Raw genomic sequence first — 72,089 nt, 5'->3', positions numbered from 1 at the left:
GGTGCCACATGTTCGTTATGTGCGGGAGAGTACGAAACACCTTTGATGACGCCTACCCAAACAATGCAAAACTTATCTCTCTTATTACGTTAAATGGATTATTACAAGATGATTTATTCAGTATTGGTACAAATACCATCATCGCAACAGACGCCTCACAGTGGGGAGAAAAATGTGGAATTGCCAATTTCGCTCCTGCTCTAGACTAGACATTCTCAATATGAAATACGCACTACTTATCCGCATTTTTGGCTAAATTATTGGCTCTGGTGTTCACCCTACATAAAGTCATTAATATCGATGGCAGTTACAATAATGTATTTTGTATATTCATGTACATTGCTCACAACAAATTGCGGTACTAACATTTTACGTACACTTCATTTTCCCGTGCCTGCCCAGATAAAGTTAAATAAATCACTTTGGGTGTCTCGTCATAGGGGAATATGCGTGAACGAAATGACTGACAGTCTCGCGAGAACTACTCTGAATAACCCTGCACTATCATTACATCCCTCATCAGCTTATCTACTTACTACTAAATTACTAGATATTAGAGATATACAAAAGCTCACACGTTCTGAACCTAACGATAGCAAATTTTTCAGAATATCGAGATCCATTTCCTTGGTACAAAAAGAAGACAAAAATTTTAAAAGTGCGAAACAATAACGGATGTCATTCCTAAATTTGACGTAACGTTGTTGCCGCGATTGTGAACTACCTCCGGTATCGGCCCTGGAAAAAGTTTTGAAACATATCCTGTACGAAAAGGGTCGTGGAAAAATGTGTAGGAAAGAAGTTTACTTTATCTAACATAAATGAAATTGTTTAATGGTAGGACTCAAACAGTGGACTCCGAGCACAAACGCTCGTTTATACCTGTACTCCGTTTCTGTACATTGCAGTCAGCGCCGTGGAAGCAACGCAAAAAGTTCGTTCAAATAAGCTTATCACTCCGCGCGTTCGGTCCACGCTTCGCTGCGCTTCAACAGCGTTCGGTCGGGCGAGGATGCAGTAAGGCTCCTCGCGACAGGTTGCACATAAAAAACCCGGCTAGAACAGCAAAGATTAGAAAGATTAAAAATAATGAATTAGCAACCCAATACCACGTCTGGTTGTTCCGCAGGAATAAAACTTGTTTTATTCAATACTTAGATTACATAAGAAACAGTTGCGCACAATTGTGCTCCATAAACACAGAACTCTATCCTTACGCAAACGAAGCCACCGCAAGAAGTCTCTCTATTCTCCACAGCGTTGACTGCTATGTAAGAAACGCAGTGCAGACAGCTTACGTTTATATCAATTCATACAATAAAGAAAAAAAAAGTTCACATCAATTCATGCAGAAATTTCAAACCGAACGCCGTTTTCCCTTCTCGTCGCGGCAACAGCGCTTCAAGCCAGAGTATGGCGTACACGTGCTAGTGCGCCTACGTACAATTGTTCGCGCTGTGACGTCGCTCGTAGTGACACTTGACTTCGAGAATTATTCGAGCCAACATCTCCTATGTGCTTAATATCTTGCTTCAACAAACGAATTAAAGCTTAGAGAAATAATAAAACACGGAAACCTAATGTCTACGTGTTTTTGCTTTACTGCACAACCCAGCATGCGAGAGGCACTTCCGCTTCGTCTGCTTATTCCCACGTGGTGCAGTCACGCGCGGACACTGAAACTATATCATTATATACCGTGTTCCAGCGAGTTATGATACTCCATGATCCGCTTGTGTGAGCCTCAGTATTCGTGTAGCACAAACTTATACCGCAAGTCAGGTTTGCTCGTGCACAGCGCGCAAAATCATGTGCTGCGCGAAACGAGACAATCGCAACAGCTCGCACGCGACGCCGTCAGAAGAGTGCGCGGCGTTGCAAAAAAGTGTGGAGGAAAAAAAATGAAGGAGGGGCCCATGACTTATGCGTCACGTGATCATTGAGGTCCGCTGTGGGAGAACGCAGCGAAGTAATTTCACTTGCGGAGGCTGGACGGGAAAAGTGGAGAGAGCGACTACGTTTGCGGTAAAGCTGCCTTCCTCAAATTGTGTGTTCGCTACACTATCTATATTTCTATCTCGGTTATTAATGAGCCGATTTGAAACTTTTTTTTTTCCGGCAGAGCGCTTTCTAGAAGACACGTAGCAACTTCCAGCGTATAACCAAAGATTGCTATGGGGTGTGGTGAGGGGTTCTTTAAAGGCTACTATTTAAATGGATGGTGTACGTATGTGTGCTTGCGCGTGTGTTTTTGTTGCTTTACAAATGTATTTGACCTTTTATTTCTCCCTCACCTCCTCCGACGTTGTAATCTCTAATGTTCGTCGGCTAGACCATCACACATATTAAAGAAACTAGGACAGACAAGCCAGCAAACTGGAACACTTGAGATGCCATTGCACTCCGTGCCAGTCAAATAGCACTATGTCATCAAGTAATGGCGACGTTTAGAAAGTGATGCTAAACGTTCCTACTCGTCATACAGTTAAGTGTCATAAGCCAACTTTAGATACAAGAGGAGTACCTCCTTCTGTAAAATCAAGTGCTTCTCGCAAGTGCCCTTGATGATCGCTGCACGGCTACTTCGCGCGCATCAAATCATAAGTCCCCCACTTTGAAACGGATCACAAGTCCTTAACATAAAGATTAAACTATAGCTGGAACGCTCACGATAGCACATAGAACCCTATCTCAAGAAACAACACACACTGTACACACGTATCGACACTGCACACTTCTTGATAACGGCATGTAACATGAAACTTAGGCGCGTAAGACATCCATTTAAATGGCACACCAACCACAAGTATAGCGCGTCAAGATTGTCACAGCCGCCTAGCTATTGTAACACGGCCAATATAGCCGTTATACCACCATTGAGTGCCGGAAGAGATGTAAACTAATATCGTTAGGATATTTTCCAGCGAAGCTGTATATAGCTAGCCGATTTCTATAAATATTTTCTATATTTCGAAACTTGAAAAGAATAGAAACACGAAGCCTACAAATTAATTGCTCGGCATCAAGAACAGATATCGCGCTTCTGTAAACGGCATCCACTAGATCAATGAAGGCAGACAAATTTACTTTGTCATTCTATATCTTACGTGAATTTCTTACGTTGTGTACAAGGGTTCTGCAAAAGCTGTATTTACATATGATTAATTTCTTTAGATTCAAGTGTGACATATCAACTTCGTCCGTTTTAGATGTACTATTATGTGCAGTTGATATTGTTACGAAGTTAAAAACAGTCGGACGTGTATATACAGATTATTTACAATAATTATAGCAGCTCACGAGATGGTACACAGTGCGCGAAGACCAGAACATCGTCTTCTTCCGACGATGGAAGGAAGGAAATCAACTTTATTCGAGGTCCTGCAGGCCACGAGAGCTTTGGGCTCTCATGGAGTGGGCGTCTCCCACGACGGAACCGGGAGGTTGAGTTTGCTGGCAGCGTTGTGGACCTGCTGGACGCCCCAGAGTTGGGGAGCGAGTTCTTCGCTCCGGATTGCTTCTCGAAACTTGCGCTTGTCCTGTTCGTAGTTCATGCGAGCTTGCGAGCACGGCCACAGTAAATGATATACGTTAAGGGGCCTATTGCAATTGGTGCAATAAGACTTGTCGTAGAGCTCAGGCATGTAATGGTGTAGTTTGTTTTGCGTGGGGTATGTGTCTGTTTGTAGCATTCTGAGTGTAACCCCTTGAGCTCGAGTGAGCGTGCGGTGTGGCGTGCTATACTCTCTACGTCGTAGGTAGTAGTGTTCAGTGATTTCATTGTATGTAGTGGGGGCGTCCTTGTTCTTCGAGTGGTCGGGTGAAGCAGCGCGGTCTGTAAGCGTGCGCGCAGCCTCGTGTGCCGCCTCGTTAAGGTAGGGTACATCGCCGATCTTTGGTCCTAAGTGTGCCGAGAACCAGTCTATGACGTGTTTGTTAACCTGAGATTCTGAGATTCTGACGTGTTTGTTAACCTAACAATTCTGAGAGCCTGTGCGCAGACCGTGCCCTCTTGGAAAGCTCTGATAGCGGCTATGGAGTCGCTGTAGATATGGCTAAGTTTGTCGTCGGCGAACGCAACAGCGATCGCAACCTGTTCCGCCTGTTCAGGCTTCCTTGCGATTACCGTGGCTGCATGGCTTGTGAATCCGCGGCCGTCCTCAACCGCCACTGCGAAAACTTTGTTCCCCGCGTATGCAGCCGCGTTCACAAAAGCTGAGCGTTCGCGGTTCGCCGAGGCTTGGTTAATGAAGAATTGTCCTCTCGCTTGTCGTCTGCCCTTGTTGTTTTCGGGGTGTACGTTTCTGGGCACAGGTTGTACCGTGATCTTGGCACGGATGTCCCGTCGGAGGGACATCCGTGCAATTGAGCAAAGCCTAGCTTCCGACGATGAATAAAACATTTTCTTTGTCAGCGTGTCACATGACCCCCGGAGGCTGAAGCACCGGCTCAGTGCAGGTTAGGAGGCGGGCGAGTGATACAACATGAGACGCGCGACGTGGACCACGTCGGAGGGATGCTGAGACACGGTTGGTTCAAGAGGGGCAATTTCGTACGTGACGTCAGTTACTTGAGGCAAGACACGGTAAGGGCCGGAGTAACATGAAAGTAACTTCTCCGAGAGGCTAACGCGTCGCGACGGTGACCAAAGGAGAACCAGGACGCCCGGTGTGTAATGGACGTCACGATGGCGGGCGTCATATAAGCGCCGCTGATTGTCCTGCGACTCCACAAGTCGACGTCGAGCAATATGGTGTGCTTGTTGTGCTTTGAGGATAGCTTCACGGGCGTACTCGGATGTGGAATTCAGACTAGCAGGCAGAACGGTGTCGAAAAGTAACGTGGGGTCACGGCCAAGCAAGTGGAAGAATGGAGAGAAGCCTGCGGTATCATGGCGAGATGAATTAAAGCGAAAGTAACGAACGGTAGCGCAAGGTCCCAGTCGCGATGGTCATCGGAGATACATGGACAGCATTTCAGTACGGGTGCGGTTAAGGCGCTCGGTTAGACCGTTTGTTTGTAGATGGTAAGCAGTAGCAAGTTTATGTTTAGTCGCGCACTAGTGTAGAATGTCATTGACAACTTTAGAAATAAAGTAGCGGCCTCGGTCGGCGAAGAGCTGTCGAGGTGCGCCGTGGTGAAGGATGACGTTTTCTAGGAGGAAGTCGGCGGCATCGGTTGCACAGCTTGTCGGAAGAGCCCGTGTCATTGCATATCGGGTGGCGTAGTCTGTTTCTAAAGCAAGCCACTTGTTTCCCGAAGCAGACGTAGGAAAAGGGCCTAAAAGATCAACACCTAGATGGAAGAATGGTTCTGATGGTACGTCAAGTGGTTGAAGGCGACCAGCAGGGAGTGTGGCCGGCTTTTTGCGTCGTTGACTAAGATCACACGCAGCGACATAACGGCAGACGTCACGGTATAGACCAGGCCAAAAGAAGCGCCGACGAGCGCGGTCATACGTCCGTGACACGCCAAGGTGAGCTGCAGTCGGTACATCATGAAGCCGGGCAAGAACAGTCTCACGCAGATGCTCAGGCACAACGAAGAGCCGGGCAGGGCCGTCCGGGCGCATGTTAGAGCGGTACAATATACCATTTGAAGTTCAAACATGCGAAAGGAAGGATCGGGCTTCGTCGAAGTGAGCCTTGAATAAGGTGTTTGAAGGAGGCGTCCCGACGTTGTTCAGCTCCAATGTCGCAAAAAGCAGCCAGAGAGAGAACGGTGACAGGTATGCCGGCCGCAGAAACGTCATAAGGATCGACAGGATGGCGCGACAAGCAGTCCGCATCTTCATGTAATCGGCCGGTCTTGTATACAACTGAATACTTCTATTCTTGGAGGCGCAGAGCCCAGCGGCCAAGGCACCCTGAAGGATTTTTGAGGGACAAATCCAACACAGAGCGTGGTGATCAGTGATGGCTGTGAATTGGCGGCCATAGAAATAGGGGCGGAATTTACCCACTGCCCAAACGAGAGCCAGGTACTCTCGTTCGGTGATAGAATAATTGCTCTCCGCAGAGGAGAGAAGGTGGCTGGCGTAGGCAATAACACGTTCTCGCTCTTGTTTTTTTCTGTGCCAAGATAGCTCCAATACCGTGGCCACTGGCATAGGTACTGACTTCTGTTCGAGCTGAGGCATCAAAGTGAGCGAGAATGGGTGGGGACGTAAGCAGCCCAATCGGCATGGTGAAAGCACCAGCTTGCTCAGGGCCCCGAATGAGTGCAGCGTCTTTCTTGAGGAGCTGGTTGAGGGGGCGCGCAACGTTCGCAAGATTTCGGACAAACCGATGGAAGTAGGAGCAAAGGCCCAAGAAGCTGCGAATATCCTTGGCACATGTTGGCACGGGAAAGTCTTTGACTGCCCGTATTTTATCTTCATCAGGGCGTACACCAGAAGTATCGACGAGATGCCCGAGCACAGAAATCTTACGACGATCGAAGTGGCACTTGGACGAATTTATTTGTAGCCCCGCCTGACGAAAAGCCGAGAAGATCGACGACAGGCACTCGAGGTGTGTCGCAAAACTTGGAAAAAAACGATCACGTCGTTCATGGAACAGAGAAAGATGGACCACTTGAAACCGTGTAGGAGGGCGTCCACCATTCGTTCAAATGTGGCCGGGGCATTACATAAACCGAAAGGCATCACTTTGAACTGATACCGGCCATCGGGAGTAATAAAAGCTGTCTTCTCGCGGTCCATGTCGTCGACGGCAATTTTACAGTAGCCGGAGCGAAGACCGATGGACGAAAAATATTGTACTCCATGCAAGCAATCCAAGGTATCGTCAATGCCTGGTAGTGGATAGACGTCGTTTTTTGTTACCTTGTTGAGGTATCGATTGTCGACGCCAAATCGTCAACTGTTGTCCTTTTTAACTAGTACAACGGCGGATGCCCATGGGCTGCAAGAAGGTTCGATGATGTCTCGAGAAAGCATCTAGTCAACTTCGTGTTGGATGATATGCTGCTCAGTAGGCGAGACGCGGTAGGGTCGCCGATGGATCGGGCTCGCATAACCGTTGTTTATTCGATGCTTTACGACAGATGAACGTCCTAGAGGGCGTTCTCCAAGATAGAATATGTCCGAGTATGAGGCAAGGAAGCAACGTAGTTCTTGAGCACGCTTCGGAGCATGGTCGGGAGCAATAATTTTTGTTAGGACATTCAAGTCTGAAGAAACAGGGGGCGAAGCAAGAGTTGAACACGAGGAGCTGTCACAAGTTAGAGCCGAAATGTGGTAGTCTCTTGCTGACGTTATTTTCGCCCGGGATATTCCGCGCGGGAGTACTTGTGTACAGAGTCCAAAGTTCACAAGCGGAAGGCAGGACGCGTTGTCAAAAATGGTAACGACTGTGTGAGGAAAAGCGACGTTACGCGAGAGCAGGACATCCGGATTAGTAGATACAATGTAGTCACCGTCTGGTATAGGTGAAACGGGGGACACACCTATGTAGATAACGGCACGGTGAGGGAGGCGAATATGCTCTGTGGAACATAGCCGCATCGGATCACTATCGGGAGGGTGAATACCAGCAGGTAGAGCGAGTCGCCCAACATCAGCAGAACAGTCTATCAGAGTGGAATGTGTAGACAGAAAGTCGAGGCCCAGGATGAGGTCGTGAGAGCCCCAGTGCTCTAGTACATAAAATAAAACAGAAGTATGATGTCCGGCGACATCTACGCGAGCCTGTCACATGCCAATAACGGCTGGTGTTCCACCATCGGCGACTTGGACCACAGGTGAAGGGGCAGGAGTGAGGGCTTTCTCGAGACGATTCCGAAGCTCAGCATTCATCACAGATACATGCGCGCTAGTGTCAATCAGAGCCCTAACAGGCACGCCATCCACGTTCACGTTAATGAGGTTCAGATGTGTGGGCAAGGTCAAAAAAGGATTTTTGCGTCAGGTCGGTTTGGCAGCATCACCCGTTAGTTTTCCGGAAGGGTGCGCCGGAAGGAGATAGGGGACGGTGATCGGTGATATGGGGGCGATTGGGAGAGACGGTGACGTGGCGAAGGAGAGCGGCTAGAGCGGAAAGGACGAGAAGTGTCGCGAGAATTCGCTGGCTGCGTTTGCAGGGCGAACCGAGGAGCAGCTTGAGGGCTGTGGGATGTGTGGTAGGACCATGGGGTCGAATTCTACGAAGACCGTCAGTGACGTGAAATATATCTGATACGGCCACAAGTAAAGCATATAGGCCTGTCGTCTGGAGTACGCCATTCGGCCGGGCTGCCATACCGCTTTGGTGGATTCAGGCTGCGGGTGCGTATGACAGTGCTGGACGTAGTGTAGTCAAGCCGATTAAGTGAGCAGACGTTGGTCAAGGCAACGTTGGCCGATTCTTGGAGCATGACAGACTGTATAAATGAGACGGTCGCCTGGCAAATGTCGGGGCCGTGGGTTGGGGTAAGGACAGGATATGCGTCTTCTATTTCACGTCAGATGACATGGAGGATGTCATCAGAGCGATTGGGTGTGGTCGGACTGCGGAGTTCTTCGCAGGTGGACGTAGCAGCATTGTTGGGAAGGCGGGGAAATGGCTGGGCAATGCGGGGACGCTAGCTTCTTCAAACCGCCGGGTTCGGTAATGATGGCTTGCACAGTGGAAGAATTCTTGAAGACAAGGAGATAGAAGGCATCATCTGCTATGCACTTAATGACATGTGCAACCTTATCAGGTTCGCACAGCTTTGGATCCACTTTGCGGCACAGAGCGAGTAGGTCCTGGATGTACGTGAGATAGGATTCAGCGCACGCCTGGACAGGCGAAGCGACTTCTTTTTTGGCGGCGCGCTGACGTCCAACAAGCTTGCAAAACAAATCTGTGAGTTTCTGTTTGCAAATGTCTCAGCTGGTAAGTTCTTCCTCGTGTGTGTGAAACCACACGCGTGCCGTGCCTACGAGGTAAAACATCCTATTCGCGAGCATGATCGTCTGGTCCCAGTGGTTGCTGGCACTCACCCGCTCATGTAGTTGAAGCCAGTCTTTAACATCAGTGTCGTTGGTGCCAGAAAAGGTTCCTGGGTCACGGGGTTGTGCTAGAATGATGGTGGGCGTGGGTGCCGACGGCCCCGAAGCATTCTCGCCTTGAGCTGGCATTATAGATGCAGCCAAGGAGCGCGCGCTGCATAAATCCGTCTTGATAATGATCCTGCAACCTCCACCAAAATGTTACGGGGTTAAAACAACCAGACGTGTATGTACAGAATATTTACAATAATCAAAGGAGCTGACAAGATGTTAGACAGCACGCGAAGACCGGAACATCGTCTTCTTCCGACGATGATTAAAACCTCTTTTTTCGTCAGCGTGTCACAATATAATTATGACATCATATTGTAGAGTTGTGAACTTAATAGCTTTGTTTTCTGAAAATTTTGGATTGTTGCTACTTTTTAATAAAAAATAGACTTCCTAAATCAAAATTTTGAAACCGACAGTCAGTAAATTTAAATTCGTTCTTTTAAGTGCAACAAACCTCACCAAAGTTGGTGCTGTTGCCGAGAAAAACGAATTCCCCTTTTACATGTACTTAGATAAGAACACCCGAGCTAAAGCTTCCTCTTAACGCTATCGCGTTAGTACACGACAGGAGTGTGGCGCAAAGGAAAGACTATCAGAGAAGCTCGTGTCAAGATTTACGCCGTGTCGCATCTGCAGAATGCCTTCTGGGTGCCGTAACAAGCCGTGAGTCGTCACAAATGCTGTGCAGGAGCTGCCGCGCTTGTCTCCGTGCTCACCCGCAACAGCAACGACATTAATTGGAGGAGGTGGGGATAATTTTAGTGAGGGAATAGAGAGAGAGAGAGAGGGAGAGAGAGAGTAGACAGTTTTGTGAGCTACAGCGCTAGAACACAAAATGGCGCCGAAGCGAGCACTTAGTGCCGAAGAGACGAAGGCTCGCATTAGGAGTCGAGTGGAGCAGGCAAGCTAACATTTCACATCCCGTCATGACTGTCGTATGGCGTCGATTTATTGCCGCCAAATAACGCCAATGAACGCAGAAGCAGACAAAGCTTGGCTTACATCGATTCCTACTGTGCGTGGGATCTGTATATTTCTTCTTGCGTGTGGTCACCCGTGTACTTCTTTGATTGTATATTTATTTTTTTTTATCGTTACGCTCCAGGTGCTCGTGCCACACTCACTCAGCACGTGGTAGTTTTCGTGTTCATCGCCCCAAAGCTAGCGCGGCGTCATGAACTCCCCAGCGTCCTTGATGATCGGTGCATGGATATTTTGCACACATCTTGACAATGCCTGAGCACCTAGAATATGTAAAGAAACGGGCATTGCTTTAAAGACATATGCTCATAGAGTTTCTCTTTAACATATAAGATCACCACTCACGATGCACGTAAAGGATGTTAAAAATTCTCTAAAAGTTGCATAGGACACCTGAACTTCCTCCGTGGGCGTGTAGCATACAAGTTGCGAACCATTTGGTCAAAAACCTGGCTCCGTTAGCGCTACTAGGTGGCCGTACGATTCAACCGTGATTGCGACTGTGTTCGTATCGTCTCTTGTTAAAATAAACTTTTCTGAACGCTTGTAGTCCGCATGTGTATCACTAACCAACACAGCACCAAACAAAACAATCTATTCTTTCTTTTCTCAATAATGATTTCTTCTTCGTAATAACCAAGAAACTTGCTGCGCTAAGCGCGGCTCTAAACATCTGAAAGGTCCACGTCGTTCGCTCCACTCATGAGAGTGGCCTGTTTTGCTAGTTGCTGCATGGTTATAATAGGAGAATGCCAGCAATCTTGAAAGTAACTTCATTCATGAAAACGATGTTCCCCAAGTCCACACTGAACATGGCATGTTCAGTGTGTTCCTTTGCTCCAAAACAGTGCGAGGGGCCTTTCAAGGAAATGATAAGACGCTTGGTTTGACAAGAGTGCGTACTATACTCATTCGCTGTGAAAAATATGTTAGCGCTTGCCATGGAAACATACCGCAGTACACTGAGTGCATTCGCACACATAGTTCAATACCACTCGGCTAATGGTAAAATAGGGGGAGCCCCCGAAGTAATATGTTCTCGAGAACAGCTCTACTAATAAAACGAAAACTGAAACCCCTAGCAAAACAACGGAAGCACTTGGCGTAAGTACCCCAACCACGCTAGCTCGGCCAATGTACCTTTCTTTGGATGTGCTCCCACACAAGCATGTTACCTCGTATACCTACTGCCGGGGCCCTGCGTTGCTGCTTCATGTACCTAGCGTTCCTGGTGGAGAAGTGGAAATAACTAGCTTTTCTGTTTTTGATGTCCTACTGTGCATTTCGCTTTTTAGCACAGGCTTCGTTTAGGTTGTTTCAGGTCAGTGTTGCTTCCTTGATCAGCGGCCAATGGTTAGCGAATCTCGATGTCGTAGCCAATCACAACTCCGAAAGCACGTGTGCTATCGTGTGTAGGATCGGAGCGGCGCATTACGAGCAGTAATTCTTGCTCTCTTTCATGCTCTACTTGTTCGAATCCAATAATTCGCAACTGCTTGCGGAGCAACATAGCACTTATTGTCGAGGCGGCCCTCCTCGTCCTAAAAGCGGAAACACTACCTGACCTCTTTTCTTCTGCTTGCCTGTCATATGTTACTACTATCTTGGGGTTATTCTTACCTTGAGGCTGAAATATATAAATTCAAGCACTGAATGGCGAGCGTCAGCCTTCCAAAGCAGGTAGCGGCGCTACAGATATTTTAAGGTTCTGTTTCATTGCCTGATACTTTGTCGGCAGAGTGGTGGAGGTGACATGCCTCGTGTCTTATCTGTCGGCGGAATGCAAGCTCCATTAGCTTTAACGTTCACAATGCAAGACTGATGAGCATGCAAAGCCTCTGCAAAACAAGAATGACTGTTCCAAATGAACCTGCTGGTACCCGACCTGCCTGAGAGTACGTCATAGAAAATGTCACGAACATAGGCGAAATCTACAGGAGCCAAAACGAGCCTCCCGTTTTGATTAACATGCTGGATGACTTGGTGCCATTGAACTGCTTTTCATTTCAAGAGGACAGCTGAGAATTGCTGGCGTGCCTCTTTAAGAAGAGCAATGTTACGATTTCTTAGCATGTGCATCCATACTGTGTTTAGTGTCCACGAAAAAGCGGCCACATAGAAGGAAAAAGAACAGAGTGGTATAGAGACAACACTTCCACCTTGCAATCTGCGGGTACGCACTTCGAATTAAGTTTGAGCTAACTGTTTCTTCATTTTAGTTTTCCGTAAATATATAGGAGAGTTTTCTGATCCTGTTTTAGCGCAACCTAATTTGACATGAAGGAAAAACAGCGGACAGGTGACAGGATGAGCCCCAACTACCCACTGATCTTATTCCGTGATCCTAATGGGTATTGAACAGCCCGCTAACAGCACACGTGACAGAAAAATCGAAACAGTATTACAAGGAGCACGAGACTACATTTCTCTGAAAACGCACTCACCGTCTGAGAAAGTCAAGTCCCTTGGCTGACAAAAAGATGGACCACGCGCTCCTTAGCGCATTTTGAAATGGCATCAGACGCAAATATCTCGCGTGTCAGTTCATTGTAACGCTTCATATGATGACGCAACGATCAAACCGTAGTTTGCATTCACAAGTTTTGCAAAGAGTGCCGAGGAACACGCTTGAGCAAATTTTGTTCGTAACATCGTAACCATGCTCACGCAAGCACTCATAGATCTGCCTTACGGTCTGCCCAATGTAGACACCTTTGCACGACAAGGGAAACTTGTATACCACTGCCAGATTGCAGTCAAGATATCTATTCACGTTACTGCAATTAAGAAATTTCTTTCTTTTATTTCTTTAAGAACACCGTGTTGTAAAGAAGACTACAGAGCACTTTCATTGTTGTGGAAGGAATTGCCATTTTTAAACGTTTCTTTTGCCAAAGAAACAAAATTGTTTTCTTTATGTTTTCATAAATGGCATGCTACTCAACCTTCTAGTAGAATATTCATTTGGTAGGAGCGGAAACACATTTGTAGAGAAGAGCAAATTTTGAATTGTTCGTTGCCAGTAGCAGTTTGAGATATTCGTCAAAAGCGTTAAAGTCGTCTGTCCCGGTGCCAACCCCCATAAGGGAACATTTCGGATCTTTAAGAAACACGTCTTGTTGGCCCGTGGATTCGCATTAAAACAAACGCTGCTGCACACCAGAACTCTGCAAATGCTCTGTTCTGCAAGCAAGCAACGACCAAACAACATGTCAACTAACAGACGTCTTTTTTCATTGGGAAACCCAAATGCGCATGCGTCAGTCAGGAACCACTATCCTTACACGACACAGTGTATTGCTAGATTGATAATTTGTTAAAGACTGCTTGTGCCGATCGTGAGTGCGTCACGTCTGCTGTTTTTGTATCTTCATTGATTGCTGCATGGTGGTTCGTTCTGTCTTTTTTTTTTCTGTCCTCATTCCTCTGTTCTCTTTACCTCCTTTTGTATGTGTATATGTCCAGGGTAGATACGAATGAAAATTCTGCTGTGAGACAGCGCTCTTGCCGTGCATTTCCTTCGTTGTCCCTTGCATTGGCGCGGATTTTTCTTAACTATGACTCATTCAATTATTCATTTGGCTCGAATTGTTCCCAACAACAAGGATTTCGCCACATTGCACTACACAAGCTACCCATTCTAAATCTATAAAGCCCGATAACATAATTTTCACCAGCGGATTTCGGTATAAAACAGCAGCAAAGATTATCATAGCATAAATTCACAATGAGGAAAGAAGACAACCGTACCACGACAATGATACATTCTACCATTTCTATGACTGGACGCAGGTCACGGAAAGCGCCAGTAATAAAATTTTTAAACACTCAATGGCGAAACTAATTAACACTGCTAAGAAAATTGAGAGCGTAGAACGTACACGTGCATACGCACATGCACATAAAGAATTGACAATCCAGAGTTGCTTCACCTGAGCACCGGGAAAGAAACCTAATTCTAAACAAAATAAATCAATTTTTAAGTATGCTATCAAGAGGAATACAAAATTACATTTCAATGAAAAATTATGGCTAGTAACATTGCTGCTGTTAAAAAGGTACGCCAGCAATTCTTAGCTGTCCTGTTGGAATGGAAAGCACTTCAATGGCACCAAGTCATCAAGCATATTAATCAATACGGGAGGTTCGCCTAGGTTCCTGAAAATTTCACCTATACTCGTGGCATTTTCGATAAAATACTCTCAGGCAGGTCGGGCACCAGCACGTGCATTTGGTACAGCCATTTACTTTTCCAGAGGCTGTGCATGCACATCAACATTGCCACGTGAACGTTTAAGAAATAATCGCCGGTCACTGCTTAGTAAACTTGCTTTCTGCCGACAGATAAGACATGAGCCATGCCACCTCCACCAGTCTGCCGGCATGGTATCAGGCAATAAAGGAGAACCTTAAAAGATCTGTAGCGCCTCTACCTGCTTTGAAAGGCTGACGCTCGGCATTCAGTGCTTGAATTTATATATTTTAGCCTGAGGGTGAGACTAACCCCAAGCTAGTAGTAACATATGCCAGGCAAGCAGAAGAAAGAGGTCAAAGTAGTGGTTAGGCTTTTCGGACGAGGAGGGCCACCTCGACAGTAAGTGCAGTGTTGCGCAGCAAGCACTTGCGAATTATTTCATTCGAATTGGTAGAGCATGAAAAAGAGCAAGAATCACTGCGCGTAATGCGCCACCCCGATGCTACACACGATAGGACACGTGCTTAAGGAGTAATGATTGGCTACGACAGTGAGATTCGCCTACGATTGGCCGCTGATCAATAAACCAACACTGACCTGAAACCACCTAAACGAAGCCTGTGGTAAAAAGTGAAATGCACAGTAGGACATCAAAAACAGAAAAGCTATTTATTTCCACATCTCCACCAGGAACACTAGGTACATGAAGCAGCAACGCAGGGTCCCGGCAGTAGGTATACGAGGTAACAATCTTGTGTGGCAGCACATCCAAAGAAAGGCACATTGGCCGAGCTAGCGTGGTTGTGTTACTTACGCCAAGTGCTCCCATTGTTTTGCTAGGGGTTTCAGTTGTCGTTTTATTAGTAGAGCTGTTCTCGCGAACATATTACTTAGGGGTCTCCCCCTATTTAACCATTAGCCGAGCGGTATTGAACTATGAACTCAGTGTACTGCGGTATGTTTCTATGGCAAGTGCTAACATATTTTTCACAGCGAATGGGTGTAGTAAGTAGTGTTGTCAAACTAAGCGTTTTACCATTTCCTTGAAAAGCCCCTCGCACTGTTTTGGAGCAAAGGAACACCCTGAACATGCCTTGCGCATGTTCACTGCGGACTTGGGGGACATCGTTTTCATGAATGAAGTTACTTTCAAGCTTGCTGGCATTATCCTATTATAACCATGCACCAACTAGCAAAACAAGCTACTGTCATGAGTGGAACGACCGACGTGGACCTTTCAGTTATTTAGGGCCGCGATTAGCGGCGCAACTTTCTTGGTTATTACGAAGAAGAAATCATTATTGAGAAAAGAAAGAATAGATTGTATCTTTTGTTTGATGCTGTGTTGGTTATGATACCCATGTGTTCAGAAAAGTTTATATTAACAAGAGACGATACGAACACCAAGTCGCAATCACGGTAGAAAGGGACGGCCACCTCGTACCGCCAACGGAGACAGTTATTTCACCAAAAGGTTCGCAACCTGTATGCTACACGGCCCCCGAAGAAGTTCAGGTGTACTGTGCAACTTTCAGACAATTTTTCACAGGCTTTCAGTGCAGTCGTGAGTGTGTTCAAATATGTTAAATAGAAACTCTATGAGCATAGGTCTTTAAAACAACGCCCTTTGCAATACACATTCTATGTGCTTAGGCATTGTCAAGATGTGGGCAAAATATCCATGCACCGATCATCGAGGACACTAGGGAGTTCATGACGCCGCGCTAGCTTTGCGGACAATGAACATGAAAACTACCACGTACTGAGTGATTGTGGCACAAACGCCTTGAGCGTCGCGATATCAAAATAAATAAAAATATTCAATCACAGAAGTACACGGGCGACTACATGGCAGAAGAAATATGCATATCCCACGCACTGTAGGAATCAATCTAAGCCAAGCTTTGTCTGCTGTTTGCGTCATTTGACGTTATTTGGCAGCGATATATCGACGGCATACGACAGTCGTGACGGGATGTGAAATGTTGCCTTGCCTGCTCTGCTCGAAGCTTTACGCGAGCCTTCGTCTCGTCGGCACTAAGTGCACGCTTCGCCGCCATTTTGTGTTCTAGCGCTGTAGCTCACAATACTGTCTACTCTCTCTCTCTCTCTCCCTCTATTCCCTCACTAAAGTTCTCGTCACCTCCTCCCTGTCATGTCATTGCTTGTGCGGGTAAGCACGGAGACAAGCGCGTCAGCTACTGCACAGAATTTGTGAGGGATCACGGCTTGTTACGGCACTCAGAAGGCATTCTGCCGATGGGGCGCGGCGTAAATCTTGACACGAGCTTCTCTGATAGTCTTTCCTTTGCGCCACACTCCTGTCGTGTACTAACGCGATAGCGTTAAGAGGAAGCTTTAGCTTGGGTGTTCTTATCTAAGTACATGTAAAAGGGGAATTCGTTTTTCTCGGCAACCACAGCACCAAATGTGGTAATGTTTGTTGCATTTCAAAGAAAAAAATAAAAGGTAATGACTGCCGGTTTCAAATTTTTGATTTAGGACGTCTACTTTTTATTAAAAAGTGGCAAAAAAACAAAATTTTCAAAATACAAAGCGATTAAGTTCACAACTGTGCAAAATGACGTCATAATTATATCAGCTGCAAATAATAGTACATCTAAAACGGAAGAAATTGGTATGTTACACATGAATCTGAAAGAAATTAGTCATATTGAAACACAGCTTTTGCAGAGCCCTTGTACATAACGTAAGAAATTCACGTAATATATGGAATGACAAAGCGAATTTGTCCGCTTTCAATGACCTAGTGGATGCCGTTTACAGAACCGCGATATCTGTTATTGATGCCGATCAATTAATTTGTAAACTTCGTGTTTCTATTCTTTCAAAATTTCGAAACCTATAAAATATTTTTAACAAAATTCAGGCTCAAAATGGAACTTCCGCTTCCAATGATCACTAGAATTTAGCTTTTTCTTTCAAATGAAATAAATTTCATTAAAATCTGTCAAGGGGTTATCTCATAAAAATGTTTTACGTTTTACATGTATTTGAATAGGCCGCGTCGGTGTTGGGGGTCAAAGTAAACCTTCCTCTTACGGGCCCCGTGTCGCAGAAAATCCGGTGTGGAGGCGTCGCAATAGTCATTCTGAACCACAACCGCGCAGGCCCTCCAGGTGGCGCAGGCACTGTCTTAGATTCATTATAAGGTTATTCCTCGGAATTTTGAAAAATGAGAGCTCATAAAGAAAGGTCATGAAAGAAAACACCGACAGCGCATGCCTTTTGTCTTTTTGAGACATGGCCACGTGACGACCACGCCCCGACCCGGCCACCATTAGTTGCGTGCGTCTCAACTACGTCCTGACGTGGCAAGCATTACAGCAGCAGCTGCAGCAGCGCGAAAGTCGAAGGAGGTGGCAAAGGAAGCTTCTGTGGGATTCTGTGAGAATCGATGCAAACGTTGCTATCTGTGCTGTTTGCTTGGGTCAACGATAATTAGCGGTGGTGTTGTCGTCTAATGTTTAATTTCTTCAACGTTTAATTCAACTAGAGTGGTGATTCGATGTGAAGTTATCGTGCGTGCACCACTGCTGTCTGTCTGCGTATTACACAGAACACACAGGGGGAGGTGTTCGCTTAAGGCCTTGTTTTGCGGCATACTTCATAACCTCTGAGAGGGTTCAGCGTATTCATTGCCTCACATCGCGCACTGCATCGTGGGAGAAGTAATAAACTTTAATCGAATTACGGGCCTACATATGCTAAAATCACAATCAGAATATGACGTACGCCGTAGTTGCAGACTCCAGATTACTGTAGCACGATGGTGTTGCTTTCTGGCGTTCCTAATTTTACCCCAGCGAAATGTGACTGCTGCGGTCGAGATCATACCCACGACCTACAGTAAGTTCATAGCCGGAAAGCTGTCGTGGCGGGCACAGAAGTGTTGATTTAATGTGTGACCACTTACGCAGTGCCGCCTACTCCTTATGTCGGCCTAAGTGGGGCTTTATTCCACTTTAACGCGGCTCTGTTTCTGCACGCCCTACGTATGTTGTGCATGTGAGAAATTTAAAATTTTGTTTATTTTTCGGAAGTAGCACACACGCACCATACCGTACGTTTTTGTAAAGCTCATACCGCTTACGAGTAGCATTTTCTTGCGTTCTCACGTCACGTTTTCCCTGTCACCCTTCTTGTATGGGAACAGCGAGCATGGATTGGCAATGCTGTTATTCACTCATTTAGCGACTGCGGCTGTTCTACCTCTTGCTTCCTGCTTACGCTCTGCCTCCTCTATCACACCTATCCAGGCGAGACATAACTGAGCTAACGTGAGGATCTCAGCTCATGTTTTTATTGGAAGGTGTTGCTAGCGCTTCTACAGTATAAACTATTTCAATGTTTCAGTTGTTGCACTTTATCCCTGGTTTTACAATAAACGAACTTTGAATCGCATGGAACACAGCTTTTTTCGGAATATATTAATTTGCAGTGCTTCATGTGCTAAGATTTTTCATAGTTCCCTCAATAACCATGATCTGGTACTGCATGTCGCTTCCTTTAAATAGGAGGCTTGTGTCATCTACATACGAAATATAACTTGCTTTGTTGCTGATAGTTGGTATACCATTAATATAAAGCAAAAACAATAATGGGCAAAGGATACTTCCCTGAGGGACTCCTGTTGGGATAATCTGGCAAGTAGACACGTGGTTTCGTATCGCAACGCACTAGCATCGATATACCAAATAATTCCAGTTTTTCCCGTAGTATTTCATAGTAGATCCGATCAAACGCCTTCGAGTAGTCCACAAATATTCTTTATAGAAGTATTCTTTACATATTCTTTAAGTGTCCTAAGTTAGGTTTTCTTGCTATGAAGATCCTCCCCCTACCCCGCCTACTGCGTTATCCGTTCCCGTCTTTTAATTTCTGAGTTAAGTATTACGGATAATTGCTTGAAGCTACGTGCATACTCGTGGAATGTCTTAGCACCAACCAAATCGAGACAAGCATATTGACGCCTGCATTCGTAGAGCCTTAATTTCGTTTTGCCTCTCCATCCTTCTACAAGCTTTGCCTAAGTCAGTTCAATAACATCATCTTCTCAAATAACCCTTCGAAAAGCCTTCATTGTGCGGTATTTTGTTACGATCGCTGGAATCTTCAAGAAGTGAGGCTACGTTGGATGGCTTTCCGTACTGCATCTTGTCGCTTGGTTCCGACAGAATGCCACCACTAGCCGTCTTCGTGATTTTATACTCTGGCTCTAGGGAGCTTTATGCATTTTACTAGAAGAAATGCGAAATCATTCAGGCTGTATTTTCTATCTTGTACTGTGCATTACATGATATCCGGGGAAGCTTTTCTTTTTCGCTGCCAAAGAACAGATAAACATCATCAGTCCTCCCGGCCTTGGGAGAGCGAGAGGAAAGTGAATTGTTCTGCCATAGATGTATGCCTGTTTTCCGCATAGTTATGAGTTACGCACCACGGAGCCCTACAAGGGGTCACGAAAAGACCATGATCTGTGTGCACCAGTCCTACAGTTCTGATAGAACTCAGTATGTGTAACGAAGGGTGGTTATGACACACAAGGCTATTAATTAAATACATTCTCGGGTTTTACGTGCCAAAACCACTTTCTGATTATGAGGCATGCCGCAGTCGAGGACTACGGAAATTTCGACCACCTGGGGTTCTTAACCGTGTACCTGAATCTAAGTACACGGGTGTTTTCGCATTTTGCCCCCCATCAATATGCGGCCACCATCGCCGGGATTCGATCCCGCGACCTTGTGCTCAGCAGCCTAACACCATAGCCACTGAGCAACCACGGTGGGTACACAAGGTTATTAACCCTTAACGACTGAAAAGTTGGAAGTGAGGAAAAGCGTATGGAAAGCAGGAAAGGAGTAAAGTGTGAGTGAAAGAAAAGAGTTGCTGAGTTGTGACAGTGAGAGGAGATCACTGATTTCGCTCAGATGGGTCGGTCCGGCGCTGCCGTCAATTTGACGCGGAGGCCAAGAGGTGGGCTGCCACCACGGAAGCGCCATACAGGTGCAAACACCAGGCATTGGCTCCAATCTCAGTTTCCCCTTTTCCCTGGTCCCGGTGAAGCCGCGCATGGCTTATCGCGGGTGGGTCCGACCCTCATGTGCTCGGTTTCGTTCTGTCGCTACACGCCAAACGCATGCTGAAGCATACGCCCCTGAGGGGCAGCACGCTATGAGCAATAGCTGAGATATTGCACTTTTCAGGCATCATCGCTCCCCTCCTCCGAGCATATTGGGGAGTGGAGTCATGATTGCACTATGGGCAGCATTTCGTGCCGTCTTTGGGTCGCTTTTTGTTAAGGAACATTTCTAAATGTGGGCTCACCTCTGAATGTCTTCCGGAGGATCAGCCATCGTTTTTCTCCACGCCAACACGGCTTGCAGTAGGCGTGGCGGGATCGGCGCTGGTGCTGAACACCATGGATGGGTAACTGGTGCTTCCGCTGTCAGTGGTATCGGTATGGCCCGGAAAAGCAGCGGAGCTGTTTACTTAGCGCTCTTTAGAGGTAATTCATAGAGTATGAAAATTTCGCGCTGATATGGTGCCATGCAAATGGTTTTGGTTAAGCGCTCTTCGAAGGGAAACTTGGCTGCAGTGTTGCTGTTTGTGCTGTTTTTTTATGTTCTGCATTTTATGCAAGGAGGAACTTTGTAACCAAGAAAGAATCAATCACGGTCAAATCCGTGGAATGTTGACTTGTCTAAATATAAATACGCTGTGTGTAATGCAGGAGAATACAACATGACTGTGTTCTAAGCGAAAGACGACAGGTAACTATTTTTAGTGCACTGCAAAAGTTGTATATGCGCTTTTAATTTCCAGTAAAAGCGGATTCCATGCTTCACTAAGGTGACAATCGGTGAGATGGCAAGTTCAGTGAGCTGGCTTTCGCATACACCAAACTTGCCGTAACCAAGAAGGACGCTTTCTCGTTATTGTAAAGCCTTATTTGGCAGTGCACAAAATGAAGTTCCAGCTCGGAGGCTGTTGTGTAAGTATGGATGAACAGAGATGTCGTTTCTCTCGGTCACCCCTGCATCAACTTTCACGGCACCTATCGAATACGCAAGAAAATGAAATCTGACCCGTGAAGCAAACTATATCTTTCTTTAGGCTGTGAACATCTTTATGAAAAATATTGGATGCGAAAAGTTTTGTTGAAGAAACAGTATCAAGCTTACTGCTCTGTAATAGCGCTACAAAAAGATATCACAATTCTGGAAACCTTATATAGTTTTAATCTAAATGTACAACATACTGGTATATCTAAATATACCAGTACGTTGTAGTTAGTACTTTTGCAAAACGCTCCTAAACATTTTTGTAATTTTTGTGTGTTGTCAATTCATAAGTCGAAGTTGACCGCTATAGGTAGTCTAAGCCATGCAGTTTACATAATTATAATATTTGTTTGCGGAGCGGACTTGCTGAATTGTAGAGGCTCTGTTCAAAGTCTTTTAGAACGCAGCTCTTAAGCCTATATCTTACGTACGCTTCCAGACGCGTGCAATCTCCTGTATACGTGCCTTGCACCTGTCGCAGATCGCGAGGAAAGTGGTTTGCGTCCACAAAGAAAGTTGTAATAAACAGCTGCAATATTCCACAGGTGGCCGCGTGCTTATCCTCTTGAAGGAGCCGCGCTTTGAGAGAGGCACTGATGGTCCCACAAATGGATATCTGTGTGCGATGTGAACTGCTTGCAACGGCACAACCCATAGCACGCGAGTTCAGTTGATCATCCAATGCCTGTACACGCAAGGAGATGTGTTGTGCGGCCAAAAAAGATACGGAATAAAATGGAGGAGAGGCTCATTACGTTAACCTGACGTAGGCCCTCGGCTCCTGTCTGCGAGAGGGCGAAGAAGGAGCACCGCTTGCTGACGCCAGTCCTAATCGAGGAAAAAGCGTAGAGTGCCTGTACACGGTTACACTCGCTTCTTCGCGGCACACCAGCAGGACAGTTTCACGTCTATCGTCTCCGATAAAGAGATTGAAAAATTGTCTTAATAATACGCATCGCTGACGGCGGCTGATAATTTTCAGTGTATAAACAAAGATTGCAATGGCGCCTGGGAAGGGGCGCTTTAACGACAAACTGCTCGAGAAAGCATACAACTTGAAGAATAAAACATGTGATTGGCCTGCTATGCAATGCAAGGCTCGCGACTATGAGCGCATTCCAAGGGCATATTTCAGACAAATGGCCAATCTTCCATTGCTTTTATGAATTCATTGCCTTCAAAATAAATTCATTCGGAAACTTGAGGCACGCAGATTGTGTGTAGTGTTATCTCTATTAGCACTCAATCGGTATGCCTTTCACACTAAGTTGCACAAGCAGAAACCGACCCGAAGACGCTGGTAAGGTGTCCTTATTAGCAATAAGTGCACCGCCTTCGTGATCGATGTAAATGTTCTCTCCTCTGTGGGTTGTTTAATGTCTTCGCAAGTGGTAACGGTGGTGGAAAGCCAGACCGTACTCACCTTTGACATCGGTGGCATCGGCCCGGCTGTTCAACGCGTTCCATGGGTCATCGAAGGAGACGTCTCAAATCCTGGAATTAGACATATGTATTGGTCTCCCACTCTTCGCGTCCCGGTAAGGCAGAATATATCTGAACAATGTTTTGGTCAAAACTAAATTTGGAATAACGAAACTGGTATTTTGTTTGCGAATGTGATCCATTTATTGTTTTATTTGACATAAACTCTCACTTTCCGGCTAGCATAGAGTGAATGACCCACTTGACGCAAAATCTGGAGTATGGAGTTCACCAACCTTAGTAGAAATGCCTGCTTGAGATGCAAGAACTGTGTCAACTTAACATTTTTAGTTCGCTTACAACGAGTTTGATTGGGACTTTGTATTTACCTACATAAGTTGTGCTCTACGTTTGTCAGTGCGTCAATAAATCGTGCGGCACAATGAATAGGCTGCAGGGAATATTTGGGAATATTTTAAACTATTTCCTTAATAAAATAGGTTAAGGCCTCAAAGAATCGATAGCGGGAACTCTGCAGAACGGGAATGCTCTTTCATACGTTCCTGCAGGAATTTACTAACAGCATGCTGATATGAGCGTTTTTAATGTAAGTTCAACAACTGACAAATTCCGGCACTACGATAAAGTGAATGTATCTTACATAAAATACGAATTGAAAAACAGCCAAGATGGCTTCCACTGAAGTATACAGAATCAATGGTTGTCTCCTAGGCAAGTCTCATTTTTAACGCTTGTGAACAGGCTGACGACGACCAATGGAATGAAGCCTACAGCGCATAAATATATCGTTGAAAGCGACACTAAGTTTGCTTTACATATGCCACTCTCAGCTGCCTCTCAGAAAGACCCAGTTTAGCGTTAAAGAGGGAGGAACAAGGCGCAGTTGCTGATAAGAGACTTACAAAGAACGTAACTGTAAGGGACGCGCTAGCGCAACTTTTCGCAAATGGTAAAGACTACTGTAAAGTGTTATAATTGGAAAGAATATAAGTTCGAGTACGTTGGTATTGTGATTTAGCCTGCAGCGCACAAGAGACACCTGGAAAGTTTAGACAGACACAGACGAAACGCTGACTTTCAGTGATCGTTTACTATCAAAGACATCTCACACATTTGCAAGACACAAACAAGCGCCTTGCGAAGGCGCATTTGCACAATTTCATTATTCATGATATGAAGCATGAAATGATTGAAGCGTGAATGGTCAAGCATGAATGAAATGAAGCGGCAAATGATTTTAGAACCAAGTAAGGAAAGTGCTATGTTGCAAGGTAATCAGATTTTTCTGTACTGCCATCACACTTAACCCGCCCGAGCCGCCCTTTGATGTGGTTAAGATAATCTAGTTCTTCAGAAAGCTCAACAAATGGTGCACTAACGAACACATCCCCCCGAGTACCAATCCTTGTTGCGTCTATGACCTCATGTTTCGTTTGCAAGGTAGATCCAAAGCAGTCCAGAACAGATTGTCACCGACACTTTCAAGGGCAATTAGGGGAATAGCGATTGAAGCGCGGCTGTATAAGGATGAAACAAACATTCAGAAATAAAAACCAGTTTTATGGAAAAAGTCTCGCTACTTGATGTCATTCAACAAAAATAAAATTCCTGATATATTTCAAGCATTTTTTTTTTCATTTCATTTGATTTATTTACCTTAAAGACCCCACTAGGGGGTATTACATAAGGGGTGGGTGTACACAACGAATAAATAAAACACTCAAATTTGCGACAACAGGTACTCAGTCACATTGGCAGAAGAAGATGATAGACAGGTGAGAACGACGATATTGCGAAGAAGGCTGTTCCAGTCTTTGGCTGCACGAGGAAAAAGAATTTGTTGAAAAATTAATAGTTCTCACACGTGTACGGGAAACTTGCAGTTGCCGACCAGTGCGAGGAGATATGTACGCGGGTGGTGTGAGGTAAGGCGCACTGTTAAGTGATGAATAATAAAGCTCATGGAATAGACAAAGTGTTGCTATGCGTCGGCGGAGGGATAAAGCTTGCAGCCCAGATTCCGCTTTGAGAGCGGTAACACTAACTTAGTCAGAATAAGATGAGTGAACAAATCTGGCGGAACGATTCTGTAGCGCTTCAAGGTGATCTACGAGGCATACTTGATGCGGGGACTATATGGCTGATGCATACTCTAGTTTTGAACGGATAAATGACTTATAGGCTAGTAATTTGACGTGTTGGGGCGCGTTACGAAGTTGACATTTAAGAAAACCGAGAGTTCTATTTGCCAATGATATGACGTTTGTAGTATGTGCATGCCATGAGAGATCATTGGACAAAGTAACGCCTAAGTATTTGAAAGATGTTACTCCTTGTATAGGTTCGTTAGCAATTTTGTACGGGAATGTAACGGGGTGCTTTTGGCGAGTAATGGAAAGAAGTGCAGCGACGAAACGAATGAAAGCTCTCTTACTTTATCCTTAACAAGAAATGGCTCCATGATAGTGCCCACTACAAAAAGGGGGTGCCAACGCAGCTATCAATAGCAATGTAAAGGAGCTTTTGAAGGCGCGCATGTAAAAATTAGCCTGCTATTACACGCCCCCTCTAGCGCTTTGTGTAGCTTTTCCCTCTTTTAATCTTTTCCTCACATTTTCCCTTTCCCCATTGTAGAGTAGCCAACCTGACTCAGTCCTGGCTAACCTCCCTGCCTATCATTTATCATTTGCTATCCATCTCTCCTTTTTGCCTTTGAGTGTTTATCTGAATTCTCGCGGCGCGGGGTTTGCGAGGCGGGTGTCCTGACCTGCGGGCTGTGCGTCCGACAGTGTTACCAGCACTCAACGCTCAAAGCTACTTTGGCCTGTAAAAAAGTTATGTTCTCTGCGTGGGTGTCATTTCGGCGCTCGTAGCCTCGCGTTCTGCGGCATGGATCTCAGTGCCAAAAGCTCGAAAAGCCCATCGATGTCGAACTGTGGGACTTTAGAAATATAGCGCCAATTGCAGGCCACCTAAAGAAATGTCGCGCCTTTAAAAGCAAGAATGACGTCACTCCTGTTTTTAACGAAAAGGGAGTCAGATTTTCTTTTTACGCCTGCTGTGTTCTTCATCATAAAGATGGCGCTGAGCCTCATGAACTGCCGATGCGCCGCCATGTTTTGTACTTATGAGTGTCGGTGGAAGGTTCGCAACCACAAGTTCGGCTCAGGCTTACCTGTCTGCCTTTTTGCAAATAATTTTCTCTCTCTCTCTGGCTAACAAATGTGGTGAGGCGGTCATGCTTGAAAGTTTCCAGCAAGTGACCATAGGCCCACTGAAAAGTAGAGAGTACGTGTAGAAATTATGTATATCACACTGAAGAATACAGTAATTTTGTGTGCTGTGCCTATATTCATAAATAACTAACAAAACCAACTCTCCGCACTTTTTAGCAAAGGTTCGGTCACTGAGGTCACCAGCGACTGCGGAAACCCGGCATCTTCAAAGTCGTCAGACTGCACTGAAACTGCTGAGAAACTTGTGAAAGCAGGAGCGATGAAGTACATTCATTAAAGTTGACTTGTCGGTGAACAGTTTCAAGAGCTCAGAGCGACCCCACGAAAACGACAGCAATAGATAATTGAATCGGGGCTCAAACAGCTACTAAAAATGGTCGCTTATGAAGCACAGCCATTTATTTAGGAATCTTAAACAATTTCACTCCAGCGTTTCATGCATGATCAAACGTAGACATGTACTAAGTGAAAAGTTGAAGCATCTGGGTTGAAATCACCTGCAGTAGTATAGAATAGCATAATCGCCAAAATACCGTAATATTTTTTCAACTTTTAAACGATCTGACTGACTTTCCAATGTTCTATTAACACGGGCGAGATACAGGTCCCTTAATGTGGCCGTGATAGCAGAATCAATAAAAATGTCTTGTTTCTGAAGCAGGATGTTTTCATCTGATTGAGCAAACGCGACTCCCAAATAAAGAAAGGTATTTCAAGAAACTATTATACAGGTAAGTATTCGGTATTGACATACTTATATTCATCATGAGCAATAATAGTTTTTGTAAGGTAGGCCAACCGCTAATTTTGTAGTAATGGGTTTGCTAAAACTTTTCAATCACGCCCGCCAGTATTCTCAATCTGATATGCCGCAGAAACTGCGTGAACGCAAAAATATAAAAGAAAAAAGATGCGCGGTGGTACCATATGTTCACGATGTCTCACACAGGCTAAATAAGATTGGGAACGGCGCCAAAATGAAGGTCGTCTTTGCGCCAAACAAGCTTTCATATCTGTGCAGGGCCGTTTACCGCAAAGCTACCAAGCCAGGTGGCCAAACAAACAACAAGGAAGGCTTTGTTAAATGCGATAACAACGCTGTTTATCAGCTGCCGTTATCATGAGACGAAAATTGGAGCTGCTAGTGGGGCCGTGCACGAATGACAGGTTTCTGCAGCACGCAAACTATGTGCGAAACGGCGCCGGGGACCACCTTACCCTCCTCCTGTAGAAACTGTTGGTGTGAGCCCCACTATGCAGAGTGCTGCATGAAAAGACGAAGTGACACGCAAACCACACGACAGATGATAGAAGTGACGACAGTCACTTGTTTGGGGGGGGGGGGAGGGCTGCGAAAGTGCACCATCTTTTGACCTTTCTAAAGAATAAATGGAAACACTCGCAGGGAGCTGCGGGCAGGGTACGGCAGTATAGTCTAATCGCGTGATCTTGAAACTTAGGTTTCAAGATCACGCGATTAACTAACTTAACTTAAGTTTTAGCATTACTTGCTGCTTTTATATTTTTATATAAGCTTTCATATATTTTACGCTTCCCATCATGTCTTAGGAAACTGTACTAGCACTTGAGAAAGCTGGCTGTTTGTCTCCTATAAACGTATGTGATGCTTGTCAAATTAACGATTGCGGGAAGTGCTCGCGTTGTCTATACCTCTCTCTACGCTGTTCAAGAGTTCATTGTTTCACAAAGTGGTTTCATGCTTTGACTGATGTGGAGTACAAGAGGACGCGCCATAATCAAATACTGTATTGGGGCCGCTACTCAGAGTGAGGTGCAGATCGGAATAACTGTACGGCAGCAAACTTAAGCAGAATCATGCTATTAATATACTGGTCATATAAATGTAGAACAAATATAAGACATAACAAGGAATACTTACATGAATTGGAGGAGTATGATCAAGAACATCTTAGGATTATTTTTTTAAATTCTATATGTTGTCCTGCACACATACCTTCCGCCAAGGAGTTTCACAACAAAGTTCAAGAAAAATGAAATATAATTTGTATCATCATTAGCGCACACTTTGGGCAAGATAAAATTTCTTGTTACGCGCAAATCTCCTAATGTTTGCATGCAGAGAAGACGATTCTGTAATTAGGTCAATTAGAAGCTGCTTCTTTAGCATCTCTTGAAAGAATATGTCCAAATTATAAACAAATAGCAGAGATACGGTGCTGGTGTCACTAGTTCGGAGCAGTTGTGTGGCACGGCATTGTAAGAGCTTAAATTAGTACCCGTGAGACTTGATTTTGATTGACTTCAAGCGAGCCAATATCACATTTAAATCTCTTTCCCTCGAGGGGCCACAGAATAGATACGTAAATGAATGAGTCAGTGAATGAGTGTGTTAAGGTTGAAATGAGAATTGACTCTGATGAGGACTTTTGCATGCCGTAAGCTATTTTCGTTTTCACATTCTATACGAGGGAATATAAAATTGCAGTGTAACCTGACTCAACGGTACCTGGCATAAGCATTCCTGGAGAATGGATGGTGCCCAATTCGTACAGGAGGTGTGCTACTTATTAGACTTTAGTCACAGTTGAAAATAAAGAAATACAATTTTCGAGTATTTACGTGCAGTTAATTTTAATTGCACTGTTCTTAAACGTTTGCAATATCAGAGTGAAGTTTCGACATGAATGCAGAAACGCAATAGAATTTATAGTATCATCAAGAAACCACTGTAGTGTTAGTTGGGCGTGATTTTGATAGTTACGTATATTATTTTTACAATGAGAACGAGCAGAGGACCCCGAATAAACTCAGTACACCTAAATCAGTTGTTATCTTATCCGAGACAGGATCAGCTAGGCTGACAATTTCAAATCTGCTATGCAAAACCAAGACTAGCACAGCAGGATCACCAATGCCAATTAAACGTTTTCAAAGAGTATGAACTCGTATATTGTGTCGCATGGTTTATAGAGATCGATAAATATCGAGCCGGTAAAATTATGCTCATCGATAATGTTCCTCAAAATATGAGCTCAAGAGACCAGAGCTAGGACAGTTGATCATTCCTGTCGGAATCGAAACATACGTTCCTGAATACAAACTGAAGTTTGTGTGCTCTTTGTTTGCTAAAGGTTTAAATAATGATTAGTACAACTTCCGGCATCTTTATCGCTGCGATGAAAAACATCTAAGTTTACTTTTTGGAAAACGATAGAGAACTATGTATGCTTATGACATTGAGTTCCGCTGGTAAAAGAACCAGCTTCTCAAAAACACACGAACAAATAAAATGCTTTCGTCAGGCAATCCGATAAATGGTAAGTGCGAACAAGTTCAGTGTCAGCTTGTGCAAATGTGCGTTTTCTGTTTAAGATGCATGGTTAGTGCTTAGACAACACCGTCAAATGAAGCATTTATACGTGTGTACAACTACGACATCATGATAGCCAATAGGAAAGAGCTCGCTCTATACTCGCGGACAACGTTTCTTGGCTATGAAGCGGTAGCTATTTCACCGCTACTGGAAGTACTGCCCCAGTTTTGTATACGTTTTGCTACGTGGGAAATAGAAAGCAATATTATTTTTGTTTTTTACAGCACCTAATTTGAAACGATACATAACATTCGCCAGTCAACTATTACTATATTTTTTTTTATTTTTGTTCTTCTCTTTCGAGTTTTCGCACACCCCAAACCATTGCACTGCTTGCCCTTTAATCAAATGCAAAATGGCGCCCATGTGTTCCGGCGAGACTCTGTCGCCTGCTGTCCAGCCAATCAACTTCCTGAGAGGCCGTTAACCAACTTCAGCTACAAAAGAGTGTTGAAGCACACACACAAAAAAAAAGTGTTGGCAGCGTCTACACAGAAACCAAGCGTGTCCATGTGAACATCGCAACTTTCCGCATGTACTACACAGGAGTGAGCGAGAGAGCTGACTGATGCGCCGGCTCTTCCGGCGCCAGCGTCGGTTGCGTGTCCAAGTCCTAACCGACGCCATATGGCTGCTTCGCAGCTCTGACGCAGGCTGTGACAGGCTCGCTGTTAATAACTTAGCACATATCGGATGTGAATTAAAACTGGTTCACGCCGAGTGAATTGTATCTGTCTTCACAAAAGAAGTTATGAGAGGTTTGCGAAACCGAAACCAGTGCCGAGCCCAGACTACATTGCGTACGAATACAGTCATGTGCCGAAGCCCCGCCGCCGTAATTTTCCCTTCATAGCAAAGAAAAATTGTCCGCGAGTAAACATCGCCATGAGCAGGGCGCGTGAATGGTGCCCGAGAGCTTAAGACTATGCGTTAAGTAAGGCAACCTTATGTTACGGTTAGCTACGTCAGATTAGCTCTCGTAGAGGAGCAGCGCCAGTCGGCCATATTGGTCACCCAGTCATGTCCGAAACAGCTCTGAAAATTTGCGGCCAGGCTTCCTGAAATTTGCGGTGGCAATTGTTCTCGCCCTTTCACGATTAGGTCCGCACGCTCTGCTATAGCGGCTGTTCGCATTTGCACCAAAGTGACGCGGGCGTCGAGGCATCAAGATAACAATTTCCGGCTGGCCTCACATGCCGTAAAAATAAATACAGCATTCAATTAGGAGCCATGTGATGTTTCTCTTCAATCACACCCATTAGATTTCCCGAAAAACAAGTAACAGCAACAATTTCGAAATGAATATACTCAGTTCACCACATATTTCTTGCATTTTCGGCAAATCGGGATATTTGTGCGCTATTTAGCGAGCCTCCTAGATTATGCTCGCTCGACCGCCGAAGGAAGCGTGAAGCACGGATATCATTATATCTTGGTGGTTTACGCTTCCAACCAAGGTCTCATTATGACTGCGTCTTGCAGGGATCTCAAATATAAATTTCGCCACCTTGGTTTCTATAAGGTGCCCAGGAATCCGAGTAACTGAAGTTTCTTGCATTTCACATTCAATGGTGATAGACCAATGTGCGTGGAAGATTAACCATGACGTCGAGGTCAGCAGCGCAACATCCTAGCCATTGGCCTAATGCTACAGCTAAGCGATGCGATGAACTGACGCAAGCAAAAACACATACTTGGATGAAAACATTTGCTTCAAGTAGTGGCACTCGTCTTTACTGTGATAACACGCAGCAGCAGGTGCGCTGCCTAGGAGTTGTCGGCGAAAGCGTCTACTTTGATATGGGAGAAAATGCATGGCTGTCAAAGCATGCATTCCCGGTTCATTCTACAGGTCAGACTATTCCATGGAAGTTTTACAACCGAGAATACTGACGTAGTGTAATCATCGAATGTGCTTGAAGCACCCTCGGCGCCTTCACGGCTTGTGCTCGGGTTTGATTCTTCGCAGAAGGCATACGCGGGAGGCGGGTGTCCACTGCTTGTTTCTTCACTCATGCCTGATGCTGATGCTCTGGAGTACTAGCGAATTTTCTAGACAGAACGATGCTGAACCATCACGCATGCGCAGTCTGTGCCAAAGATGAAAGACAACCTACAAAACGTTGGGCTTTTGGGCAACTCGAATGAAACCGTAAAGCCCATCTGAAAAATGGAGACGATAGTGCGCCACTATTCGATGTCAAAGTGCTAACATCCCAACAATAGAAGAGGCGCCCCAATGAAGCGTGCTATATTTACGCCAAGCTATCAAATCAAATTTATGCAAACCTTTCGCCCGGCCAAGAATAGTAGGCATGAATAAGTGTTTATTATTGATTCTTTGTTTCAAGATAAGTACTATGCCTACCGGTTTAGATATTCAAAGGTGCTGCGCAATAAGCGAATACACAGAATGAATGCAAGTCGAGACAACGTTTATTCACACATGTTTAGTTCCCGAATTCCTCTTCGGAAAGCGGGCGTAGCTTGTTCCAGGTCTTTCTAGAGCCGCTACAGTCGACGGAAGTGTTGTCGCGTGGTGACGATGTTGTTGCGTGCATTTCGGCGTTTGTTGCTTGGCCAGTGTGTATAGTTGTCATCGCATTTATTTTTAATTTTTTCTGCTGGCTGTGCGAACAAGTAGTCACCACTGACAGTTCGGCGCATTCAGATAATCTAACACGCTGGGCTCTGGACCATAGAATCTTTCCTGTAGAATGATGCCTACTTCCTTCGCAACAAGAAGTACCGGCCACCTGGTGGCGATGCATGGCAACGAGCGTTGATGAAGCGCGCCTCCTCCGCTGTGATTGGTTGGCCTATTTGGCTACAGGAAAGCCCCGCATCTCGCACGGTCGCGAAAACCCGGCGATTTTCGCAAATAAAACCAACGCATTTGAACCTTCGCCCAGCTTCCTCACCAGCCTGTCATTGCGTCGGCCTACTCTGTGACGCATTTTTTTAGTTCGATAAAATTTTCAGTGTCTGGATACCGATGACGTAGGCCCGAGCTTTTATATAGAAGCGTACGTTTATAGAAACCGTTTATTTTCGCTCGTGACTTGCGTTGCCTTCTCCAACCTATGGTGTTCTTTCTGTCATGCATAATGACGCTAGTTATTTTGGCAGCACTTCGTTGTCTTTTGCAGTGCTGTCACCTAAACCAATAAAAAGTGCTCAAACACCTAACAACGATGGCTTTACATCACGTACCTTGCAGCAATTGTCCGATTTGTCTTTTCTTGGTTTAGACAATGTGTTACTCACGTGACTCTTTTACAGCGAAGCTGTATACCTCTGCGGTGAAATGAAATTTTCGTGTCGTTGTTGGCGTGGTAATCATTAAACTCTCCATACGCGGACCGATCCCGGATATAGTGCAATACCGGCCGGGCACGCTGCGTTGGTGAAGCAGGCGTTAAGCATTCCCCACGCGTGGGCCGATTCCGAAGCTAGTGCAATGCCGGGCAGACTCGCGGCGGAGGTGGAGCAGGCGTTAAGCAGTCCCCATACGCGGGACGATCTCGAAGATATTGCAAAGCCGCGCTGACCCTGTGCAGTTCGCCATTAAGGGGCCTACATACACAGCTTCACTGGTCATCCTTCTTCACAAAGTGCAAGGTACCGATGTTTTTGTTTGTTTATTCTTTATTTCCCATTTTCTGTGATGGAGGAGGTCGAGGTAAAAGTTTCATGCAAGCAGCTTGTGGGGTCTTGGAGCCCCCGCACAAGCAACAACAGAGGGCAACTTCAGAGGGAGACACGTACAGATAGAATACGGAATATGAATGACAGTAGAGAGAAAAATTGTAACGAAGAAGAAGCGCTGGTTAGCCCGGCGCATCTCCAGCGTATGAAATGTTACGAAAAAGTGCCGGTCAGTCATGCGCACCACCAGCGCTTGACGCACGGGTCCGGTTCTGACTGCTCGTAGGAATTTGACTACCGCACCGAGTTCGACCTCTCATTCCTTACGTATCCCCAGTCAATAAGCACCTTGACGAAATGTATTAACGAAAACTTCAAAATGATCTGATTGCTTCAAGTCATAGAGAAGTGCTGAAGCATTTTCACAGAGCAACAGATCAATATGGATTGAAATACACTGGAAACAAGTGTACATAATGGAAGCTTCTAGATGATATTGTAGCTTCAAAGAAAGCAGTTCAGGAGTACGTCAAATAACGTGACCCGCCGTGGCAGCTTAGTGGCTACGGTGTTGGGCTGCTGAGAACGAGGACATGGGATCGAAGCCTGGCCATGGCGCCCGCATTTCAATGGGGGCGAAATGCGAAAACACATGTATGCTTATATTTAGGTGCATGTTAAAGAACCCCAGGTGGTCGAAATTCCCGCAGTCATGCACTACGGCGTGCCTCATAATCAGAAAGTGGTTTTGGCGCGTAAAGCCCCATAAGTTTTTTTTCTTCAAATAACGTGGTCATATTTATGCAGTGTTCGAATGTGTTAGGGAGTGGTGGAAAATAACGACTAGGCTTGACGGTTCATGAGCAATTTGACATCTGACATAGTTTGGTTGCGAATTTCTATGCGTCTATCGTGGAAACTATTGAAAAGTTTAGTAAGCAACACTGAAGCACTTCATTGCCATAATTATTTTGGGCCCGCAAAACTTTCCACATTTCTGTGTGACGAGTAAGTCGCGCAGATTGACATTGTTCTAAATGTGTTATTTCGGCGAATGTCTCGCAGGGTCTGCGATGACTGAGATAAACATTCTTTCATAGAGTTTGGGTATATACTTGCTAACTTTAGAAAGGTTATGCTTTTCAAAGACAGGTTCCGTTGCCCCTGTATATGGTAATTTTTCAATAATACGCAATTTTTTTTTTTTTTAGTTGCAACAGTTCGTTGATGTTCTACTCATTTGTTGAACACCATACCAAATGGCAATAGTTTACACGGGAGGAGAATAATGCATAATAAATTAAGAGCGTTTGTGCCGCAGGAAAAGTATATGTATTTCGAACTAATATGCATACAATGCGGCTAACTTTGTGGACGATGAAGTGAACTTGGTCATTCCACAATTGATGGCAGGAAAATTATACACCAAGAGTCTTATTAGTACTAACTATCTCAATCTGTCTTGAATTGAAGTTCTGAATGCAGCACATACTCAGCTTTCGAAGAAATTCATTTGCTTGTCGAACTAAATTGCTGGGACAGGTGGAGGATAGAGACGCGCTAAGAATGTCAGCGTACATTATGAGCTTTGTTCCTTCATGAATATATGCAACCTCATTTACCTAGAGGTTGAAGAGCAATGGGCCGAGTACGCCTCCTTGAGGGACACTTGAAGCTATTTACTTTAAATGTAACTTTAGTTCAGTTATTGACACAAACTGTTTGTGAGGTAGGACTAGACAAATTCTTGTGCGAGGCCTCTTATACCGTATCGTTGAAGTTTTTGAAATAATGTGTGGTGTATAATAAAATCTAAAGCCTGCGCAAACTCTATAAATATGCCAATGGTAAGAAGACAGAGTCCAAGTTCACTGAGGACGCATTCTTTTTGGTCATGAAGCGTAAGCTGCCTTCACATCCAGGGGCAAGCTTTAAGAAATCATAGGCATTCGCTAAGGTTGGCATCCAATATACGACTTCGCAGATGTTTATATCTTCCAATAAATAACGACTACAATATGTGTTCATCACTGAAATGAAAGTGTGTCTGTCCGCATACACTCCTTCCAGGATATGTTGCATTATGCTCCATGGCACGTGAAATATAGTTTCTTTCATTTCGCTTTACGATTGGCGATCAGAAATTGGCGCACGTGGTAAGCACGTGTTGTGGAGAAAAATTTACTTTAACCGTGACATATCATGTGAAGGATAGCCAGAAAAATGTTTCTTTTTCATGTCAACGCCTCTAAATAGCAACATAACGATTTCCGTATCCAAGAAAAATAATGTTTCCTGCGTTATTACTAGATTGAACGTGGTTTCCACATCCCCAAGTATAGTGTAGCAAACTTCGCAAAGCCCAGTTAAGCGTCTCGTTGCCTTTCATTGCATTGTGGGCACTGGCAGCATAGGTAGTACTGGGGCCAGGGCGATCGGGAAAGTCGTCGGGCCCTCTCCCGATTTGCAGTGAAGTAGTTAGGAATTTAACATGGTCGCGCGCTTCGCTATGGACGTGGAGATTTAGCGCGCAAAACATGCTAGTCCTATCTCACGGTATGGTTATCGACACTAGACGTGGCCTGCATTTCCGTTGTGTCAGCAGAGCGGGTGGTGGTCGGGTTCAAACCATACGTGTGTCTTTCTCGGGGAATTGAGTGAGCTGGTGGCCAGCTAGGTAGGTGGCTGCAACTGGCGACAGAATAAGTTCCAGCACTCTGTTGCTGGCATGGAGGGAGACGTCGACGTCGGACGACAGCGGCGTAGGTCATGACGTCCTGCTAGAGCTGCGAAGACCCATGCACTCATAATGAATGCTGAGTATGCCCTCGGACGATGTCCGGAATTAAGGCTGCTTGAGACAGCGTCGAACAAAACATTCTCCGTGCTAATTCGCTTACAACGGCTCCAATGAGTTTTGGGAGCATGTCGGAGCCTGTGCCTGTATTCTTCACTTCAGCGAAAGAACTAGGTGGCTATGTTGCCGAGTACGCATTTCCAGCGTCTTATCGATGTGGCTTCTGTTAGAGATTTCGCGACGGCCTTGGCCAAAGTTTAAGAGTCGGTCTGGCGTAAAGCTCTTGCCTCAAACCGCGCATGACGAAGCACACTTTCTTCGCGGACATGTTCGGGTCGGCGTGAATAACATACCGGTCATATCTTCCGTGAAGATTGCAATGTGCTCTTTCGGTAGCTGCACACAGGTTTATAGCACAGTTTTGACCGGCTCCTTGCGCACGGCCCTCGTGAATGCTTATAGGAAGCCCCTGCAAAACAGCTCCCACGCTGGTACCCTGCACCCTCGCTTTTCAAACCACGTCCTAGCAGTGTCTTTCATAGAAAAATAGTCCTGACACAGCTTTCAATTCTTACACGTGGCGATTCCTGCGTAGATTTCCAGCCAGCTTTCCGGGTCTTAATCGACGATCTCTGGAAGAACGGCGGCTCCATTGGCTGTTATAACGCGATCATTGCTGGCGACACAAGGATTGTCATTGGGACTGCTGACTGGGCCATAATCTTCCTAGTTTTCTTGATCTGGCGACCGTACTCGGTCGGTAGTCCTTGGTTGCGCCAAGCTCGGTGGCCGTTGACAATACTTACCTTGTTGTCATGGTTTGCAGGCTGTATCCGGTCACAACGAAACACCTCGACGAGAAGCCACGTTGTAGCGACGCTGAACAATACACTAGCAAGAACCGTGAGTCACGAATCTAACTCTTTATTCGTGGACGGGAAAGCACAAAACGATTTGCACTCGCGCAGATAGTTCCGTGAGTATGCGCCGATCGTCCAATAAGTGATAGGCGGTAACCATCATGGGATATTCATGCATGTTTCATTGAAGATTCTAGCATAATCGTTGGTTCTTGCATGCCTTTAAGGATGCACAATTTTATTCGCATTGCGCATGCAATTTGACTACAAAAGATTCGACTGCAGCATTGAAAAAATGTATAATCGGTGAGAAAGATGGACAATGTTCTGATACACCGGTGATTTGCCGGTGAAACGCGTTCAGATAAAAAATATATTCAAGATAGCGTGTAAACGTATGTGAAAACACACTTGTCGAACCTTCATTCGTATTGCACAGAGAGCTTTGTCACATCAGACTAAAAAAGAATCCACGGCTGCAATCAGACAGCAGTGCCAGTCAAAACAGACGTCTTCCGAGTGGATAAGAAACAGTCGCTTAAACTTCAAAGATTCCTCCACAACAGAACATGACTAATTAAAATTTTCTAGTGGGAAACCGTATCATATTGTGAACATCTAAATAATTTGAATGTAATACAGTGACTGCCATCATCAGCTTAGTTTATGGTATAGAATAAACATTTGCGGTATGAATACACGCCCCAAAGAAAGAACAAAATTTCGAGGGAATAATTTTCATACGCGCACAATTTTGCTGTACCTTCTCGTAAAAGCATCTACAAGTGCTGCCTCTCGAAGGTAACTTGGCCTTTCGACCTCGAATAATGGCAGAAATTACTTTTGATTGACAAGAGCACAGTAACTCCTTTCTCAAATGCTTCCTAATCAGAGATATTCCATTCTGTTTACTAAAATAACTAGGAATATGGTTCAAAAAAGCTTGTTTGCTGGTACACTGTCAAAGCACCTGCACAATAGTTTCCCTAACTGAATGTGGAGTCTAAGATCTTTTGTGGACATTTAACCCATCTAGTTACAGAAAACAAAAACATGCAGCCCATTAGGGTTTGTCTTCAAATCACTGATAAAAACGTTCACCAACAACGCAGTTGATGGAACAGTGAGCGCTGGCCAGCACCGGCATTATTTTTCGACATTGAAACACCCTGGCGACGACCTCTTGCAACGTAATTTCAAAAAGCCAGACAGCATTGTTCACATCTTGCATTCTTTCTGGCACACGTGCCTATCGCGTGTTTCTTTGTCTGCAAAACGACATCCGCACTGCTTACACTTATACGGTGTTTGATCCACGTGCTTTGTTCGGTGGTGACGACAGATATATTAATTATTCTGAAAGGATCGATCAAAGATTTCTCCTACGAAAGCGTCGTTTCCACATTCCGAGTCTACATGTCTCTCGAGATCATATTCGTTTTTGAATGACTTAGCACATTTTTGGCATACGCAACGTTTCTCCTCTTCGTGAGTCTGCTCATGTTTAAGGAGATTCGCCACCCGCGTGAATGATTTACCGCATGTTTTACAAATGTACGCTTTCTCACCTGTGTGCGTGAGCTTGTGGCTATCTAGATGAGTAGCCCGTCGGAACGCTTTATCACATGTTTCGCATTTGTAGGGTCTTTCGTCTGTGTGTGTGCGGTAATGTTCAGCTAGATGACCAGCCCGGTGGAACAGTTTATCACAGGTTAGGCATTTGTGTTTTCTGCTAGTAGGGTTGTGGCCATGATCTACAGACTTAGACACCTTCACAGACGACTGATCACATGCTTTGCAGAAGTGGGCTGTGTCGACCGTGTGTTCGTTAGCGTGCCCCTGTGAGGCGCCCCGTCTGCTCGAAGCATTGCCGCAGATAGCGCACAACTCTTGCTGTTTCCTTCCTCCTGTTGCAGTAGAGTTCCTGCAAGTAGACGGACAAAGGAGCTCAATATGGATGACTTGTTATGGGAGGATAAAAACACTTCTTGCCAATCGAGAGATTGACAAACTAAAACGCGCGCTAATGGTAAGGAGACTTCCTGAACCTGAGCGCTAACTTGCTGTATTTAATCTTGGCGATCGATTAGGGATCAAGTTAAACACAAATTCAACACTGCCGCTTTTTATGGTGCGTGTGGCTAAACTTGAAAATAAGAACGATCTCAGTTGGAGTGGGACGAAATACGAAAACCACACTTTAATTATTGCAATATGTATATCCTAAATAAAACAGGTACGTGTAAGAAGAAATGGCTATCAGTGATGGTTTGGTAAGGAGCTTAGCAAGTCTAAATGTTGAAAATACACGTGCGTCTTCGACACGCTCAGATGGAATATTCAGTGAAAAGAATAGACTGCTTTGCATCAGCTAAGATACGTCTACGTTTTCAGGACATCTTGTATGTTAAGAAGAGTGGCAAAAAGTTCGACAGCATGTTACGCTTCTGTAACAAGTGAAGGCGAAAGCTTGCGGCACTCGTGGTGATGCAGTTATGCGATCGGACGGTCAGACTTCTCTCAAAACAGAACCAGTCACTGTGGCATATGACGCTGTATGTCGTCCTCATCAACGACACACGCGGGAAGCTAATGCGGTACCTAAAGGTTCTATCGTTGTTTCTCTCATTCTTTTTTTTCTTTTCTTAAGCAGTCATGGTTGCTTAGTAGCTATGGTGTTGGGCTGCTAAGCACGAGGTCGCGGGATCGAATCCCGGCCACGGTGGCTTCTTTTCGATGGGGGCGAATGCGAACACCCGTGAATTTATATTTAGGTGCACATTAAAGAAACCCAGGTGCTCTAAATTTCTGGACTCCTCCACTACGGCGTGCCTCATATTCAGAAAGTGGTGTTGCAGGTAAAACCATATAATTTAATTTTCCTTCCTTCCTTCGTTTCATTTCTCATTTATTATTCAGCCATTACATATTTGCTTGATTACGCAGGTGAGCCTCATCATGATACCTTTTGCGTCTCTGGACTAGCGCCGCTTTTTCCGGGTATATATCTACCCAGCTTCCATGTCAGGCTTTTGTCGGGGTCGTTCCTCAATTGATAGCCCCAATGATGTAACAACGTTTGTGCAACGCGAGAAAAGCCGTTAGCGATATCAGTTGCGCTCTTTGTCGACGTGAAATGCACATATGACAACGTTGCACATGAGGCCGTCATCAACTCTCTGGAGAAAGGCGCCTATGACAACGTTGCACATGAGGCCGTCATCAACTCCCTGGAGACTATTGGAATCGGCGGCCGCATGTTTTGCTGGTTATCTGACCATGTAACTCGCCGGTAGTTATTTGTGCAAATAGAAGGTAGCCCCAAAGCTGAATATTAACCTAATACGAGGTGCTTCATGGAGGAGTAATCAGCCCCGCGTTGTTAAATGTGACACTCATTGGGCTAGCTGAAATTGTACCAAAACAATGTACATCTCGATATACGCAGATATCTGTGATTGGATTACTGCGGTAACTCGCCTTCAGGTTCACGTGCGATCGCAGCGGGCAGCAACTTTGACATCAGCATACCGTCAAACACAAGGCTTGACTTCGTCGACATAAAAATGTGAATTGATTTCTACACACATAAACCTATGACACCACACCCAGTGTCCATTAATGGACACACTATCACCTATGGAAATACCCATCGATTCTTGGGTGTAATAATGTACCGAACCATTTCCCGGAGCCCTCATTGCACGTACCTGAGAAAAAGCTGTTGTCGATTGATCAGGGTCTGAGATTCATATGCGGGAAAACATGGGGCACATCTGCAAGCTCCATCCTTCAGCTGAACAGAGTTCTAATAAAAAGCTATTTACACCACAGCCTTCCAGTGTGGGCAGTACGTGCAAGTCGATTTCGCTCATTGTAGAGTTTACAGGGCCAAGCATTCCTCGCTGTGCATCAACAGCTGCAACAATCGTGCTCGCCAAAGATCATTATATTCAAACATACGTTGCTGTGGATTGTCTCAGGATGCATATCCGCCATCTTTCCTGCGTCCCTGATCATCAGTTGGCGTTCTTGCCATCGCAGAGACCGCGTGTAACCTTTTCTGAAGTTATAATCAGCCATACTGATTGTCTTTCATTAGGATACATACCAGCAGCAAGGATTTCATTGCCATTATGGTGTCTCCAACAGCTTCGGGGTGCGTCTAAGTATTACGGATGGGAAAAACAAAGCCAATCACCCAACAACAGCTCTGAAACAGATCACGCTGCTATAAGTCAATGAGACATACGGGTCACGAATACACACCTATAGTGATGGTTCGGTCTGACCTACCACCTCTTCATTTGTCGTTGGCATTCCGGCTACGAAAACAGTCCACATGACAAACAGTCCCACATGACAACATCAACGGCAGCAGAGCTTGCGGCCCTGCCTGTTGCCGTCAAATATCTCCTGCAACAGACACCTTAGAAATGGGTCATCTTTTGCGACTCTAAGGCAGCACTTCAGTGCATTTTGCCATATATCATAGGACTCATGAGCAGCTGACATATGAAATAAGAGAACATCACCATGAAATGATCGCTACAGGACATGAAATTATATTCCAGTGGTTACCTGGACATACCGGCACTGCTGGTAATTACCTTGCTGAGGCAGCCAATCTGGATGCCCGACCAGTTCCAATCCCCTTATCAAGAACCGACGCTTGAAGAATGCTTCATATTGTGGCTAAAGCTATGACACACAAATACTGGTCTTCTCCCAACCTCCCGAAGTGTCATATTCATCGGCTGGATCCACCCTTAAAGCTACAAGTGCCATCAAAAATTTCGCGTATTGAGGCGACAGTATTGTGCCGTCTCTGGCTCGGGGTGGCATTAACTAAGGCATACTCGTACCGCATTGGAATGGCGGATACGCTCACGTGCAAGTCTTGCGGAACCACAGATACGATCGAACAGATCTGATGCATCTCTCCCCAATACGACGCCGAGCGCAAAGTTCTCCGGGCAGCACTAAGCCAGCTGGACTCCAGACCATTTTCAGTAATGAAGATCCTTGGACCCTGGACGTTCGCATTTATGGGACACAAAGCTACGAAAGTGCTCTTGAAATACCTCAAGTCTGCAGGCCTTGTGAACCGTGTGTAGACTGTGAGAAGCTACCACTGTGCGCCAAACTGTGCTCTCTCCATCCCTATATCCCCTTTCAGCAGGGCAGGGTAGCAAACCAGACGTGCCTTTTCGCAGGGCAGGGTAGCAAACCAGACGTGCTTGTTGTTAACATCCTTGCCTTTTATTTCTCTGTTTTAAAATATTGCGCGAAAGTCCACCAGTGTGCCCATTAGCTCCGCATGATTAACTGAACCACTGAAGCAATCGAGAACGCGCGCATGCGCAGAGCGTAGCCCAGAGCAAGTGTCTTCGGTTAGACTTTCCTGCTATGAAAATCCTCCCCCTACACCTCCTACTGCGTTATCTGTTCCCGTCTTTTAATTTCTGTGCGAAGTCTTACAGATAATTACTTGAAGCTACATGTATAGTTGTGGAATGTCTTCGCACAGGCGAAATCGAGACAAGCACATTGACGTCTGTATTCGTTGAGCATTAATTACGTTTTTTGTCTCTTCATCCTTCTAGAAGCTTTGCGTCAGTCAGTTCAATAACGTCATCTTCTGATGTGACACTTCGAAAAGCTTTCATTGTGTCTTGTTTCGTTACAGTCGATAGAATGTCCAAGAATGAGGGTACGTTGGATGGCTTTCTGTACAGATTCTTGTCGCGCAGTTCCAACAGGATGTCACCGCTAGCCGTCTTCGTGATCTTATACTGTGGCCCTAGAGAGCCTAATGCGTTTTACTAGAAGAAATTGGAAATCATTCTGGCAGTATTTTCCTTCAAGTAACTGTGCATTACATGATGTCTGGAAAAGCTTTTCTTTTTCGCTGCCAAAGAACCGCAAAACATCATCGATCAGCCCTGTATTGTTTGGGTGAGAGGAAAGTAAATGGCTCAGCCATAGATGTATGCCTGTTTTCTGCTGATATATCAGTTACCCACCACGGAGCCCAACAAGTGGTCGCGAAAGGACGATGATATTTGTGCGCCAGTCCTACAGCTGTGCTACAACCCAATATGTGTAACCAAGGGCGTTTACGATCGGCAAAACGAGAACGAGGTGAAAGCAGGAGCCAACGTTTCGAGAAGTGAACTTGTATTCTTCTAGACGACATATGTTTTCCTCGCCACAGTATATAGAAGTGGCGTTCTTCTAAAGGGGAGAGGGCGTAAGGAGGGTGGGCACGGCAACGAGAGAAGGTGTGTCAGCGTGTCAAATTACGAATAAAGCAGTGCAGTGGACAAAGCCAGGGACACGGCCATCTGACAATCATGCGTCAACGCCCGTATGTCAGCCGGCGTGTCAACGGCGTGCACAGCAGCCCTCTATATCCTGTTTGACTAGTGGTCGTAGGCTATCCTGTCTCTGGAAGAGATAACTGAAGGAGCGGCAGAAACCGGTGCTCGTAAAAAAAGAAAAACAATATACTGAAATGGTACAAATAAATAGAGGCAAAAAACAGGAAGGAAAAAAGGTAAGAAAAAAAAAGAGAAAAACAAGCAAGGAAACGCTAAGAAACCAAACTAAGTGTTGTTGCCTATAGCTTGAAATTTAGCATATCGAATATGTAAAGCTCCCTTTGAAACGTTTATGCCTATTAGTTTCAATGTCTTGAACATATGGATAGGGTATGATTCGCTGTAATTTCTTTCTCGTTCATAGCGGAAATTTGACTGCAAGATGTACAGTTTAAATTCAAAGTTATGACCTGGTTGGTAATGCTCGGCGACGTCTTTGGGAAGCTTTTTAGCTGTGTCCGCGCGATGTCCACTTAATCTGACGTTCATTGGCTGTCCTGTTTCACCAATATATTTTTTCTTACAGAAGGAAAATTGAAGCATATAATTCACATGCGTACTTGTACAATTGAAGCTACATTTGACTTCGTGTGTACAGCTATTTGTGGTGCTAATAATTTAATGTCACTTTGAAGGTGCCTTGAGGTGTTGCTCCTGGGGCGACAAATGCTTTCATTACGGCGGAATACTGTTGGCTGACTTTTGCGTGCACTAACATGTGTTTAATGTTCCTGTTGCGGCGATAGGTACATTAGGTACATTCGGGAATGCGTTTCTTAGACGCTTGTTACTTGATAATGTTGGGTGACAGTTTCGTAGGAGGTTCTTTATGTTTGGAAGGGCATGGGAATATCTTGATATAAAGGTCGGTGGTCGGTAAGATTCAGGTGTAGGCTGTTACTTCGCCAATTCCGACTGTCTGTCCAATCTTGACGCGACCTCATAAGCTCTATCGAGAGAAACTTGGGGATAGTCGCTTTCTGCTAGCGTTTTAAGGTCATTTAGGTGGTAGATATAATCGTAGTCTTTGCTGAAAATACTTCGTATTCGTTTCGCTTGTCCGACAAACATTCCTTGCTTGCAGTGTCGCGGATGATGACTGTTGTCTCAATATTGCTGGCTATCTGTAGGCTTCAGGTAAAGTGTCGTTCTCAGCTTTCCTTTTTCTATGTAGACCACCGTGTCCAGGAAGTTGACCTGAGTACGAGAGGGCTGAACAGTAAATTTATTGCTCGGGTGAAAGCAATTGAAATGGCTCATTAAGTCAGTTAACGTGATTGTGCCTTGTTCCCATATTATAAATATGTCGTGAATGTAACGGAGGTAAGTGTGGGGTTTCAAAGGGTAGAATTTCAACAAGTCTGCTTCAAGCTGTCACATGAAAATGTTCGCATACGTGAGAGCGAATGGTGCCCCCATGCTAGCGCCGAAAGTTCGCAGGTAGTGAATAGAATCGATTTCGAAAAAGTTGATCGTGAGAACTAACCTAAGCAGCGACAGGTAAACTTTAGGAGCGCGCGCTTGGGGATTGATTGCGAGGGATTTAGAAAACAGCTTCGATTCCTTCAGTCATAGGTATATTGGTGTAAAAGGCAGAAACATCCGAAGTAACTTGAATAGCGTGGTCGGACAGAATTTGGTTGGCGTCGGTGCCGCCAATAATTCGAAGAAAGTGTGGCGTGTCTTGAACAAAAGATGGGAGGGTGGTGGCTATGTTTGACAGGTGGTGACTTAAGAACTTACTGGCTCAGTTGGTGTGTTGTTATTAGACACAATAGGCAGACCTGGGATTTCTGCTATAAATATTTTTTCGACTGGATATTTATGTATTTTAGGGAGGAGATAAAAGCGGTCTGCTTTTTTGTTCTTGGGCATCATGAAGCGATATTCAGATTGCGTGATTAGTTCCCTGGATATGAGCTCCGCTATTTTGTTTAACACAGTATTGCTGTAATCTGAAGTTGGGTTAGAGTCACGTTTTGTGTAATGGGTGGGGTTGCTCAGTGGTTGGGCGCCACATTATTGTACTTTTCTATAGACCAGATTACAATACCGCCGCCTTTGTCTGCTGGCTTTATTACAAAAACATTCCTTTTCACAAGTTCTTTAAGGATTTGGTGTTGATCGTGGGACAAATTTTTGCGTTTCCGGTAATGCCGCGGTGACGAGACCCAAGGTTAGTAACCCTTGATGGCTAAAAAGCTGGAAGTTACGAAAAGTGAATAGAAAACAGGAAAGATGTAAAATGTGCGTGAAAGAAAGCGTTGCAGAGGACCGACAGTAAAACGTGATCACTGCTGTCGCTCAGATGTGTCGGTCCGGGGCTGCTGTCTATTTGAAGCGGAGGCAAATAGGTGTGTTGCTTCCACCAAAGCGCCATGCCGGTCCAAACATCCGGCATTGGCTCCAATCTCAGGCTACCCTTTTCTCTGAACTCAGCGAAGCCGCGCACCGCTAATGGCGGGAGGGTTCAACCCACATCTGCTCGGTTTCGTGGTGTCGCAACACACCGAACGCATGCTGACGCAAACGCCCCCGAGAGGCAGCGTGCTATGAGCAACAGCCGAGATATTGCACTTTCAGGCATCCGCGCATTTTTTTCTTAAGTAAATGACATAAATTGAAAATACAATTCCTTCAATACCTATATTATCACATTTCTTTAAATGCCACTCACTTCCCCAAAGTTGATGCTATGTTTGCAGAGCAAGGCGGTTTCTCAGTTCGCATGTACTACCTAGGTAGTAGAGCCTCAGCTGAAGGTTTCCGATTACGCGAGCGCCATATTGTCTGAACAGTAGCTGACATCTGGCATTTCCAATATCAGAACTTGAATCACTCGCAAAATTTGCAAGTGCGAGCATATTTTTTCCTGGAATTTAGTAATAATGGCATTCTTAGAAAAATTTGTCTCACCTAGGGTCGCTTCGCGAAATTCCCGATGCTTCTTCCATGCCAACGTAGCTTTCACTAGCAACTGCTTCGTCGCCGCCCCTGCTGTTGACCGGAATCGTGTAACCGGAGCTTCCACTTTCTGGCTTGTCTGGTTGTCCTGAAATCAGAGGTGCCGATTCCTCACTGCGCGACATTCTGGGCTAGGAACGCGCGAGAAGCGAGAAGCTTTCGTAGTTTATTGATGCCAAGAAACCCCAACACCCCTGATGCCGTCTGAAGTGCCTCTTCATGCAAGCAGGAAGCCACAAGGTGATGTCACGACGAAGACATGTATGCGTTTTGGGAGTTTATTGTTTATTTACCGGCTTTTTTTGTCTAGACAAGGGCTTGGATGATTTTGCAATGCCCCATTTTTGCTTTGTCGCTTCTTGTGGCGTTGTGACTGTGGATATGCGCTCTGATTGGCTACTCTGTGATAGATGTCATATGCATGGACCATTCGGTACAAGCAGGTTCGCTACTGTTATTGAAAAATGTCATGGCGGAATAGATTTTATCGACGGGGTTTTTTATCCGAATTTATTTTATACGAATGGCTGGTTTTGGTCTCTAAATGCCAAAGGTTTTCCGACAATTATTGGCTGTCATTTAGGTACAGGTGAAAAAATCAAAGTGCACTCTGCATCTTTTAAATTCTAAATCGCTTGATCGAAATTGCACTCTTGACAATTCAGTTGATCCCGAAAGGCGGTGAAAGGTTCGTAAGAGAAAATTGTCATCCGCCTAGACAAGGAAAATTCGTGCTTATCCGGCATGCTGTAAAAAGAAAAAAAAACATTCATTTACTGCAAAGCTCTTATTCTGAGAAACCCACGGGGGTTCTCTATGATTCTATAGACATTCGTGGAATGGGCGGAAGCAAACAATTTTTTGTTTGGAAATTTCACCTTAGCTTCGGATAGCTGATCATGTCAAGTGCGGATCCAGGGTAGCATCCAGATTTGTAAAACAGGTTTTATCTCTACAAAAAAAAAAAAAAAACGAGCGCAACTTGCACTACTGGTGCAAGGCTGTAATCAACAGCGGGGCTTTTGATCACCGAGCTTTTACGTACCTTGTCTAGGTTTATAGGCTCTACGAGGTTAAGCGAGGTTTTGCTAGTTGTTGGTATGCTCGGCTAAGTCGTTTCTAGTGAAGAACGTACACGATAGCGCAGTGGAACATTCCGACACATTTGAGCCAGAGCAATCACTTTACTCTGACTGGTGATTATTTAGAATACCTTTATCAATGATACATAACAATATGAACCTGACATATTGCAGACTGTATGACAACGTGACATTGGTAACGCCTAGTCACAAATCACATATTAGAACTGACGGACAAATAGACAAAGAAAATGCAAGTTCGAGCTTGCTGTTACCTGTGCCACTTGAAGATTGCTCAGATCGGTAAGGAAAGGTCAAAGGTTAATTACAGGCTATTTTAATAATTCGCAAATGTGCTCACATTATTAGCGATGGTTCGATGCAGATGGAATCACGAACATGGTTTGTTTTTTTTTACTCTGAATTTTTTCGTTCTTGCTAAAATATCCTTTCGAAATTTTCGAGTACATTTACTCGTAAAAGCATATTTTCGATTTTCCTTTGGCTAAAATCAATTAGGCCGATCCGTACATTCTACATCACCTCTACCTGGAGCCCATTCAGTTCTCCCATACATACCGCAAGAAAGAAACTTAGATGAGAAAGTTCCACAAAATAGGCCAAATGATTTGTTGATTTGAATTCAGTGACATGTACGATCTCCCAGCTAAACGCAACCAATGTTTTCAAAACCAGGGAGTGTGCTAGGTGTGAAAGCACTGAGTTAGTTTCAAACCCATAGCTCGCTGGGTCATTTTTAAATCAGCGGTTGCTTTTAGCTGGCACACCCTGCATTTAAAACTTAGAGAATGTTTTGTTTCACTCGAGATTCGCGACTCACAATTACATGGTGCCAAACAGACGAACACAAATAATATGCCTGGCTCGCCAAGTTCCACTGGCTTTAAATGAAACGCGAACAGTGGAGCGCGTGGTCTAATAACAGAAGGTATGTTTCAGTGATCACGATTGAAAGGCGCAGGCAACCAGTTTGACAGCACTGCGGGAGGACACTCCCCCTATACTGCGATATTGTTGTTTATGTTCTGTTTCTCATATCTGATAGCGCGAAAGAAAAAAATGAAAGAAAACAGGACCTAGATTATTGAAGTATAGAACGAGTATGAGCCGACTTCGGTGACACCGTATGCGATGCAGGCGTCAAACGAAACGTTTACGCCTCCATCATTGCCATGTCCTCATATTTTTTTCTCGCATTCAAATAACAGATACCCATAACATGGAAGGAAGTCGCGCAGTATAGGGGGAGCATCATCGTGCAGCGTCTCAAACCCGACGTGGCACCATGCCAATGGTAATGACAACGCGCGGAAAGTACGTTCAGTTACGCACCCTGTGGATCGCGTCTTTTATTATTTTTTTTTGACGCCAACAGTACATACCCTGTCGTAAGTCGTCTTCGTTAGCGTCTGTTATTTCGCCGTTACGTTGAGTAATTACCACTATCTTCCAGCACATTTCTTTTTATGTACCGTCGAAGGTCAGGACAAGAAGCGCCACCCCATTGAATTTATCATGTAGTTATCCACTTCAATACAGATCCCCCCCAAAAGGTACTGCAACTAATGGCAAATGATTAAGAGCCTTACTACGGTTGATATTTTTTCTTGCAACGTCGACACGATATCTCTAATCGCACACTGCGACTACCTGCTTCTCAGGCATTACTAACGCTTTTTACATATCCAGAAAAAGGTCTTGTGAAACATGTTGCATTCTGGCTCTCATTTTTCGCCCTACTCTCCTAAATGCAACTATCGCTTTCTTATCCCCGTCAAATGTGCGAAAGGGATTGCTCGCAGATAATCGGTGAACCGTCCTGGAGACTAGTAGGGAATCGCACACGGACGAGAAGCTTTATGGGCGCAGTGATTAACCTGTCTAATTCCGAGAGTCAACAGTTCAATGCTGTCAGTAAGAAGCCATCCAGAATGTACAGCGTAGATTGGCCTCGTAGACTGTGTGTAGATTGGCTGTAGATACGGAAGCAGGCGTCAGATTACTCCATAGCCTGCAACGCGGGGCGTATGCATACCAGTGCCTGAAATCCTACCTACACCTACCGCAGACGGTGGATGTGCTATGAGCCGGGTGGTACTGCCTCCTCGGTGAGTCAACCAAGGTGGTCTCAGGAATTCTAGAACAAAGGAGAGATATCCGTGTGAACACTGAGGCCCCGGGTGGTTAATACTCGTAGAAGACATTGTCTTCTACGACACCTTTGGGCAAGGGAACGCAACTTACAAGGACAAGTCCGTTTGACGAAACGCTTGCTTCCAGAATCCTTCAGGCATACCCAAATGTTGCTCTGAGGCAGTTTACAACGAAGTATGAGATCAAAATTAAAAATATCTTGCGCCACTATAGACGGAGTCTTCGCCGAAGGGCGTAAGTAATACACCTATCGCATGACATTAGAACAATTAACAAAAGTAAGGCTCGCAGTATTATAGACACTGTATATTTGAGTAATAACCAGTATATTAAAAAAGCAGTTGTTGTACGACGTGTCTAGTCACAGGCGTCAAACTTATCCTGATGGCCTCGAATACCCGCGGTCACAACGATGGCCTGATGGGGAGTATAGGCAAAGGAGACTAGAGCTGCTTGTCCCGAAGCGGTTGTTCCCGAGTGTGGCTCCATATTACAAGCGATTTCCCAAGCACACATCAGGCCACCTACAACACTGGGTGAGCTAGAAGCCAGTGTGTGCCAAGGTGTTCTCTGCTCACCGTCTCTTGGTCAGCCTCCCACCCGCAGAAGTTCACGTGACTTCCGGGAGCTGCTTGGGCAACACATGTGTCGTGACAATCATAAAGTGTCCCTATCATAAAGTTTCTCAAATCACCTACTGGGAAATCTGGCTCCACCACCTATGCAAGTTTCCTAACGGGTGGTCTGCTGCTTTGAGAATGCCGGGATGTGGGAATCCGAGACGTGGCATGGCCTGAAACATGGTGATGGCGTCACATACAACAAGTTCTTAAAATAAATATTTGTAAAATGTTTTCATTGATCGGCATTACATACTTCCATAAAGTTTACTTAAGTGCAGTACATAAACATACGCTAACAAGCTGTTGCAGTGCTTAACCCATTAGAGACCAGCGTGACCATATGGTCACGTTAGTCTGCACAGTGGATTTCAATTAATTAAGATTAACAAAACGGCCCCAAAATCACATTTGACGTGCCGTTTGACAGATTAGAGTTCCCTTTATGGATACGAAGTGGCAGCAGCTGTCAGTCGTTTTGTGGGATCCCCTCGCAAAGGCGGGAATAAGTGTTGCTCTGCGAGTAGCGTTGCCATGCGTCGCTCCAAGGGGTAAGTGCGTTTTTTTTTTACTACTTGTTTAGGGAATAGTCAGATATCCTTACCTCCGTATTGCTCTTTGAATATGTGACCTTCGGTGACCATTTGTGAAAGAGTAATGTTTATTTATCCATGAACGAGCGTGTTGTCTTGCGTGTTGCCATATGGTCACGCTGGGCCTTTAGGCTACCTAAATTTTTTTTTTAAACTGTATTCTCATCTCGTGCACGGCTGATGGCGCGTTCTCGCTGTGGTTATTTCTTATTTTATTGTCTGAATAGGTTGATGTTGGAAGAAACAGCGAAGATAGTCGTAGAGGAACATGACGATGTGCCAGTGATCTATGTCGAGCCGCCAGAGGGTAGCACCTATTCGGATGAAAACTTGGCCGATGAAGACTCAGGTGGGCTCATTGACAATCTAAGCAGCTGGCAGCTATCAGCCGGCGCTGAAACTGTTTTGTCTGACGGACGCCGCATTGGTGGATGCGACTCGGACGATTACGACCCCGGCGAGCAAGGTGACGGAATATCACAGGTTTCTTCTTCTGTAGTTGATGCGGCCATTCCTGCAAAATTATCCACTGCTTCTACGTGGACGAAGGGTGATCTCCAGATAAGCCTTGGCATATTTCCCGACGCAAACTTTGCTGCTTACAGGGATTTGCACCTGTTGAGTTGTTCGATCTTTTTTGAGAAAGCCGTCGTGGAGCTGCTAGTCGAACAAACAAGAAAGTATGTGGCATTTTTGAATGTGCCCGATCCGGAGGTTACCAAAGAAGGATTAAGTTTTCTTGGAGTGCTGGTTTTGTCCGGCTATAACCTCTTGCCAGGGAAAAAGTGCTATTAGGACAGCGTCCCGGATATTCGCAACACGATGGCCTACAATGCTATGCGAAGGAATCGCTTCGTTCAGATAATACGATTCCAGCTCTGTTCCAAATGCAAGCCTAGCATTTAGTGACAAGTTGGCAAAGTTGCGTCCATTGATGACACTATTGAATGCAAGGTTTCTGGAGCATTTTCAACCTGTGTGTCACCTGAGCTATGACCAAAGTATGATTGAGCATTATGGTCGTCATGGGTGCACAGTTTATACGTGGAAAGCCTATCCTCTTCGTGTATAAAGTCCTATCCTTCGTGTATAAAGTGTATAAAATGCCAAGAACAGATACCTTGTAAACTTCAATGTGTATCAAGGCAAGCAGGGGAACCCGGAACATATAAAAAACATGAAAATGACTTCGGAAAAGCAGTGGTGCCACTTCTTCAAATAGTGGAAGAACTCGCAGCAGAGACGCACGACCTTCCTTTTTCTATTTTGATAATTTATTCACAAGCATGCAGCTACTCAGCGATATCAAGGTACATGGCTACGAAGACACGGGCACAGTGAAGCAGAACCGTGTTCCCACAGAGTGCCCTATCGCTTGACCAGAATTCGTCAAGCGCCAACCTCGCGGGCACGAAGATCCCGTGCTGAGCGACAATGGAATAATTGTTGTCCGCCGGACGGACAATTCTGTAGTAACGATCGTAAGCACCGTTCACGACGTAGAGCCAATGTCATCTTCAGACAGGTACTCTCGAGTTGAGAAGAAGCGAATCAAGGTGACCTATCCAAACAATGTTGGTAAGTACAAGCTCTAAATCAGGTACGGACCAGACGGATGCAAATGCAGGCGCCTATAGGATTGCAATCCGTGACAAAAAGTGGTGGCGACCGATTTTCACTTGAATTTGTGATGTATCTATCAGCAACGCTTGGGCGGTTATTCGTAGCGCAGGGTTCAAGGTCACGCAGGTGGAATTCCGAAGGCAAATTGCACAAAGCTACCTGATGCGATAGGACAATAAGCCTGGAGGACCTGGTCAACGCAGAATCCCAAAAACTGGTGATGTCCTGACTGGTACGCGGTATGACCAAGTGGCCCACTTTGTTGTACCAATACCTAATGGCAAGAGGTGGAGGTGTGCATGAGATAATTGCACCAGCGCGGGGCACACCCAATGCACAAAGTATGACGTCGGCATGTGTAGTCCATGATTTAAGCCATATCACACTAAATAAGTGCTCGACTATTCGCTATGTATGTTTTTTTGTGATGTTTCATTGCTTGAAATAACTGTTTTTAACTTTGCGTAGTCTAAATATTTTAAGGCAGTTTGTCGTGTGCGTATCATGGCCACGCACTCTTATATCGCCTTCCGTTTCCCTACCACGGTTGCGCTTTAAAACCACGGCGCTGCAATTTTGCTTCAGAGACTTTCCTTTCCTTCCTTTTTCTCCGCCCTTAAACTGGCTCTCTTAACTACTACACGCAGAGACAAAGCAACAGCGCGCGCATGCGATTCCATAGATGAGATGAATATATATATATATATATATATATATATATAGAAAACTATGTCATAGCTCTCGTAGTATAGCCCTCTGGGCCGTTTCCTTTTTTTTTCTTTCGAAAGTAGTCCTATTAGGGTTATTATAATTACACGAAGGTATTTCGCCCTCGTCAGCAGCAGTCCTTGAGATAGTTATTCTGGCGGCTAGCTTCCCACGCTATGCGTGCCGCCATCGCACCTGGTTAAGCTTCTCCTAGACGCTAGAGTTATACTATGTCCGCGCAACCTTGAGCGATCGGAAAGCGCGTTTTCCCCTCTTGGCCGGCGGGGACGGGAAGCTTTGTTCCGGCCGCAAAGCCCTCCACGTCTCAGTAAGGCGCCTGGTGGTGGTCTCGTACGGACGATGCCCTCTCGGTGAGCCCAAATTTCCCCTCATCTCTTAAGAGGTTCAATACTTACAAGCATTTGTCTCGCAAACCATATTTATTTCAAGGAAATTTTCCACGTCTCAATAATTTCTCTCGTCGTATTCGAGTGCTGATTGCCGTGTTATAGTTTGTGCACGAAGCTTTCCCTCAAGTCTGAATATTTTAAGGCAGTTTTCCTAGTCTCTAAAGCCGCTCGAGCTCGCTCTTCTTCTCGGGCTCGGAACTCGGAAGGCTCGGAACAGGAACTGTGGCGCTTGAAAATAGCCTGGGGCCTGACGAACCAACCGACTGAGCTATCTTTCCGGGCAACATCGAAGGGTCACGAGTTCAAATCACCCGTTATGTTCCTTTTTTCCCTCCTTTTTCTTTCTTTTTTTCTTTCTTTTTAATGTCTTTTCCTTTATTTTATCACTGTACGGGAACCCTCCTAAAATAAAAAAAGAAAGATATATATCTTCAATTATGTATGGCCTCACATGTGCAGGTCATAAATACCAGGTTCTCTAGCCGAGTGCCATCCGTGCGGTATAACCGAGCTCAGATTGGTCCACCTTGACTGATCAAATAGGGCACCACTGTATATTAAATGAGGCGTACAATTCCTGCGGGACCCGCCGTGGTTACTCAGTGGCTATGGTGTTAGACTGCTGAGCACGAGTTCACGGGATCGGATCCCGGCGACGGCGGCCGCATTTCAATGAGGGCGAAATGCGAAAACACCCGTGTACTTAGATTTAGGTGCACGTTAAAGAACCCCCGGTGGTCGAAATTTCCGGAGTCCTCCACTACGGCGTGCCTCATAATCAGAAAGTGATTTTGTCACGTAAAATCCCACAATTTAATGTTTAAATTGAACTCCTGCGGGGCCGGTAGAGTATCCGCCTCCCGTGCAAGAGGACCGTGATTCAAATCCCGGGCCGCACAATTCTCCACCGGAAAATACCAGAAAAAACAACAACCGTGTGTTGAGAAAATTGCACAAACAGGCCTGGAGTGCGGCCTGATCCCGGTGACCAGAACTGGTAACGCACTCTCTCACCAGAGCAGGATTGGCCACGCTGGTGCAGTACTTGGCCACAACCTCCTATATGAACACAACAATCAAACCCCAGCCCTCAGTCCGCAGCAGCTGCGAAGCAACTGACCACGGCGGCGGTCAGACCTGCGACGCTGCGGAGGGTGCTAAGAAACCCTGGTTCCGGACAGGCCGCCATTGGAATATCAACCTGGCAACGTTTAACGCTAGAAAGTTATCTAGTGAGGCGAGTCTAGCAGTGCTATTGGAGGAATTAGAGGGCAGTAAATGGGATATAATAGGGCTCAGTGAAGTTAGGAGGCCAAAAGAGGCATATACAGTGCTAAAGAGCGAGCACGTCCTGTGCTATCGTGGCTTAGCACAGAGACGAGAATTAGGAGTCGGATTCCTGATAATTAAGAACATAGCTGCTAACGTGCAGGAATTCTATAGCATTAGCGAGAGGGTGGCAGGTCTTGTTGTGAAACTTAAGAAGAGGCACAAATTGAAGGTAGTACAGGTCTACGCCCCTACATCCAGTCATGAGGACCAGGAAGTCGAATGCTTATATGTAGACGTGGAATCGGAGATGGGTAAAGTCAAAACAATATACACTATACTGATGGGCGACTTCAATGCCAAGGTAGGCAAAAATCAGGCTGGAGACAAGTGAGTGGGGGAATATGGCATAGGCTCTAGGAATAGCAGGGGAGAGTTATTAGTAGAATTTGCAGAACAGAATAATATGCGGATAATGAATACCTTCTTCCGCAAGCGGGTTAGCCGAAAGTGGACGTGGAGGAGCCGAAATGGCGAGACAAGAAATGAAATAGACTTCATACTCTGCGCTAACCCTGGCATCATTCAACATGTGGACGTGCTCGGCAAGGTGCGGGGCAGTGACCATAGGATGGTAAGAACTCGTATTAGCCTAGAGTTGCGGAGGGAACGGAAGAAACTGGTACATCAGAAGCCAATCAATGAGTTAGCAGTAAGAGGGAAACTAGAGGAATTCCGGATCAAGCTACAGGACAGGTAATCGGCTTTAACTCTGGAAGAGGACCTAAGTGTTGAAGCAATGAACGACAATATTATGGGCATCATTATGGAGTGTGCAATAGAAGTCAGTGGTAACTCCGTTAGACAGGATACCAGTAAGCTATCGCAGGAGACGAAAGATCTGATCAAGAAACGCCAATGTATGAAAGCCTCTAACCCTACAGCTAGAATAGAGCTGGCAGAACTTTCTAAGGTAATCAACAAGCGTAAGACAGCGGACATAAGGAACTATAATATGGATAGAATTGAACAGGCTCCCAGGAACGGAGGAAGCCTAAAAGCAGTAAAGAAGAAACTAGGAATAGGCAAGAATCAAATGTGTGCGTTAAGAGACAAAGCCGGCAATATCGTTACTAATATGGATGAGATAGTTCAAGTGGCGTTCTATAGAGATTTATACAGTGCCTGTGGCACCCACGACGATAATGGAAGAGAAAATAGTCTAGAGGAACTTGAAATCCCACAAGTAACACCGGAAGAGGTAAAGAACGCCTTGGGAGCTATGCAAAGGGGGAAGGCAGCTGGAGAGGATCAGGTAACAGCAGATTTGTTGAAGGATGGTGGGAACACTGTCCTAGAAAGGTTGGCCGCCCTATATACACAATGCCTCATGACCTCGAACGTACCGGAATCTTGGAAGAACGCTAACATAATCCTAATCCATAAGAAAGGGGACTCCAAAGACTTGAAAAATTATAGACCGATCAGCTTACTGTCCGTTGCCTACAAAGTATTTACTAAGGTAATCGCAAATAGAATCAGGAATACCTTAGACTTCTGTCAACCAAAGGACCAGGCAGGATTCCGTAAAGGCTACTCAACAATAGACCATATTCACACTATCTATCAGGTGATAGAGAAATGTGCGGAATATAACCAACCCTTATATATAGCCTTCATTGATTACGAAAAAGCATTTGATTCAGTCGAAACCTCAGCAGTCATGAAGGCACTACGGAATCAGGGTGTAGATGAGCCATATGTAAGGATACTGGAAGCTATCTATAGCGGTTCCACAGCCACCGTAATCCTCCACAAAGAAAGCAACAAAATACCAATAAAGAAAGGCGTCAGACAGGGAGATACGATATCTCCAATGCTATTCACAGCATGTTTACAGGAGGTATTCAGAGACCTGGAGTGGGAAGAATTGGGGATAAAAGTTGATGGAGAATACCTTAACTTGCGATTCGCTGATGATATTGCCTTACTTAGTAACTCAGGAGACCAATTGCAATGCATGCTCACTGACCTGGAGACGCAAAGCAGAAGGGTGGGTCTGAAAATTAATCTACAGAAAACTAAAGTAATGTTTAACAGTCTCGGAAGAGAACAGCAGTTTACGATAGGCAGCGAGGCACTGGAAGTGGTCAGGGAATACATCTACTTAGGGCAGGTAGTGGCCACTGATCGGGATGATGAGACTGAAATAACCAGAAGAATAAGAATGGGCTGGGGTGCGTTTGGCAGGCATTCTCAAATCATGAACAGCAGGTTGCCACTATCCCTCAAGAGGAAAGTGTGTAACAGCTGTGTCTTACCAATACTCACCTACGGGGCAGAAACCTGGAGGCTTACGAAAAGGGTTCTGCTGAAATTGAGGACGACGCAACGAGCCATGGAAAGAAGAATGATAGGTGTAACGTTAAGGGATAAGAAATGAGCAGATTGGGTGAGGGAACAAACGCGGGTAAATGACATCTTAGTTGAAATCAAGAAAAAGAAATGGGCATGGGCCGGACATGTAATAAGGAGGGAAGATAACCGATGGTCATTAAGGGTTACGGACTGGATTCCAAGGGAAGGGAAGCGTAGTAGTGGGCGGCAGAAAGTTAGGTGGGCGGATGACATTAAGACGTTTGCAGGGACAACATGGCCACAATTAGTACATGAGCGGGGTAGTTCGAGAAGTATGGGAGAGGCCTTTGCCCTGCAGTGGGCGTAAGCAGGCTGATGATGATGATGATGATGATGATGATCTGGCTGTAGCGTAAGGGCCCAGTGTGACCATATGGTCACGGGCTATATTTCAAAAACTAATTAGGCAAGAGTACTAATTTCTTGCGTGTGAATTATTAGTATAAATGTAAGTTAATATATTAGATTTATTTCAAGATAGGAAGAAAAAAGAGATACCGGTGCCTAATGGGTTAAGCAAATCTCGTCTGTTCTCCAACTTGAGCGACTCGCCGGGGCTATATGTTTTATTATAGTTGTACATTCATGCAGAAGTCCCGATGATTGAAAATTTTTTTGTGTGTTATCAATAAAAACAGCTCTTCACGTGCTCATTTAGTACAAAAAAGGTAACCATCATGCAGGACGAAACTGTACCTGCCAGGCGGGCATTGATGCTGTCCTGGCTCTGCGAGAACGATGCCGATCCTAAATCACCACATCTCGCACTCCCTTGCATGCATGAAAACGGTGCAGCGCGAGTTTATTATATAGGTCAGAACCACTATGGCTCCAGTGTTTGCAAGGTACAAAGAGAACGGGCTTAAGCGCCTACTACGATTTATCTTCCGGAAAAATACTCGATATACAGAAGTGCGAGTACGGGAAAACTCGCCTGCGTATTCGCTTTCAAGAATGAGACATTCCGGGAACGCATGCCCAAAGGTATACGTTCTCTACGATTCCTATCGCAGAGTCGCCTTAAGGCAGTCGAATTTCTTGATGGTGAATAAAAGGACTCTGAATGCTGTAAGCCAACGGGAGAAATGTGTAGAGAATGACGTTAAGAACAAGGAAGCCAATTATTATTCCGTGGCATGCAGCTGCCGCGTATGCCACGGAATTTGACCGCTATAACCCCACTCGTCGACCACTATAACGCACGCCAGAGTGGTCGCCTTCAGATTAATTTCGAACACTCTGCTTACGGACGGCGTACCCATGCTGCATTGCCTCGGTAAACTTGGCATATCCCCGTTTCATATTATGAGCCTTAGTTGAGTATCCTTCCTTCACAATCTTTATATATTCCATAATGGTTCGTGACTAAGCAGGTTACAGACTTGGAAGTGTGCCAAACATTCCAGCGTGTTAACAGGATGGAAAATCGCGCGAGCTTGTGTAGCTTCGTGGTTGCGCCATGGGTTGTGCACACTGCCGTGTGATTTTCCCTCCTTACTCTGTCCGTGTCCGGTGGCGCTGTTGCAACGATGAAGCATGTCAAGACAGGCTGCGCCGTCAGAACGCTCAAAACTGCTAATGCAATACATGTTTCAGCCATCAGAGCTAGCCCTCCCAAGGAGAAATTACCGAATAGAGCCATAGTTGTTACACGGATAGCCATCCCTGTTGTCTCTGGGTTGCTTTGCAATGGAAGTTTTCTAAATGTGAACTTACGTGGCGCCGTCTTCAAAATTGGCTGATGCTGCATCCATGCCAGCTCGAATTGTGCTTGGCCTTGCGTTTTCGATGCTGCTGACGCACCCCAGTTCCTGGTAACTCGTCATGCCATTTTCAGCGTCACCTGAATGGCATAAAAGTATAGTAAAGGTGTTCGTTCACCGTAGTGCAAAGGAAATTCATGGGAAATGGATATTCCATTTCCATGCTTATTGTGCAAGGCAAGAAGGTTTCAGTGGTAAAGAAGCTTTACTGTTGTGCTTCCGTACGCGGTGCTTATTCTTTTTGCAACCTTCTTGTATGCATGCAAGAATTTTGTGGAGATGGGAAAGCGGAGCACTATCAAGATTGTGCAGTATTGGATTATTTTGAAGATTAGCATGTTTTATGTCAAACCGCGAGCAGAACACGATAGTGTTCGAAGTGAAAAACGACATGTCGGTCTCTTGTGCGTCGGACTCTGCACCCATTATATTTGCTGTGTTATTCAAAAATAAGCACACTAGATGCCTCACGAAGTTGTTCCTTGTTGTTCATCTCTTACAAGCAGCAGACATAGCCCGTCGCAGAGAACGACAAAGAAAAATTGAAAGGACGCATTTTTGCCGAGAGATTTTAATAGTTTGTTTGACGCATGCCCTTAATTTGTTGGTCAACTAAGACAGATAGGTGTGGGATGCAACGACGTACTCGCCTTTCAGAAAATTTTTCGAAACCCGTTTGTTGACTCCGGTAACTGAACGTCTTAAGCACCGGCTGTAAGCAATGCATCTTTAGGAGCTCATTCCGAACGCCAGCATGGCACTTCTCGCCAATGGTCCTGTGTAGGCCATCAACAGACTATAGGGCAACTGTCAAAATATTGCTGAATGCGTATATGTAATAATCGTATTGCAGACATCACATCAGCTTGCAGAGAAATGCGGAAGTATTAATTCATGGGGCAATGCCACTAAACGGTGCAAGGGAAAGCGTAAACGCGCGTTAAAGGTGCGGACTGTGTGGATAGCGCTGCAAGTATTGCAGCTATGTAAACATCTTCCCTAAACTGCACAGAAATTGCGTGAAATTGAAAAAAAAAATGCAAGAGACCTAAAAGAAAGGTGGAAATTACGGCAGAACCGTCGTCAGCATGACCATCGACGCGACTGAATTGGCATTAAAACTGCAGGAGCCCACCGCAGTGTTGTACACCTCTATTTACAATATTAAGTGGCGGGAAGGGAGTTGGCTAAGAATGTTTATGTCATTGTTCAAGCCCCATACCTGAGTCTCCGCGCCTTCCTACATCACAGAAAAGATTAAACGCGGATTCCCAACCACTGGAACTAAAGATTTGAGTTTCATCATCTTGGACTTCGGAGGAACTACAGTGTGACTGCATAGGCGTAATTTAAGGTACTAACTTTTATTGTCTGGTATTCTAAATTTTATCAGTCGCGCCGTTAAAGTCGCAACGTTCATTAGGCTGGCGAAAGAGATGGCGACCATACTGGCAGAACGAATGATGCTTGATTTATGCAAGGAATGCTAATCGCCTTACAAAAAAGAACATTCAGTATGGAATGCCGTTGTTTCAGCTTGGCGTAGATTTCCTTGTTAACAACTCGTTGCAATTTCGAAGAAGTGGCACCCTCATAGGAAATCATTGTGTACTTAGATTTGTGCTCTGTAAACACAAATATTGTGGCAGAAGTCTCTATATAGACTTGATTTGAGGTATTTGTTAAAGATTTATGGCACCAGAGCGTGAACAACAACCCAGCAATTTTGTGTTTCGTTGCGTCACATTTTCATAAATTTGTGAAGGTTGTTTCTGCTGCGGATGCGACTTGGTATGCTTGGTATGAAAGAACCAAGAGCTCCAATATAAACTGTTTTCGGGTGCCCCATGTTGTATGCGGTAACCGCTGCATTCTGCCGCAGCGGGATATGTCGGCTGCCCGTAACACGCTATGGGTGAGCGAATATCGCACTGTGCCGAAAAAGGGACAGAGCACAGTTACGACCTTCCTGTATAGACATCTGAAGCGCCGTACTAATTGCACATTTTACTGTGAATTCACATCAAAACATTTTCTTTGTCTACTAAGTTTGGTTCACGGGAAACATCAGGATGTGAGCAGGGCAAACCCACTGAGATTCTGCTTGGCAAATAAACTTGTAAAGCAATGGTCAAGTGATGATTCCATTTACGAGTGAATTAGGCATTGCATGAAATGAACAATCTCGGCTTTTGCCATTATCTAGGAGCGTCTTTTACCAGCTGACCGATAAAACAAAATAATAATTGAAAATCTTCTACTGCATTAGTTATGTATGAGTTTGCATATATTCAGATAAACAACAATTTCCCAGTAAGGAGAGTTTTATGCTGGCTCACGCGGAAACCATATTGACGGCGCTGGTCAAGTGCATTCTTATACGCAATAAACGTACCGCTACCACGGTAACCGTAGGCGCCATCTCCTGCGTTTGTTGTCAAATGCCTTCGCAAGTTCCACCGGTGGCAAATGGCCATCGCCTACGTACCTTCGACGCTGTAAGTCCCGTCGGTTATCGGCATGGGCTGTGTGTTCCAAGGGTACTTCCAGGCGTCATCAGGAATGCTGAAATTAATGAAGTATTGATCAGAAAACTACTAGCTGTGACGAAAATGGTTTAATTTATGTTTTAATAAAACAAAGTTCAAAAAAATAAAGTCGGGTTTTGTAAACGCGCTATTTGCAATGGTTTCTTCTCATCAATGACTGCTGTCTGGCATAGGATGAACGGCACACTTTGCTAGAATCCTAACAATAATTTCGAAATAAACTCTTGATGCATGGAACATATTTTTTACCTCAATAAGTCAGAGACAATTATAAGAATGAGAGTGCGCAGATACAATCTGCAATTATTATGCAAATCTGCAATATTATGTTTAAAAGTTCCCATTTGTGCCCGCCTGATGTGATTCGGTATAGCCGTGGTGAAATTGACCTTTTCGAGCCAATTGAAATCACGACTCATAGATCCGGCAGCTATGAGTAATATGTCGCAGTGTAGGTATTATTTAAAGTTATGCGCACAAAAGACTTGCTCTGAAGAATACAACCTGATTTCTGACTTTGGGCCAAGTAATTTCACCACTTGGGAACGAAATGACGAGATCGAATGAAGTAATAATAAACTAGAATGGTGTTCAAAAATATTTGTTTTCGCGGGATCGAATCCCGGCCACGGCGGCCGCATTTCGATGGGGGCGAAATGCGAAACACCCGTGTACTTAGATTTAGGTGCACGTTAAAGAACCACAGGTGGTCGAAATTTCCGGAGTCCTGCACTACGGCGTGCCTCATAATGAGAAAGTGGTTTTGGCACGTAAAACCCCATAATTTTTTTTAATTTTTAAAATATTTGTTTTCAAGCGATGCTAACTTTACTTCTATGTCATTCGCTGGAGCCTACCTCAGCATTCTTTGAAAGATAAAGTTTATTGTGAGAACAGCAAGAAAAGTGTCCTAATAACCATACAATGCTTAGCAAGAAAAAGCTGAAATGCGACGTGCTACTGCATTTGTTCACAAATAGTAAAGGCTATACCGTAGAATACCATGACTTTCCACTTATTCATGGCTGTGCTTTAGGGTCACCCCCCGTTGCATTTATAAAAAAGCGATTTAAACCCAGTAATCTAAACTTCACTTGTCAAAAACAACAAAAACAAAGAAATACCTTCATCGACCAAACAACTCAAAGCGGGAAAAGTATGTTTGTTCTGTAACGCACATTTGTTGCTCTTAAACAACACGTGGAAACGGAACAGCAATCGTTTTAAACCAAGTTGTTGCCATTCATATACAGGTACTGTGTTTTCAAAAAATAAAGCTTTGAGCGGGCAGCACTCAAATCGTGAAATTTTTTTTAAATTGAGAAACGGCTGTATTATTTTTCAATTTGACCAGTTGTCTAGAAAAGATAGTTCGGCACTTAAAGTGTTCACTGCGGTTAAAACTAATTCCGAGGTTTTTCGTGCAAGAGCCACGACCTGATAAAACGCATGCCACATTAGTGGACTGAGGATAAATTTTCACTACCGTAGCTTATGTAACGATCGCAAATGCAATCACCGGCCTTTTTGCAGTGTGCTTTCATCAAAATTTGGCGGTTGCACCTGCAATTGGAGACGGGACTGCCAGATATAATATCCCAAGGCGGGTGTGCAGTGCAATATTCATCAATCATCGAAAAATATTTTCTTCTTTAAGTAGGTTAGATTCATGTCCTGAGAAATATTATCCTGACCGCTAAACTGCTGACTTGCACTGAACATGCCAATATTTTTGCACCAGCCGTGCATCGACGCGTCAAGATCTAAGAAAGCATCCGATTTAAAATTTCAAGTTTGCTGCCAAAAAGACCCGTTTGAGGTGGAAACAGTTGTACAGATATACAAGCCTATTATATAGGTCTTGTTAAAGGGTAACAGTATTGAATGGAAAATTAGCAAGCGCTAAAGCTCACGTGTTGTAGGCGTCCAAAGCAGATGAAGCGCCCGGGGTACCGTCACAGCTTGTGCTTGAAGTTGTCTCGTCCGTCATACTAAACTCAGGAGGCGTGTATTCGTAGCTTCTTTCATCAGCCATGCCCGATGCTTCGATGCCGTGTAACTGGCGTGTATTCAGGTATGCGCAGCGTCGAATCACCGCGCATGCGCACTCAATGCCAAGAAAGAACACTAATAAAACTTTTGTCACTTCAGGATTTCGGTTCAAATGACATCGAACAGCTGGAAAAAACGAGACGTTTGAGTCCGCCACTAGCTTGACGCGACTGTGCAAATTTTCGAATGCTAGCAGAGGCGCCCCGATAAGCCTTGCTATCTTTCCACAGAATGATCTACCCAAACTAATCCTCACACAAAACAACAACAAAAAAACATTTATCTGATGATATCGCTACATTTTTCATGCTCCTCTCACACTCAAGTACATATCCTACTGGTAAGAGCTTGTTGCTCGTGTAAGCACTCGCGGAAGTGCTGGGGGTTAACAAGCTAAGTTATATCGTACTAGCGTATGACTACCAGATGCTGCAATTTTGCTGACTGCTGTGGCATTCTCTGGCCCAGTTGAAATGAGGCAGGTAGTTCTTCTCTGCTGAAGAGTGGCGCTCGCTTGGTTCTGTTGCCCACAAATTGCCGTGCTGTCTTCACCAACCTCTAGCAATGCAGAACTTCAACTGCTTCGCACTTCCCGCGCTGCTTCGGTAACGAACGCTCATGCGTCGTGCATAGCCGTAGTTCAGTCATACCCCGCATACTGGCGACAGCTTTGCGTGATGGCTCCAATGTTGTAAATTGCATTTCAAGCCAAGCATGACCAACGTTGATGTCGATAAACAAAATACGTTACTGCCCAATGCGCCCCTCGATAATGTTTGTTTTGGTCAAATTTTAACCGAGAACTTATTACAAAGAACCAATTTTGCGACCTTTATAATAATTAGGAGTATGGAGCCAAAACAAATAAGTGGCCGCGAGCACAAACAAGTCGAATCAGTTTTTCCTGTACTCTCGCCGTGAGTGGATTCACGTCCATGTTTTCACCGTCGTTTGAATTACAAGGGGGCAAGGGGTCATTTACTCGTGCTTCCAGGGTTTCACGAAAGTGCTTGTGGTACAAAAGCTTCCACCGCTGCAAACACGAATGAATGTATTGAGAACAAATCCAGGAAAGTTAAGACGTCTATCGTTGTTGAGCTTTTTCTACAACGTGCAGGTTTCAGTATGCTATTTGTATTTACTGTAGCTGAGCCAGTTGAAATTATATATACTGGGAATCAACTGGTGATTTTACTGAGCTAATAGTTCAGACAACGCGATTTGATGATGTAAATTTTGTCTGTTTTCATTGCTTGAAGAAGAATAAAAAGTCTCGCCAAAGGGGTGATTGCAGCACAAGAGCCGAAGCAGTCTTTCAGAAGGACAACATTCTGCACTGACAATTTACTGGTTTCACATAGAAATCCTACAGATGCCTATTACGTGATACAAGTGAAGTCCACTAATTGATTTCTTCAAGCGAACAGACAGGTGGGCTATAGCTGGTTCCACCAAATTTGAGGCAACGCGTGAAAAGGCATGCATGACAACAGAAGGGAAGTGCTGTCTTCGTTCACTTCTGTCGTCTTACGTATCTTTCTTGCGCTTTGCCTCAAGCAATTCATTTCCTGCTACTGCCTGATACGGGTATGCTTTTGGTTTTGAATTCCTTTCGGAAACTATGTACGTGACTGCGTGTTTCTTCGAAGAGTGATATCTGCTGCAAATACTAAACGGAACGGTATTGATTACCGTGCCTAGTTTTATTCAATGCTTTCTAAGTAAATCTGTCAATGAACATCCTTATCAAGTGCAAGCATAGCTGGACATTGGTCAAGTAATTACGCGAAGCTCGTAAGTAAATTTCTCACTTAAGCTATGCAATACCTTTGCCGCTGCGTGACGCTGTCTAGAAAATACTTTAATTGATGCTATATCTTACTTGAAAAATGAATAGTTACAGTGTTTGTATTTCTTTGCCATGAAGTAGATGCTTGCTAAGCGTGTTCAACACAGTTTATACAAATCTACGTAAAAAAATGTTTGGCTGTCAAGGAAGAGCGTACCGCACCCATAGTTAACATCACGATTACCTGCCCCTACTCAACAAAAATATGAATTGCGATGAAGTTTGGCTATTGAAACATTCACCAGCTTTCTCCTGAGCCCGCACTTACGCAGTACTCTACAACTTACCTTTTTCATTCGATCAAAGTTTTCGTGCTCGGGTATCGACGAAGTAAAGAAGTATGCGCCGTGTTTTGTTTTGCTCCTTTCGTGTCTTTCTGCAACCCTCATTCCTCGAGGAAACCCGTTTTCATCGTGCATTGTCTTTCGTTTCTGCAGCTACAAATTTTAACAGGACAGTGTTAAGCGCCCCGTACGTATTACACAAAATCCGGTGTCGGCATTCCGCGCCGGCGTCCCCGTGAGCGAAAATTCCCTTATATATTAGAGCATGGCACGCGTAATGCGAAGACGTGCGATCGTTCCCCACCTGCAGCAAGTTGCTTCTTCAGTCACTTTCAATTGCATTACTTTATAATTTCTTTAATTCAATCTGTAAACACAAGTAATTTTCCCTGTGTTTTCCTTGGTATCCTCGTTTGTTGGCTTCTTATGATATCATTCATAAAAATTGGGTCCCTAGGTTAACCGCTTTTCTTTTCGTTGCTTTTATAGTGAAGCACATGTACATAGCGCGCCTTGCGGTATGACTTGTTGTATGTGGGGATTATGCTGCAGCACCGTTGTATCACTTAGGTTGCTAATACCTCGTCTTACATTCTTGACAACGTTATTCCACGGAATTTTCAGAATGACAGCCCACAAACAAATGTCGTGAACTAAGCACCGACAGTGCGTACCGTTCATGTTGAATCTTCTGTGCCTGAAATAATAAACATGCAAAAATATAGCGGAAACATAGAAATTGCGTTTTTCTTTTTTTTTGTTGCTGCTGTGCCCAACCTCCAAGATCGGTCCACGCAAGAGGCTGCGTTTCTACCAGAAGGCTCGTCTTCGCGCATAGCATTCGCCGCCAGCGTTTCCCGGTAAACATTACGTTGCATAAGTCGGGCTATGCGGGAAATCTAAGCCAAAAACGTGTGGTGCTTCCGACCAGGGGCCTTAAAGGCTCTGGCACTATGCATAGGCTCAACTGTCCTGATCGTCATTCCTCCGGACATGGCTGAGTCGTTCGCGATGAGGGAACGAAAGGTCCGATCCCCACGAGCTGGAGTCCTTGGTGTGGTGGCACACCAAACACCGGCCGACACATAAACACCTACGGAGCCAATTGTGCAGGTACCGTAGCATCGTGTACAAACAGCGGGATCTACATTAAACGTTACGCGAAATTAATGGAATAGTCTTTCTTGTTGTTCACTAGTATCGAGATGTGACCACTGCATGGCCCTTGGCGGTGCTCTTCGTAATTCCCGCTTTCCAAGACGTCCTCAGCCAATTCTCCACCATGTGGTACCTTTACATGATTCGCCGATGAACGAAGCTGCATATCCCCGGCGTATATTTTTTAATACTTAGAGGTATTTCGTAAGCACGCGCAATCACCACAGTTTTAGCGTTTTCGCACTTAGTGACAGTCCGCTACACGCCTCTTATTGCGGAAAAACTGGGAGCACATGTTTGGGGGTGCCAGCTCCTATTTTGTTTAGGACGCCATTTATATTGCTGATCTGTTATTTAAAACATTTTTGTTTGGTGCTTTCAAATAACCTAGCTTATGAGGCCCAATTGGCAATCCATGATTACTTCTCTTGTTCAGTGGGTTGATTAGTACGGACACAGGCACTTCCCCGTTCGCACACAGTACTTCAACATGGCGAGGGTGTCACGTAGTTGAGAATCTAAAAACAGCATTTATTTTTTGCTGGCGACTTATGCTGCAGTCTCCAACCTATGGAGTTGTTCCAGGCATGCGTAATGACGTTATATATTTGCGCAGCAGTATGTTGTCTTTTACGGTGTTGTCACCTTAACAGATGAAAAAGTCTTCCAACACCGAACAGCGATGGCCCTACATCACCTAACTCGCAGCGATTCTACGATTCATCTTTCCGTGGTTTGAACTGTTGGGTATTCACGTGACATCTCGGGGTAACTTTTAAGAAATGAATAGGTATTCCTCTCCGTTTGAATCCACGGTATGATATGGCAGGTTTTTTTACATTGCCAAATAAAGCAATTACCGCAATATGGCTTCATCACTGAAATAAAAATGTCTCTGTCCGCACACCATTCCGTGCATTGCTGGTGGTCTTGCACGTTCCAGGATATATATTGCACTATGCCCCGTGGCATGTGATATGTGTTTAGACATTCATTTCGGTTAAGAACTGGCGACCATCAGAAAATTGAGGACATGGTAACCACGTGTTGTGCAGAACAATGTCCTTTAACCATGGAATTCCGTGTGAACGGTAGCCACGAAAATGTTTATTCTTGATATTAACGGCTCTAAATATCAACGTTACGGTTCACATACCCAAGCAAAAACATGTTGCCTGCGTTATTTCTAGATCAAGCATGCTTTCTGCATATTCATGTATACTGTAGAAAACTGAAGCAAAACCTACGTTACCCGCCGTGGTTGCTCAGTGGCTATGGTGTTAGGCTGCTGAGCACGAGGACGCGGGATCGAATCCCTGCCACGGCGGCCGCATTTCGATGGGGGCGAAATGCGAAAACACCCGTGTACTTAGATTTAGGTGCACGTTAAAGAACCCCAGGTGGTCGAAATTTCCGGAGTCCCCCACTACGGCGTGCCTCATAATCAGAAAGTGTTTTTGGTACGTAAAGCCCCATAATTTAATTTTTTTTAAAACCTACGTAACAATCTCGTTGTCTTTCATTCCTTGCCGGCCACCACTTTTGTCACTTGAAGAAATGCGCTAAAATGTTATCAAATGCTCTAAATGTTAAATCTGTTATCGCTGCCAAATGAGACGCGAGCAGCAGAGGGAGTGTCAGCAGCATAATCAAAACTTTACTGTCGACCATCCACAAGTCATGAGCATTCCCAGGCGGACACGTAAGGTTCGAGTTCACCGGACTGTGATGTTCGCATTATTTTTGTTTTATTTCGGAATACTGTCAATCCCTTTTGGGATTTTTACAGGAGAGGGCAAAACACACAAATGCAAGTTCCGTGCTAATATATTTTTGAGAGTCAAAAATAAAGGCAAAACATGCGATACATATGACAGTAATAAATAAAACTGATGATGACACTTGAGTATAATAATTACACTGAAAGGAACACTGTAATATAATATTATAAACAAGCTTATGCTGAGAGGAATGTAAGCACAAAGCCCTCAGCGAGGGTAATAAATTTGTCTATGGTGCGCTGGCCAGTAACTGATGGATGCAAGCGATTCCAATCTCGGACAACTTGTGGCAAAAAATTTATCGGAAAGTATTATTGTGACAGAAATATTCTTCAAGGGTGAGTGCATGCTTGTGACGTGTTAGTCTTGAAGTGTTTATAAGAACAAAGTCTGTGGGAGTCATCTTTACCGCATTGTTAAGCAGTAAAGACAAAAACTTTAGACGGTGTAATTTAGCACGGCTGGACAACGTGTGTTTTTTTTCTTAAAAGAGCCCTTCGTCATTCTACATCTGATAAAAAACTTCTTGATTACGTCAACTTTAGCCGTCCGGTCTTAGAATACGCTAACATAGCTTGATTCGGCCACCCTAAAAACAACGTTAAAACACTCGAAATGGTTCAAAGGAAAGCCGTGCGCTTTATCTTCAGCTTCTATGGGCGTATGCATTCAGCCACAGATCTTTTACGCACGGCTGGACAACGTGTGAAGCCCAGCCGTGCGTAAAAGATCTGTGGCTGAATGCATACGCCCATAGAAGCTGAAGATAAAGCGCACGGCTTTCCTTTGAACCATTTCGAGTGTTTTAACGTTGTTTTTAGGGTGGCCGAATCAAGCTATGTTAGCGTATTCTAAGACCGGACGGCTAAAGTTGACGTAATCAAGAAGTTTTTTATCAGATGTAGAATGACGAAGGGCTCTTTTAAGAAAAAAAAAATAACTTTTTCCTTGCTTTGCTAGCTATGCTTTAACATGCGCAGTCCAGTTGAAGTCAGAAGTGATGACTAAACCCAAGTATCGATATTCAGTCACACCGATAATATTCATGTTATTGCAAGCGTATACATAATCTAATTTACACTTTTTCCTTCTTATAGACATAGCGACCGTTTTTTCGAAATAAATTGCCATCTTCCATTTATTACACCACTCTGCAATTTTTTCTAGAGCATTGTTAAGTTTTTCCGGGTCATTAGAGTCTTTTATTTCTTGGTATAGCACGCAGTCATCCGCGAATAGTCGCATTTTTACATTAGTTTCATTTGATACGTCGTTAATAAAAAGTAGAAACAACAGCGGGGATAAAACTGTACTATGAGGTACTCCTGAAAGAACAGGTACTAACTTGGAGGCATGATGGTCGTATTGCACAAATTGACAGCGATTAGAGAGGTAATTATGGATCCATCGTACCAGTGATCCATCGCCAAACATTGTTTTAAATTTAAAGTGGAGTTTAGTATATGAGAATTGGTCAAAAGCTTTCAATAGATCTAGGAAAAGGGCATCGATTTGCAACTGATTGTCGAGGCTTCGTGCAAAATCATGGATAATTTCTACTAGTTGCGTAGTGGTTCACAAGCCACTACGAAATCCATGTTGTCTTCTGTGGAGTATGGTATTGACTTCGACAAAATTTGTAAGAAATTTCAAAATGAGGTGCTCCAGTAATTTGAAGCATGTACATGTCAGTGACATTGGTCGATAATTAGCTGCCGGTATAACATTACGAGATTTATGCACCGGAATTGTCGCTAGTTTCCACTCAGCAGGAAGGCTACACTCATCGATTGATTTTTTATATATCAGGCAGAGGTATTTACTTATAGGCTCGGCATACCGCATGAGAAATTTGTTCTAGATTCCATCTGGTCCATCACATTTCTTGTCCTCCATGTTTAACAACATCATAAGCACTCCCGCCTTGGATATTAATGGACTACCTGTCAGCGTGGTCTTACATTTGAATTCCAGGGCAAGGTCAGAGCAGCCATTGTCATGCGTGAACTTTGTGACTGAAACTGTGACACTGTGAACACTGTGACACTGTGTGACTGAAAGTGAGTGTTAAAAGTGTCAGCGTCAATTCCATCGGTGGATTTTGTCTTGCTGTTTGTGCGTTGGAAACTTAGGTATCTCCAGAATTTGCTGGGTGCTGATTTAATGAAACCATTAAGTGTGCTAATACAATAAGTCAGTTTAGCAGCCTTAATTTTACTTTTTAATAAGCTAGTTAGAGAGTGAATCCGACTAAGGTAGTTTGAAAACGGGCGTATATTGTTTGATTTTCTGAGTCTTTTGATTTCATGCTTGAGGTGAATAGCACCGCGTGTTTTTCAAGGATTCTTTTTCTTTGTGCATTTTGTTACAGTGAGAATGAAATTGTCAATGCAATTCCTGACATTACCCTAAAACATGCCCATACCTGATCAACCGTTGACAAATCATCGATACACAGTTCGAGAAAATTGGCGTATTCATGAACAAGATATGTTATATTGGCTGCGTCTTTTGCCTCTCTAAATGCTAATATCGGGGAATTATCTTTTTTGACAGCCATAGGAACAGGGAAAGGCAGAGTGCACAACACAATTTTATGGTCTGACGAACTTTCTAGTATTTCAACCCCTACCACCTGCACCGCCTGTGGCCCGCGCTGCACCCGTCGCCCGGCTGCCCATGGTGCGAGCACGAACGGGCCGATATGGCCCATGTGCTTTGGGAATGCCGACGCCACGTGGAGCAAGGACGAAGAGGAAGGGGGAATAAAACAGCAGAACCCTCTGAAGCGGGGCGCCTCGCTGAGAGATGGCAAGCCGCCCTCCTCAGCGAGGCACCCGAAGACCAGGAGTGGGCCGTCCAGCGGGCCAGGGCCGTTGCCGAGGATCTCGAAAGATTTTCCTCGGGTCATGGACCCCTGGCAGCCTAGCCCCGGGCACCAACATCAACAACCGCGTTGGACAAATAAAGTTTATTCCTATCCTAGTATTTCAGTGTCTATTGCGGTTGATGAAAAATAATCACTAACAAAAACCAAATCGAGTATCGAGCTTGACGACCCTAGAAAGCGAGTAGGTGTGTGGACAAGTTGATCCAAGTTAAATGCAAGTATAATGTCCGAGAGAACATTATTATAAAGTGATCTCGGGGTTCGAGAGCTCCAGTCCCATTACGAAATATAAAAGTCGCCAACCAAAATACTTTTGTCACATGATATGTGCCGGTGCATGCAATCGAGTAAGGGAACCAGGTACTCTGAATAAGCGCTTGGTGGCCTATAGACAGCGCCTACGTGCAGGACGTATCCTTCTCATGTTTAGTTTGCATCGAATACTTTCGACGTTTGGTACATCAGGCATAGGCATGAAAGTATAAAAAAACCCCGCTGTTGTTGCTCTGTGGCTATGTTGTCTGGCTGCTGAGCACGAGATCGCGGGTTCCAATCCCGGCCACGGCGGCCGCATTTCGATGGGGGCGAAATGCGAAAACACCCGTGTACTTAGATTTAGGTGCACGTTAAAGAACCCCAGGTGGTCTAAATTTCAGGAGTCCCCCACTACGGCGTGACTCAGAATCAGAAAGATGTATTGGCCCGTAAAACCCCATAGTATAATTAATTTAATTTAAATGAAAGATAAATCGTCCCTCAAGATAATAGCGACACCCCCGCCTCTCCATGCTCTATCTTTGCGCCGAATAGCATAACATGGCGGAACAACTTCATTAGCTGAGACGTTAGAGCGAAGCCACGTCTCGGATATAATCACCACATCCGGA

At 44.8% G+C, this 72,089-nt stretch overlaps 1 protein-coding gene across 1 annotated transcript; it reads right to left on the bottom strand.

Moving 5' to 3' along the window:
* Positions 1-36,679: 36,679 nt before the first annotated feature.
* On the bottom strand, positions 36,680-63,485 carry LOC129381430 (uncharacterized). The gene is made up of 6 exons (XM_055064292.2): positions 63,102-63,485; positions 61,128-61,204; positions 58,593-58,719; positions 49,145-49,218; positions 45,931-46,066; positions 36,680-38,555 (listed from the first exon to the last, which is right to left on the bottom strand). Exons 1-6 carry the CDS (start codon positions 63,221-63,223, stop codon positions 37,979-37,981), a joined length of 1,113 nt encoding a protein of 370 aa, XP_054920267.1. The 5' UTR covers positions 63,224-63,485; the 3' UTR covers positions 36,680-37,978.
* Positions 63,486-72,089: the final 8,604 nt, after the last annotated feature.

Source organism: Dermacentor andersoni, unplaced genomic scaffold (genome assembly GCF_023375885.2).
Source record: "Dermacentor andersoni unplaced genomic scaffold, qqDerAnde1_hic_scaffold ctg00000033.1, whole genome shotgun sequence".
NCBI classification, from domain to species: domain Eukaryota; kingdom Metazoa; phylum Arthropoda; class Arachnida; order Ixodida; family Ixodidae; genus Dermacentor; species Dermacentor andersoni.
This window is presented reverse-complemented; position numbering and strand designations above follow the sequence as displayed.

Excerpts from the sequence above, each read along its gene's own strand:
- LOC129381430 (XM_055064292.2), bottom strand. The coding sequence starts at position 63,223 with ATGGCTGATGAAAGAAGCTACGAATACACGCCTCCTGAGTTTAGTATG. Across the intron at positions 61,205-63,101 it reads GCTTTGGACGCCTACAACAC|CATTCCTGATGACGCCTGGA; the intron begins GTGAGCTTTAGC and ends CATTAATTTCAG. Across the intron at positions 49,219-58,592 it reads AATTTTGAAGACGGCGCCAC|AATTCCTGAGACCACCTTGG; the intron begins GTAAGTTCACAT and ends CCTTTGTTCTAG.